Genomic DNA, 72,089 nt, shown 5'->3' on the forward strand with positions numbered 1-72,089 from the left:
CTGAGTCAGAGAGATTTGAACCTGAGTAGAGCTGCTGAGTGACTACGATTGCAAGATTCAGTATCATCCGGGTAAGGCGAATGTCGTGGCAGACGCCCTAAGCCGGAAGTCACTAGGCAGTCTATCCCACATCACGGCAGAGAGGAGACCAGTGGTGAAGGAGTTTTACAAGCTCATTGATGAAGGTCTATAGTTGGAGTTGTCTGGTACCGGTGCTTTAGTGGCCCATATGAGAGTGACACCTGTGTTTCTGGAGCAGGTGGCTCAGAAACAGCATGAGGACCCAGAGTTAGTAAAGATTGCCAGGACTGTTCAGTCAGGCAAGGACAGTGAGTTCAGATTTGACAGCAAGGGGATCCTCCGCTATGGGAGCAGACTATGTATACCAGATGACTTTGGGCTAAAAAGAGACATTATGAGAGAGGCTCATAATGCAAGATACAACATTCACCCCGGAGCCACCAAGATGTATCAAGATTTGAAGAAGGTTTATTGGTGGCCAACTATGAAGAAAGAAGTGGCACAGTTCGTGTCAGCCTGCGAAGTGTGTCAGAGGGTGAAGCTGGAACATCAGAAGCCGGCTGGAATGCTTAACCCGCTACCGATTCCAGAATGGAAATGGAAAAATATAGCTATGGACTTCGTAGTGGGGTTACCGGCGGCGTCCAACAGAGTGGACTCCATATGGGTGATTGTGGACAGACTCACCAAATCTGCTCACTTCATCCCTGTCAGGAGTGGCTACTCTGTGGACAAGTTGGCGCAGGTGTATGTAGATGAGATCGTCAGGCTGCATGGGATTCCTGTTTCGATAGTGTCTGATAGAGGGCCCTAGTTCACCTCCAGGTTTTGGCGGAGTCTGCAGAATGCCATGGGTACTAGGTTGGATTTCAGTACTGCCTTCCACCCCCAGACTGATGGACAGTCAGAAAGGACCATCCAGACTATCGAAGATATGCTCAGAATGTGTTTGCTGGACTTTGGCGGTTCTTGGAGGCAGCATCTACCTTTGGTGGAGTTTGCCTACAACAACAGCCATCATGCTAGCATCGGGATGGCTCCATATGAAGCTTTGTACGGAAGGAAGTGTAGATCACTTGTTTGCTGGGAGGAAGTTGGAGAAAAGGCCTTGGCAGGGCCTGAGCTAGTGGAGATCACCAGCAGGGTGGTACCCATAATCAGAGAGAGAATCAAGACTGGTGCCAGCAGACAGAAAAGCTATGCAGACGTCCGCAGGAGACAATTAGAGTTTCAGGAGGGGGATCTGGTATTGCTGAAGGTGTCTCCAATGAAGGGAGTGGTTCGCTTCGGGAAGAAAGGTAAACTAGCCCCACGATACATCGGACCCTTTGAAATCTTGCAAAAGATTGGGAATGTGTCGTACAAGCTGGATTTAACTGCTTCAATGGAAAGAATCCATCCGGTTTTCCATGTTTCCATGTTGAGGAAATTTGTGTCAGATCCGAGCAAGGTTCTTAGTGAGCCTGATGTGGAGGTCCAAGAGGATCTCACCTATGTCGAACAGCCAGTTCGGATCATAGACACCCAGATCAGAAAGTTAATGTAATACCCGGCTAGACTCCGATATTGGAATTCCTACCGTCCGGTGGAATCTCGGATGCCGGAGACCTCTAGAAGGGTAGAATCATGTTTTATAAAAATGTTTTAATGTGTTTTATGATTTTAAGTATGAAATTAAATGAGTTTTTGCATAAAAAGTCCTTGGAGGAAAACCCAGGTTCGGCCGCCGAAAGTCAAGTTCGGCCGCCGAACATGCATGCGTTTTGGAGGCACGTTAGGCCCCCGAAAGCATGAGTTAGGGAAGTCCAGTTTCGGCCGCCGAAAGTCAAGTTCGGCCGCCGAACATTGCATGGATACGGAGGCACATTCGGCCCCCGAACGTGGCCTGGCCAGCCACCTATAAAAGGGGCACTTAGCCGAAATGGGCGAGTTTTCTCCCATTCTCGGCCACAGCAAGCTTCCGACCTTCCCTTTGCAACTCTTGTGTTCTTCCTCCAAATCTCTTCCATTTTTCTTGAGTTTTAAACTCACATTGCAAGTTTTGAGCATTTAAACCAAGTTTTGGAGCTTTGGGAACTCAGGAGCTCATTTTCGTGGATCTCCAAGTTTAGGTCGTCTCCTTCTCGATCTTCAAGAGGTAAGAGCCGATCTTAAGCTCCTTATGTGTTTTTAAATAAGTTTTATGCAAGATCTATGGGTAGAAAGGCATGTTAGGTTATATGTTGAGTTATGGGTTAATATTGATGTTTTGAACAATGTGTGTTGATTGTGTGTGTTTGAAGTGTTGTAGTTGGGGTATATGACTGTTTGAGACCCCTAGGAACTTGTATGCATGTTTTGGTTGAGATTTATGCATGATTTGAGGTTTTGGGAGGCAAGGGGTTCATGTGAACCAAGTTTCTGCCCTTCTGGCAGAAACCAGGTTCGGCCGCCGAAGGGAGTTTCGGCCGCCGAACCCCCTTGTGGAGGCAGCATTCGGCTGCCGAAGTTTGCCCCCGAAAGAAGACTTTCGGATCTGTCTGGGAGGTTCGGCCGCCGAAGGTGCCGCCGAACCTGCCTGACTTTCTGCTCTGGAGGGACTTTTGGCCGCCGAACCTGCCGCCGAAAGTGCCCTGTTCAGCCATTTCTTGCATGTTTTTATGTGATGTTTTCAGGATGTTTTAGGGGGTTTTTGGGGAGTATTTTAGAGTTATGTTCAAGTATGTTTGGTCCCTCATTTTAGTCCACCTGTGTAGGTTCGGACCCGAGGAACCGAGGACCCCAGCAGTGAGGTCAGCTGCTTCGGTGTTGTCAGAGTCAGCCAGAGGTGAGTGGAACTAAACTTAATCTTTTAAATTAAATGTTTTATCATGTTTCATGCATCATGATTATGCTATAGGATGATTGCATTAGCTTCACGAATATGCCGCATTGCATCTATTGTTGTTGATGTGGGTGAATGTTGGATGACCCAATTAGTCCATGACAGGAAGACCAGGACCCCATTCTACGGCCTGGCACGATTGTGGACTCGAAGACCAGGAGCCCAGAGGAGGCCCTGGAATAATGGTAAGTAATGTATGTATGACAGGAAGACCAGGACCCCATGCTACGGCCTGGCACATTGTTAGCTTGGACTAATTGGTGACAAGTTCACCCAACCCTTATGTGAATTGTCTGTGTTATGATGCATTTCATTAAAGCATAGTGTTAAAATGTTTTATAGTTCAGCTCACTGGGCTTTTAGCTCACCCCTCTCCCTTCACCCCCAGGCTTGCAGGTACAGTATAGTGCGGGAGTCCGGATAGAGTAAAGAAGTCATGCTTATGTAATAGCTAGCAATGGACATGATCAAATTGTAATGTAAAAGTACAGTATAGTTATGTAATGAGGTTTATGGATGTCAGTGTGTGCTTGACCATAGATTGTTGTATCCCTTCTAACACATGATCTTAGAGATTTTTACGATGTTTATGTGAACCAACTCAACGTATGTTATGTCACCCCTTGGGGGCACTGATGAGATCCCACAGAGGGATCAAGGTTATGTTAATGTTTATGCACAGGTTGAGTTTGGTTGATGTTCATGTAAAGAAAAGTTTTAATTTTTATGTATGTTGTGGATCATGTATGGGATTATACAGGTTTACAGGTTATATGTCAGGCTTGCTACGGGTCCCGGCGGCCTTAAGCCGATCTGGATCCTAGTGCCGGTAGCGGTCCGATTTTCGGGTCGTTACAGAATGGTATCAGAGCCCTAGGTTCATATGGTCGAACCTAGAGTGTCGGGCTCATAGGTGTTATAGAAGGTTAAGCACAATAGGAAAGATCATGTCCACTAGGATAGGATGTGGAGTCCTGTCTTGCATGATGAAGTGAAATGCCATGATTTTATGCATGTGCATTAATGATATGCTATGATATGTGATGTATGTGATGCGGGTTCATGTGTGCCCACATGAACCATATGATGCTAATGTTTGTGCTATGTGTACTGTTTTTCAGAAAACAGGATGAGGGGAACTCGTCGATCAGCAAGATTGACTGGAGTACCACCTGAGGATGAGGGCATGAGCGCTCGTCCTCCAGCATTGCCGAGGGCAATGTCTAGTAGGTCTAGCAGAGAAAGAGCAGTAAGAGACCCTAGAAGGTCTTTGGATCTGGGTAGAAGCAGATCAGTCAGAGGAACAGTTCAGGGAGGAGCGTCAGAGGACGTGGGGGATGACATGGATGTAGAGCAGAGGAGGGATGGCAGTCTGGGAGTTAGCATGTCGGAGGAAGGTATGGGAGAATCCCAAGGAGGCACTCAGGCCTCGGGATTTGTACAGCCACCTCACTACCCACACTTCTCACAACACCCCGGGTATTCGATGGGAGGTATCGGATTACCCTAGCTTTACCCCTTATCCCACACAGATGCCGTACCCACCATATTCACAGTACCCGATGTATCCACCTCCGCCCTACTATCCAAATCCAGCAAACCCTACCTCAGAAAATATTGCACCATCTCCACCACCAGCAGAACCAGCAGCCCCAGTTACTCAACCTTCTAGACCTAGCTCAGCCAGTGGGAGCAAGGTCAAGATGACTGACTACATGAAACTGGGTGCTCCTCAGTATGAAAAAGGGGATGACCCATTTGTGTATCTTGAAAGGGTTAAAGTAATCACAGAGGAGATTGGGGCTGATGACAGTAGAGCCATTCAGATGGCTGGGTTCACGCTTAAGTGCAAGAAGGCACGAGAGTGGTTCAAGAATTATGTGAACCCGAGAGTGGACAACATGTCCTGGGAAGAGTTTGCAAATGAGTTTGCAGGTTGGGCTTTTCCCGATAGTTCAAGGGAGTTGAAGATGATAGAGTTTGAACAGTTGAGGCAGACAGAGGACATGAGTGTAGAGGAGTACACCGACAGATTTATGGAGCTGTTGCCTTTTTCTGGACAGAGTCTGGACACAGATTCAAAGAGGTCAAGGAGGTATGTCATGAAACTCCATTCCAGGTATTCCTCCTTGATTCAGTCAGTGGACAGGGAGAGCTTCCATGCCATAGTAGATATGGCCAGGAAAATGGAGGCCAGTGCCATTGTTCAGGGGACAGTTAAGCGGTCAGTGGCACAGTCTTCCGGTTCTAAAACTCCGGGTGGGGGAAGATTAGATCCCTCTACCTTGAGTGCAGCAGCTTCAGGCAGTAAGAAATGGGGTAAGCCCAAGGGTAAGAAGAATAAGTTCTGGAATAAAGTCAAGTCTAGTCTGGGATTTGGGAGTGGCTCAAGCTCTGGTGCGGATAATGCAGTTTGTGCGAGGTGTGGTAAGCCACACAGGGGAGTATGTCGGTTTGGGACGAACACCTGTTTCAAATGTGGTCAAGAGGGGCATATGGCTCGAGTTTGTCCAAGAGCAGTCCCGATGGCTCAGTCCCAGCAGACAGCTTCAGGCAGTGTAGCGCAGCCAGCAGCTCCAGCCATGACTCAGGCCAGTGGCAGAGGCAGAGGGAGAGGAGCAGCCTCTTCTTCAGCGGGTTTCAGAGGTGAAGGTCCATCAGCTCCAGCACGGACCTTCACAATGACTCAGCAGGAGGCAGATGCATCTAACACCGTGGTGGCAGGTAACTTAATCATTGGTTGTTCAGATGTGTATGCCTTGATGGACCCTGGTGCATCTCATTCTTTTATTGCTCCGAGAGCCGTGGGGAGGTTAGGTCTGATGACTTCTGCGTTAGAGTGTCCTCTCTGGGTCAGTGGACCCAAGTGTGATCCATCAGTGGCAGAGTCAGTCTGCCAGTGTAGTCCTGTGTTTGTTGAGGGAAGATGCTTGTCCGCCGACCTAGTGGTTCTAGATTTGACAGATTTTGACGTCATTTTAGGGATGGACTGGTTATCTACCCATGGTTCTACCTTGGACTGCAGGGACAAGGTAGTCAGGTTCAGAGGTCAGGATGGATCTGAGGTTGTCTTCAGAGGAGACAGGAGGGGTACACCTAGAGGTCTGATATCAGCTCTTCAGGCTCGTAGGTTGCTTAGGAAGGGATGTCAGGGGTATTTGGCTCATGTGAGAGAGCTTAGCAGTCAGGTTAGAGAGCCCGCCTCGGTGCCAGTGGTGAGAGAGTTCTTAGATGTGTTCCCAGACGAGCTGCCAGGTTTACCACCTGCTAGGGAGATAGAGTTCGAGATAGAGCTGATGCCTGGAACCCGACCGATCTCTATCCCTCCCTACAGGATGGCGCCAGCAGAATTGAAAGAGTTGAAGGAGCAGTTGCAGGAGCTGGTAGACAAGGGCTTCATCCGACCGAGTACCTCACCCTGGGGTGCTCCCGTTTTGTTTGTGAGAAAGAAGGATGGATCCCTTAGACTTTGTATCGACTACAGACAGTTGAACAAAGTCACTACCAAGAACAAGTACCCATTGCCAAGGATCGACGATCTGTTCGACCAGCTAGCAGGAGCGGGTTGTTTCTCCAAAATAGATCTGAGATCTGGGTACCATCAGCTGAGGATCAGAGAAGAAGATGTGCCAAAGACAGCTTTCAGGACCAGATATGGGCATTTTGAGTTCCTTGTGATGCCGTTCGGGTTAACCAACGCCCCTGCAGCATTCATGGATCTCATGAATAGAGTGTTTAGTCAGTACTTGGATCACTTCGTTATTGTCTTCATAGATGATATCCTAGTGTATTCCAGGAATACAGAGGAGCATGCCCATCATCTGAGGTTGGTTCTACAGATCTTGAGGGAACATGGCTTGTATGCCAAGTTCTCTAAGTGTGAGTTCTGGCTGAGGAGCATTTCATTCTTGGGGCATGTGGTGTCAGAAAATGGTATAGAGGTAGACCCCAAGAAGGTAGAAGCTGTGGCTAACTGGCCTAGACCCACTTCAGTGACGGAGATCAGGAGTTTCTTGGGTTTAGCAGGTTACTACAGGAGGTTCGTTCAGGACTTCTCAAAAATTGCAGCTCCTCTGACCAGACTGACCAGGAAGAATCAGAAGTTTGTGTGGACCGACCAATGCGAAGAGAGTTTCGAAGAGCTTAAGAAGAGGTTGACTTCAGCACCAGTTTTAGCTCTGCCACCTTAGTGATGAGGACTTTACCGTCTTTTGTGACGCGTCCCGAGTGGGACTAGGTTGTGTACTGATGCAGAATAAGAGGGTGATTGCTTATGCTTCTAGACAGCTAAAGAAGCATGAGTTGAATTACCCCACACATGACCTAGAGATGGCAGCAGTGATTTTTGCGCTCAAGATGTGGAGGCACTACCTCTATGGGGTAAAATGTGAGATTTTCACAGATCATAAAAGCTTGCAGTACATCTTGAGTCAGAGGGACTTGAACTTGAGGCAGAGGAGATGGGTGGAGCTGCTGAGTGACTATGATTGTAAGATTCAGTATCATCCGGGTAAGGCGAATGTCGTGGCAGACGCTCTAAGCCGGAAGTCACTAGGCAGTCTATCCCACATCACGGCAGAGAGGAGACCAGTGGTGAAGGAGTTTTACAAGCTCATTGAGGAAGGTCTACAGTTGGAGTTGTCTGGTACAGGTGCCTTGGTCGCTCAGATGAAAGTGACACCCGTGTTTCTGGAGCAGGTGGCTCAGAAACAGCATGAGGACCCAGAGTTAGTGAAGATTGCCAGGACTGTTCAGTCAGGCAAGGACAGTGAGTTCAGATTTGACAATAGGGGGATCCTCCGCTATGGGAGTCGATTGTGTGTACCAGATGACATTGGGCTAAAAGGAGACATTATGAGAGAGGCTCATAATGCAAGATACAGTGTTCATCCCGGGGCCACCAAGATGTATCAAGATCTGAAAAAGGTTTATTGGTGGCCAGCAATGAAGAAAGAAGTGGCACAGTTCGTGTCAGCCTGCGAAGTGTGTCAGAGGGTGAAGCTGGAACATCAGAAGCCGGCTGGGATGCTTAACCCGCTACCTATTCCAGAGTGGAAATGGGAGAATATAGCAATGGACTTCGTAGTGGGGTTACCGGCGACGTCCAACAGATTGGACTCCATATGGGTGATTGTGGACAGACTCACCAAATCTGCTCACTTCATCCCTGTCAGGAGTGGCTATTCTGTGGACAAGTTGGCGCAGGTGTACGTTGATGAGATAGTCAGACTGCATGGGGTTCCTGTTTCTATAGTGTCAGATAGAGGGCCCCAGTTCACCTCCAGGTTTTGGCGGAGTCTGCAGAATGCCATGGGTACTAGGTTGGATTTCAGCACTGCCTTCCACCCCCAGACGGACGGACAGTCGGAGAGGACCATCCAGACTATCGAGGATATGCTTAGAATGTGTGTGCTGGACTTTGGCGGTTCTTGGAGGCAGCATCTACCTTTGGTGGAGTTTGCCTACAATAACAGCCATCATGCTAGCATCGGGATGGCTCCATATGAAGTTTTGTACGGGAGGAAGTGCAGGTCACCTGTTTGCTGGGAGGAAGTTGGAGAAAGGGCCTTGGCAGGGCCTGAGCTAGTAGAGATCACCAGCAGGGTGGTACCCATAATCAGAGAGAGAATTAAGACGGCTGCAAGCAGACAGAAGAGTTATGCAGACATCCGCAGAAGACTAGTAGAGTTTCAGGAGGGGGATCTGGTATTGCTCAAGGTGTCTCCAATGAAAGGAGTGGTTCGGTTCGGGAGGAAGGGTAAGCTGGCTCCGCGGTACATCGGACCCTTTGAAGTCTTGCAAAAGATTGGGAATGTATCGTACAAGCTAGATTTGCCTGCTTCAATGGAGAGAATCCATCCGGTTTTCCACGTTTCTATGTTGAGAAAGTTCGTGTCAGATCCGGGCAAGGTTCTTAGTGAGCCTGATGTGGAGATCCAAGAGGATCTCACCTATGTTGAGCAGCCAGTACGGATCATAGACACCCAGATCAGAAAGCTAAGGAACAAGGAAATCCCGATGGTGAAAGTCCTTTGGAACCACCACAATTTGGAAGAATGTACTTGAGAGACACGGGAGTCTATGCTCCGGCAATATCCTCATCTCTTTTAAGGTTAGTCTATATGTATTTCATGTATGTATGCTATGTTGTTTGCTACGTATGTACTAGTTGAGGAACATTCGGGGACGAATGTTCTTAAGGGGGGAGAATGTAATACCCGGCTAGACTCCGGTATCGGAATTCCTACCGTCCGGTGGAATCTCGGATGCCGGAGACCTCTAGAAGGGTAGAATCATGTTTTATAAAAATGTTTTAATGTGTTTTATGATTTTAAGTATGAAATTAAATGAGTTTTTGCATAAAAAGTCCTTGGAGGAAAACCCAGGTTCGGCCGCCGAAAGTCAAGTTCGGCCGCCGAAAGTCAAGTTCGGCCGCCGAACATGCATGCGTTTTGGAGGCACGTTAGGCCCCCGAAAGCATGAGTTAGGGAAGTCCAGTTTCGGCTGCCGAAAGTCAAGTTCGGCCGCCGAACATTGCATGGATGCGGAGGCACATTCGGCCCCTGAACGTGGCCTGGCCAGCCACCTATAAAAGGGGCACTTAGCCGAAATGGGCGAGTTTTCTCCCATTCTCGGCCACAGCAAGCTTCCGACCTTCCCTTTGCAACTCTTGTGTTCTTCCTCCAAATCTCTTCCATTTTTCTTGAGTTTTAAACTCACATTGCAAGTTTTGAGCATTTAAACCAAGTTTTGGAGCTTTGGGAACTCAGGAGCTCATTTTCGTGGATCTCCAAGTTTAGGTCGTCTCCCTCTCGATCTTCAAGAGGTAAGAGCCGATCTTAAGCTCCTTATGTGTTTTTAAATAAGTTTTATGCAAGATCTATGGGTAGAAAGGCATGTTAGGTTATATGTTGAGTTATGGGTTAATATTGATGTTTTGAACAATGTGTGTTGATTGTGTGTGTTTGAAGTGTTGTAGTTGGGGTATATGACTGTTTGAGACCCCTAGGAACTTGTATGCATGTTTTGGTTGAGATTTATGCATGATTTGAGGTTTTGGGAGGCAAGGGGTTCATGTGAACCAAGTTTCTGCCCTTCTGGCAGAAACCAGGTTCGGCCGCCGAAGGGAGTTTCGGCCGCCGAACCCCCTTGTGGAGGCAGCATTCGGCTGCCGAAGTTTGCCCCCGAAAGAAGACTTTCGGATCTGTCTGGGAGGTTCGGCCGCCGAAGGTGCCGCCGAACCTGCCTGACTTTCGGCTCTGGAGGGACTTTCGGCCGCCGAACCTGCCACCGAAAGTGCCCTGTTCAGCCATTTCTTGCATGTTTTTATGTGATGTTTTCAGGATGTTTTAGGGGGTTTTTGGGGAGTATTTTAGAGTTATGTTCAAGTATGTTTGGTCCCTCATTTGAGTCTACCTGTGTAGGTTCGGACCCGAGGAACCGAGGACCCCAGCAGTGAGGTCAGCTGCTTCGGTGTTGTCAGAGTCAGCCAGAGGTGAGTGGAACTAAACTTAATCTTTTAAATTAAATGTTTTATCATGTTTCATGCATCATGATTATGCTATAGGATGATTGCATTAGCTTCACGAATATGCCGCATTGCATCTATTGTTGTTGATGTGGGTGAATGTTGGATGACCCAATTAGTCCATGACAGGAAGACCAGGACCCCATTCTACGGCCTGGCACGGAAATGAAAGACTAGGACCCCATTCTACGGCCTGGCACGATTGTGGACTCGAAGACCAGGAGCCCAGAGGAGGCCCTGGAATAATGGTAAGTAATGTATGTATGACAGGAAGACCAGGACCCCATGCTACGGCCTGGCACAATGTTAGCTTGGACTAATTGGTGACAAGTTCACCCAACCCTTATGTGAATTGTCTGTGTTATGATGCATTTCATTAAAGCATAGTGTTAAAATGTTTTATAGTTCAGCTCACTGGGCTTTTAGCTCACCCCTCTCCCTTCACCCCCAGGCTTGCAGGTACAGTATAGTGCGGGAGTCCGGATAGAGTAAAGAAGTCATGCTTATGTAATAGCTAGCAATGGACATGATCAAATTGTAATGTAAAAGTACAGTATAGTTATGTAATGAGGTTTATGGATGTCAGTGTGTGCTTGACCATAGATTGTTGTATCCCTTCTAACACATGATCTTAGAGATTTTTACGATGTTTATGTAAACCAACTCAACGTATGTTATGTCACCCCTTGGGGGCACTGATGAGATCCCACAGAGGGATCAAGGTTATGTTAATGTTTATGCACAGGTTGAGTTTGGTTGATGTTCATGTAAGAAAAGTTTTAATTTTTATGTATGTTGTGGATCATGTATGGGATTATACAGGTTTACAGGTTATATGTCAGGCTTGCTACGGGTCCCGGCGGCCTTAAGCCGATCTGGATCCTAGCGCCGGTAGCGGTCCGATTTTCGGGTCGTTACAGTTAAGAAACAAGGAAATCCCGATGGTGAAAGTCCTATGGAACCACCACAATATGGAAGAGTGCACTTGGGAGACACGGGAGTCCATGCTTCAGCAATACCCTTATCTTTTCTGAGGTTAGTTCCCTGTGAGTTTTATGTGCTATGTATGTATGTTATGTTTTATGTCATGCTATGTGTGCTAGTTGAGGTACATTCGGGGACGAATGTTCTTAAGGGGGGGAGAATGTAATACCCGGCTAGACTCCGGTATCGGAGTTCCTACCGTCCGGTGGAATCTCGGATGTCGGAAGCCTCTAGTAGGGTAGAAACATGTTTTCATAAAATGTTTTAAGGTATTTCATGGTTTTAAGTATGAAAATTTAATGAGTTTTTGAATAAAAACACCCTTGGAGGAAACTCAGGTTCGGCCGCCGAAACTCAAAGTTCGGCCGCCGAACATGCATGCACTTCGGGAGTGCTTTAGGCCCTCGAAGGCATAAGTGAGGGAAGCCCAGGTTCAGCCGCCGAACCTCAAGTTCGGCCGCCGAACATGGCATGCATGCGGAGGCACTTTCGGCCCCCGAACGTGGCCTGGCCAGCCACTATAAAAGGGTCACTTAGCCGAAATGGGCGAGCTTTCTCCCATTTTCGGCCATAGCTAGCTTCCGACCTCCCTCTCCCCAGATATTGTGTTCTTTCTCCAAATCTCCTCCATTTTTCTTGAGTTTTCACCTCTCATTGCAAGTTTTGAGCATTTAAGACAAGTTTTGGAGCTTTGGGAACTCAGGAGCTCATTTGCTTGGATCTCCGAGTTTAGGTCGTCTTTCTCTCTATCTTCAAGAGGTAAGAGCCGATCTTAAGCTCATTGGATGTTTTAAGTAAGTTTTAAGTTGTTTTATGGGGTAGAATGGCATGTATAGTGTTGTATGAGTTTTTAAGCAAATGTTATGTTTTTGAACAATGTGGCATGTTTGAAGTGTTGTAGGTGGGGTATTTGATAGTTTGAGACCCCTAGATGTGATGTATGATGTGTATGTATGTTTAGAACAAGTTTATGCATGATTGGTTAGTTTTGGAGGCAAATGTGCATAAAGGAGCCAAGTTTCTGCCCTTTGGTAGAAACCAGGTTCGGCAGCCGAAGGCACTTTCGGCCGCCGAACATGGCTGGGGAGGCAGGCCTTTCGGCTGCCGAAGTTGCCCCCGAAAGGAGACTTTCGTCTCTGTCTGGGACTTTCGGCCGCCGAACATGCATGAGTTTCGCCTCTGTCTGGGAGTTTCGGCTGCCGAAGGTGCCGCCGAACCTGCCTGACTTTCGGCTCTGGAGGGACTTTCGGCCGCCGAACCTGCCGCCGAAAGTGCCCTGTCCAGCCATTTCTTGCATGTTATTATGTAGTTGTTTTATGATGTTTTAGGGGGTTTTGGGGGAGTATATTAGAGTTATGTTTATGTATGTTTGGTCCCTCATTGGAGTCCACCTGTGTAGGTTCGGACCCGAGGAACCGAGGACCCCAGCAGTGAGCCAGCTGCTACAGAGTTTGTCAGAGCTAGCCAGAGGTGAGTGGAATAAACCTTAAGTTTTAAAATAAATGAAATATGAATTTGAGCATGACCCATGCATCATGAATGCCATGAGATATAGTAGGTTGTTTGCATTAGTATTCACGAATTTGTTGCATTGCATTTATGATGTTGATGTGGATTGGTTATTGGATGATCCTTTAGTCCTCATATGGCATGATGATGTTACGGCATGATATGGTATGGAAGTCCAGGTTGTACCCATTCTACGTCCCTGGCACGATGTAAGAGAAAGTCCAGGTTGTACCCATTCTACGTCCCTGGCACATTGGTATGTTATGATATGTATGATAAGAGAAAGACCGGTTGTACCCATTCTACGTCCCGGCACAGTTGGACTATGTAGAGGACTATTGGTGACAATACCATCCGAGATGTGATTTGTTGTGATGTGTTGCATTACATAATGACATGAGATTTTTAAATATATGATTTCACTATTCTGCTCACTGGGCTCTAGTAGCTCACCCCTCTCCCTAATCCCCCAGGATTGCAGGTACGGGCTAGACAGAGAAGTCAAGAAAAGTAAAGTCTCATGTTTGTAATAGATAGATAGTGGACATGATAAATTGTAAGATAAATGTAAAGTTGTATAGTCATGATATGTATATTGATATTGAGGATTAGAGGTTGTGTTTGACCATATGGATGTGTTATCCCTTTTAAATACATGATCTTAGATGTTTTATGATATAGATGCTTAGCCAACTCAACACATGTATATCGCCCATTGGGGCATTGATGAGATCCCACAGAGGGGTCAAGTTTATGATTATGGTTATGTTTAGTGCATGCATAGGTTGAGTTTGGCGTATGATAGAATGTATGAAAGAAAAGTTTTAATTTTTATGTATGATTGTTGATCATGTATGGGATTAAACAGGTTTTCAGGATGTATGTTTGGCTTGCTACGGGTCCTGGCGACCTTAAGTCGACCCGGATCCTAGCGCCGGTAGCGGTCCGATTTTCGGTTCGTTACAGTTGGACCTTGATAAGTTGCTAAACAATGGAGAAGAACCAAAGTTTTAAGAATAAATTCTCATTATGGAGAGAAATCAACTTCTTTATCGTATTGATCAATCAATCATTCATAATTCATGCTGCCACCTTAAGGGTATTTTTATAGCCGCAAACCATAATTCTAGTATAGGAAGGTATAATTCTAATATAGGAAGGATATCAAGTCAAATAGTCAAATCTAGATTACATTAAAAATTCTTTTTCTAAATTGTCTTGGAGAAATCTTCTTCTTAATAGGGCTACATGAATTTAGCCTTTAAAATAGGTCAAATTAATTTAAAATAAATCTCACAAAATACTAAAATACTAAAATAAAAAAAATTGGCCTAAGTGCAATTCAGTCATGCATGCATTACGCAATCTGAAATTGTGTTGCGTATCCATATGTGTTGAAGAGAGTGTGGCTTATTTTTTTCATCATCCATGCTTCCCAAATATAGTTCTTATCTTGTAAGTCTTGAATTAAGCTTGATTTGTCATGATTTGGAGCTTCCCATATTGAATCTTTGAAGAGTGTGAAGACTTCAATGCACAAGTTGTTGTTGAAGAATCGTGTCATTCTCATGCTTGCATCACCTAAAATTGACATAGTTTTGTCTCTTAGCCCTACTAATGGATAAGAGACTCTAATCAAGTTATTTTTATTGAGATCTAATTTATTATGGACTTTAATGGTTAAGAGATTTACTGAATTACCTGTGTCCACGAGTACTTATTTTACCTCATACTTGTTTAACCTTACACTTATCACCAATGGGTCGTTGTGTGATGACTCAGTCACCCTATCACTCGGTCTGAATGTCACCTCTTGTCTTGCCCATGGGTCTTTTTGATAGAGAGAACATCTTCAGAGGCGCACTTATTTTTTTCCCTTATTCCCTCTTGGTCCCCTTACAAACATATGAACAACCCCTAAAAGTTCATTTTCATCAGAATTGGTTGGTGTTCTTACCTCAAGTTTTGACCTCCTTTCTTCTCTGTCTTTTCTAGTAAACCTCCTCAGTGTGTCCTCTCTAATAAGCCTTTCAATCTTATCTTTTAGCTACTTACACTCTTCTATAGTGTGCCCATGGTCTTTGTGATTGAAAATATTTTGTTCTGTTCCGGTAAACCATTTGACTTCTTTGTTATTTTTTTTGTCCATATAAGTATACGTGTTCATAAGTCATTTAAAGGGGTGTAATTGATGTACTTACCTCAGTCATCCCTACCTTGCGACACCGTGTAATTCTTCATTTCACTCTCATGGCTTTGCTTGCCTGATTTCTAGGTTTTATTTTGGCCTGCCTTCTTATCCTCTCCCAGTGCTTGTATCTCATCATTTAGTCATATATATTTCTGGCCCGCCTTCTTATTAAGGAATTTATGAACTTTATATTCATAGTTCCCTTCTTCAAAGCTTCACAAACTATCTCGTGATTCAAATATTCTACTTCTATGGCCTCAGCATTGAACCGTGAAATAAAGCTCCTTAGAGACTATCTCTCACCTTGCCAAATTTTTCAGAGGTTAGAGGAGAGCTTCTTAGAAGGTATACATGTAATAAATTTGGATTTAAGGGCTACAACAAGTTGAGTAAAGTTGTTAATTGAACCTATACTAAGGTGTTGGTACTATTTCTAAGCCAAACCTATCAAGGTAGATGGAAAAAATCAGTACAAGATGATGTCATTAATGTCTTGTAGCTGCATTGTAGTTCTGAAGATGGCCAAATAGCTCTTGGAACCCGAAGTTTCATCATACTTGTCCAAGCTGGGTAACTTGAATTTTGGTGGGGAAGGCTTGCGCTAGGACTTCCTCGGATAAGAGTGAGACATCCCCCAAGTCATAATCTTCCTCTAACTCCTTTTGATAAATCTAGACAATGTGCACCGGCTTCTAGTCTACACTCCTTGGAGTCTCATTCAAATTTATCTTCAACTTTGCCCCTTCCTTTAGATTGGGCATGGGTTGCCTCAATCATACATTCTCTGCTATGGGCCCGGCTTCTAGTCTCCTCTTACATCCAGGCCACCCTTAGTGAAGCCTTCTCCCAAGTCATATATTGTTTAAGAGTTTCATGCAGCCTTTTGATGTCCTTCACCATTTTCTCATTATTTAGATTATTAAGGTCCATTTCTACTGCTATGGGGGGTGTTTTCTCTGCTTCCTAGGGTAGAAGAGATAATGGCTCCCTTATTTGCTATAGATTTAGTAACTACTCGTGAATTTTTAGCCATTTGAAGGTGAACAAGGAATGAATTGGGTTTTGGAAAAAAGAAAAGAAAATATTTAATAAGCTGGATTCCCCAAATGATAAAGAGAATTCAATGGCATCCCGACAATGGAACTAAATTATGTTGCCAAAAATGCTCTCAATATGATCTGACAACATGCAAAGAAGAGAAATGAGGTGGTTGGTGCCTAGAGGCAACCACTCCGACGCTCATGTCAAAAGAATACTCTAGTGGGCGAGTGAAAATAGGAACTTTAAGTAATATTCAGTGAGTAATAGAATGCGTACCTTGAACCTATATCCTCAATGGTTTTCATACAGTAAGAAGAATAGGTTAGTAGTTTTCTTTGAGAATTTGGATTATATCGGCTAGTGGATAAGGAATCCAATGATAATTGGCATTCTAAGAATTTCTTTGTAACAACCAACCCTTAACAATAAGAAGCAGGATTTGTAACTCTGCTGATGTACTAAGGTGGGTCTTTGTCATAATTGAAAACCCCGGTCATGAGAGTCCCGGTCCCTACATCTTGGGTGCTCAAGTCTGAATGTCCGAGTTTCCTAATTACGAATATGTCATCACTTGGTCAATAGAAGATTGCCATTGTGTAACACATTTTACAGGAATACCGAGTCATATCATTATATGTTTGAAACTTTAAATTATCATTAAAAAACTTGATACATTATTTTATTAATTATTCTGGAGTTTTTATAATTGAGATGTTAATTATAATATAAATTTATATTTTAATATTTTAATAAATATAATATAATATAATAAAAATACAAAATATATTTATTTTAAATATAGTTTTATCATTTTGACTAAAGTTAATGTTAATTTGACCTAAATTTTGACAAAAAATTAATTTTTCTAGGTAATGAAAAGAGAGATTAAATTATTTGATTTTGTAAATGTAGGGATTAAATCATACTTTATCCTAAAATTTCAAATTCAATTTAACCTTTTGATGTGAACATGGAAAATAATCACTTGAGCAATAGAATGGACGTGAATATCACACTACCTCTTGGACCAATAACAAAGGCATATGCAAAGAAAATCAAAGTATCACTTCAACACTTAGCGCAACAAATTATTCATGAAATAATGAACCCATACGAAGAAAAGCTCAAGTTAGAGACACATGAAAATTCACGAGATAAAGTGCTCCTAAACATGATTGAAGAAAAGGAGTAATGGAGTTGGAAAAAGAAGGCACATAAGCTAGTTGAAGCACACTTGTGGCCACATAGCATATTGGGTCTGAATTACATTTAGACCCATTTTGTTATTTTGGCATGTTTGTATTTTAGTAGACTCATTTTAAATTTACTAGATCTAATTTAAAAGGCCAAATTCATACAACCCATAAGGAGAAAGGGTTCTTTTAGTCCATCTAGGATAAAGATCTTTTTTTGTAATCCTTGATGAGAAATGTTTGTCTGTTTGATCAAGAATCCTTTCTACATTGGAATTAACCATTTTACCACTAGGATTAGGGTTTAGAAGGCCATAAAAACCCCTCTAAAGTGGCAGCCACAATTTTAGACTTGTTTATGAATAATTATTTTCTTTGGTTGATAAAATTCCAGTGAGAATTTTGTTTAACATTTTGTTAAATCAAGAATTGGTATCTTATCGGTGTTAGTAACTTCATAGAGATTTTACACTTTTTATGTTTATATTTATTTATTATTCAAGGGTATAGTAGAATGCTTGAAAATTAATCTTGGTGTGTGACTTGATATTATTGTGTGTTAGGATTTTAGATATCATAGCTAATCTAGGGTTCCGTATCAATTGGTAGCAAAGCATAAGTTGTAGATAAATTCTAATTTATCTATCTTGTTCAATTTCAATCTCATAGTTATAATTGTTGTTAATTTGTTTTCTTATTTTGATAGCTTGTTTATCATTTTATTTTGCTACGTTTGTTTCTCAATTTTATGATATCACAAGTTTTTTTTTTTAAAAAAAAAAGAGAAGAAAAAGAAATAGAAAGGAAAGATACAGATCTAGAAAATTCATGAAAAAAAAAACCATAAAAAAATTGCTTCTTGAAAATTCATGTTTGAGCTTAAAAGTAACAAAAAGGTTTGCTTTGCAATCTATTTAAGACATATCTTTGATGAAATTATTAGTTTGAGTTGTTTGTAGTATTACAAGCCTAAATCTAGTTGTTTTGAGTGGGTTATCTTGGTTTAGAGCTTTCTAACATTGGATAATAGTTTAAGTTCAGTTTCGGCTTCCATTAGAGTAGTGCGAAATTCATTTTATTTTTGGATTAGCGTTTTCTTTTAATTTTTGTCATCTTTGTTTCATTTTATTTATTGGTATTTTATACATTAAGGTGACATAGTTGCTACATGTTATTCATTAAATTGCATCTTTAGTATACTTATTGCAATCTTATTCTAATTTATTATGTGTGTTTTTGCTTCTAGATTTTCTTTTATGTTTCTTTATTATTTAGGATATTATTGTTTAATTTCTATTGTTGTAATCTTATTAATCTCATGTTGTATCCTAGTTCCAGAGTGCAACACTCTTAAGTTAAACATTGAGAGGTAAAAATCTTGAGTGGTAAAAAGCTTGAGTGGTGAGTTTCTCAAGAGGGTAAAAGCCAACTTGTGAGGAAAATACAAGAGTGAAACACTTTTTTGAGGGAAACACATGAGGGAGAGTATGAGATCCAATTTTTGTTTTCTTATTTATTTAAGATTAAATTTCAAGTTGTCAAGTAACGACAAAGAAGTTGGGCAAGCTGAAAATTTCTACACATTCAAAGCGATCATAGATCAATTTGAACACTTCTATGTAGTGCTAAATGACTGTCACAACAACATGGAAAGGCAATCTAGGCAAATTGAAGAGTTGCAGCAAGCTAGCATTAACAACACCAGTAACACTGGTAATAGAGAAAATAGACAAAATAGACTTTTTTTTTTTGAAGAAGTAGGTGATTCAGCTTTTGAACACGAAGAGGATGCACAGTCCATGAGAAGGAGGCAAAGGAGGGAGGAGAGAACTAAAAGGAAAAATAGCAACATCAATTCCATCAAGATGAGGATTCCTCAATTCAAGTGATGAAATGATGCTGAAACTTATCTTAAATAGGAGAGGAAGGTAGAGCTAATTTTTTAGTTCCACAACTATTCCAAAGAGAAAAAGGTAAAATTAGTAGCTGTTAAATTTACTGACTGTGCATTGGTTTGATGGGATCAATTGCTTTTAGCTAGGCATAAAAATTAAGAAGAATCAATAGAAACTTGGAAAAAGATGAAGCACATCATGTGAAAGCAGTTTGTTCCATCTTATTACTATCGCAAGCTACATTAAAAGTTACAAAGGTTGACACAAGGTTCTATGTCTATAGAAGATTACTATAAGGAGAAAGAAATTGCAATGATAAGGACTAATATGGAAGAGGATCGAGAAGCAACCATAGCTAGATTTTTTAACAGACTTAATAAAAATATCACCAATATCATCAAATTACACTATTGTATAGAACTTGAAGATATAGTGAGCATAGTAATGAAGGTAGAGACACAGCTGAAAGGGAAAGGTGGTGCCAAAATATTCCAAAACAACACGTGGACTTCAAAATGGTCCAAGAAAGATGAGAAGGGCAAGGAGAATTTTCTGAAAGCCAAGACAAGGATTTTACAAGTAAGTCGCAAAGCACTACTTCCAAAACTACAACTGAAATACCATCTTCTTCTAGCAAACATCGCAATGTCAAGTGTTTCAAGTGCTTAGGAATGGAACACATTGCATCTCAATTCCTCAATAACAAGACTATATTTTTTAGAGATAATGGTGCAATTATATTTAAGTTAGAATCTGACAGTGACAACATACCTTCCTTAGAAGATTGCTCTGATGAAGAAAACATTAAGTATGTTATGCAAGGTGGATCAGACGTGAGCAATAGAATGGATGCGGATATCACATTATCTTCTGGACTAATAACAAGGGCACATGTAAAGAAAATCAAAATATCGCTTCAACACTTAGTGCAACAAGTTGTTCACAAAGGAATGAACGCATGCAAGGAAAAGGCCAAGTTTGTGACTTATGAAAATCCATGAGATAAAGTGTGTGTGAACATGATTGAAGCAAAGGACTAATGGAGCTGGAAAAAAAATCACATGGATTGGTTACAGTACACTTGTAGCCACGTAGCATATTGGACCTGAATTGCACTTAGATCTATTTTATTATTTTTGATATTTTAGTAGACTTAACTTAAGTTAATTAGACTCAATTTAGGAGGCCAAATTTGTGCAGTCCATAAGGAGAAGGAGTTCTCCTAATCCATTTAGGAAAAATATCTTTTTTGCAATTCTTATCAATAAAGGTTTGACTGTTTGATTAATAATCTTTCCTACATTGCAATTAATCAGTTTAGAAGGCTGTAAAAATTTCTCTAAAATGACAGCCAACAATTTAGACTTGTTTCTAAATAATTCTTTTCTTTGATTAATAAAATTTTATTAAGAATTTTATTTAATTTTGTGTTTCATAAAAAATTAATATCTTAATAAAATTAATAATTTTGTGGCTATTCCACTATTGTTTTCTTGTTCGGTTATCATCTTAATTACTTATTTATTATTCAAAAGTATAATAAAATACTTAAAAATAATATGAACATGACTTAATATTATTGGATGTTGAAATTTTAAATTGCATTACCTTCCGCATCACCTATCCCAATAAAACTAATAAATTGAAAACGATTCACTTTATTTAGAATAATTATAAATGTAATTATAATCTTGAATTTATGCAAATGATTATATGTTTTTTCAGCTAAAAAATTAAATTTGTTACGTAATCATTCAACAAAATTAAAAATAATAAATTTTATTTTTCAATTTAAATTTATCTTTAAAATTATTATTAAAATATTAATAAAATCATTTCATACAATAAATTATGAATAAATACAGCTCATATTTTTAAATAATGATAAATAATAATTTTATTTAATTTTTAATAATAGTTTAAAAGTAAATTTAAACAGAAACATAAAAATTTATTTTTTTCCGCTGCTAAATTTGATTTTTTTTTTTTTCAAAAGCTTAAATTTATTATTTAAATTTAAAAAATTATATAACACGTGTCCCTCAACGTCTGCTGATTTTTTTTTCTTCTCTAGATGTGTTACATCATAAACGTATCCTTTGCCGCGTTTGAGTTTCACATGCTACAACATTTATGTACAGGAGAAAATTTTTCAATTTGGAAATTACAAAGTACAAGCAGAAACAGTACAAAAAAATGTATAAAATAACAAACGAAAAGACATATGTAGCCCTAAAAAATGGAAATACTTTCAAGTAAAACCAGCAACCTGTTCACTTCAAGCATCTTCTCCAAATACACAACTACATTTTCACCTGCAAGATAACCAACTATGCTCAGCAAGAATTTTACCAATTACAGATTTTACTTTTGAAAAAGATGAAGAGAAAAAGAAATTCATGCTTGTAAAAAATTATAGCTGTATTTTGTGAACGTAGGAATAATGCACGTTCTCCATAAAAGCAGATGGGAAAAGTATTAACCAGTAAAAGAAAACAGTAGCACCATGAAAAACATCAAAAACATTCCCAAGTTTTGGTTGTCAAAGAAATGAATCTAACTTCTCAAAGTCTTCAAGTACTATGGAACTTCAGTCAGCGGAAGGAGAGAACGTGAGATATAAATCACCTATGATGAACTATGCAGCTAACGAGGGAGGTGTTTGGGTTGCAAATTTTTTGAAGCCATGCCATGCAACTGAGAGGGTCCGATGCTAGATTGGTCCTGGAAAAGGCGAAACATGATGTAACGTAGCAGCAAAGCAATATATATTTCAAGCGACAACATAAATACCATTTCTTGTAGACCATCTTGCGTGTTGAAACAACTGGGAATAGTCTCTGATCTGCAATGTAACTGCCCCTACAAGAATAGAAAGGTCATCACAATGAAGAAGAACATCAGAATCTTCACTATAACTTGCCAGTTCATAGAAAATGGCCCTAAACTAATGCCTGATAAATACATGTTGAAAGCAACATTGCCCCCATCATGAAAAATCAGCAAAATGGCATACCATCCCCTGTGTTCTTTGCTGATTTACGAAATGAGCTTCATGAATAGGTGCTATTGTATTCAATTGTCCCTGTAAGAAGAATTGAAGCAGGATTTAGGTGTTGTATCTGAAGATGCAATAATAACAATATCCACGTATGCTACTTGAATTTCAATAGGATTACCAGCCTTTGCATGCTATGTTCCTTGCTATAATAACCATCACGGGTAGAAGCTATGGAGTTTAACTGTCCCTAGAAGAAAACCATAGTCAAATAAGATGATTCTTTGAAAAGCCTCAGATAATGTAATATGTAAATAATGAGTAATGTCACAGTATGTTGATGATTAAATCACGTACCATTCCCTGCACAATTTGTTGAGGGCCAAAATATCCATCAAGGTTTGGAGCCTTTGAGTTTAGCTGCTCCTGAAATGAACTATTTTAAAATATGAACTTCTAGGAACAATCATCATTCAAATAAGGACATAAAAAAAAGATTGCATAAAAAAAGATTGCAACCATTGTTATTAGACTACATATTACTTTCTTTGCATTCTCTCTTGCATTTCATAAGAATAGTCACAGGACAATGCTTGTAGCGTAGTGTGTCCATAAAACATTAAAAGTGCTCCACTTCAAAAATTCCTTTAAGTTGCAGTAGGATAGTCATTTAATGTTGAAAGAATTTGAATTTGACACACGGGTTATGATATTTATCAATATGTGCATATTATCACTGAATATAGACCAAATTCAGGAATAGAAGTTGCAATTTGTTTGAGTGTGAATTTGAAATATGCATTAGGGTTTCTCCTTGGAGTTTCCTATAATATATATTCTGGGACTTACTATTTTAAAATTAGCAAATTTAGATGTTTTAGAATATGATAATTTAGGGACTAAAGTACAATTAAATTTTAGAGCTCTAGATTTCTAATTCTAATCTAATGTACAATGTCAAGTGTTAAATTTGAGTCACACCTAACTCACCCTAAAAGCTAGCTCAAAGGGAGGAGTGCCTATAACCCATATAAGGGGTACATTACTCATATCCACAACTAATGTGGGATTCAATACACCCCTTCACGAACATAATTTTACTGGTGCGTGACACATTTATGAGAGGCTTTGATACCATGTTAAATTTGAGTCAAGCCTAACCCACTCAAAAAGCTAGCTCAAGGGGGAGGAGTGACTATGACCCATATAAGGATACATTACCCCTTTCCACAACTGATGTGGGATTCAACATCAAGGACTAAAGTCTTTTGAAAAAAAAATCATATTTTTGTAATCAAAGACTAGAAGGTTGACTTATTTACAAATTATGGGGACTAAATTTTCTAACATTTAAATGTAAGAACCAAAGTCTATTTTGAGGCAGGGCTCAAAGTTTTTATTTATTTATTTATTTGTTGTACTTTTGCAATTGTTCTTCCTTGTTGTAAAGCTGATAATTGCAAATAAACATCTAAAATTAGAACTAAGCATGATTTCTTTTTTTCCTTTGTTGAATGCATAAAAGAATCCAAACAAATTCTCAATTTCAATTTCATATTCCCGATCCCAGTACCTTAGCATACAATGTATCATAACCTGCATTTATTAAATGTGAAACAGGAGATATACAAGATAACTAACCAGTTGCTGCCAGCTTTCATGCATCCCAATGCTCGTGACATCTGGCTCTGAGTATACCTAAACAATATACAAAAGGGGCCTAATTATATGCACAACCATGTATGAAATTTCCATGACAAACAAATCTCCAACTTAAACCATGCTCACCTGTTTTTTCCTGGAAATACCATCATTGCTACTTGTCTTGGATACACCAGTGGCACAATTTACTCTGTCATAGTCCTGAGGTCTGTTAGGAGATGTTGAGTTTGGCTCTATTACATTATGAATTGCATTATTCACACTCTCACATTTTCTTAATGCTTCTTCCAGTGCAGAAAAAGCAATACAGTAACTTTCTTGAGATAAAGAACCTTCATCACCCAATTTAAAAGCCCGTCTACATAGATCATTGTACCGTTGAACCCTTGACTCAACCTTACCTGACTGTTCCCCAATGGTTTCTCTACTCTTCGCATCCTTTGTCCAACGTTTCAAAATATATTGAGATGGAATGCTGTGCATACCAGACATTTGCATTACAATCAACACATGTCTACAAAGGAAACCATTGAACTCAAATGAACGGCATGAACAAGAAAAATAAGATGATGTTCCTTTCCACACCACAATGAAATCTTGACTCTCTTCAAAATCTTGAACCTTGAAAGTTTTGGTTTCTCCATCTTCAGCCTCCTTTCTAGGATGACAAGCAACAACTCCCAAAACCTCAACCTGGAATTTCTTAAATATTGTATGTGTGTACAACATTGCCATTTGCTTCCCAAAAGGTGATGGAGATTTTAATCCAGGTTGTTTATGCCAAGTTTCAAAGTCTGCTTTTGCTTCCTCTTCAAATTTCTCTTGAATAATTGTTTTGTAGTGTTCTAAGAACTCTTTCAATGAGGTCTTTCTTTGCAAGTGTTTGTCCAAGAAAGAGCTTATACTATCTGACCTTTGGGTTGTAGACATCCCCGCCAAAAATTTGTCTCTCATGTGCAGTGGCATCCACTTTTGACGATCTTCATACAATGACTGAAACCACACATCATTCCTTAAATTAAAATTCTCAACCATTTTCCACCATCGCTTCTCAAACTGTTCATCTGTCCAAGACTTAAAGATACATTTGTTAAGCTTAGACATGAAATTTTCATGCTGCCTTATCACGTAACTGAGCTTCTCAGGAATCTTACTCAACAAATGCCACAAGCAAAAGCAATGTTGAGAATTAGGAAAGACCTCTGCAATGGCTTGTTCCAGGGATTTGTCTTGATCAGTAAGTATCACCTTTGGAGCAACTCCTCCCACTGCTCTAAGCCATGCCTGCATCAGCCAAACATATGTTGATTTGGTCTCATCAGCAACTAATGCACATCCAAGCAACAGACACTGGAAATGATGGTTTACACCAAAAAAGGGAGCAAATGGAAGTTTGTACTCGCTCTTAAGATATGTGGTGTCAAAGAATATAACATCACCAAAGTAGCCATAATCAAGCCTAGCTTTAGCGTCAACCCAGAGAACATTTCTCAAACACTGTTCTTCATTCAGATCCATTGCATAAAAGAAGTTTGGATTCTCATCCTGCATATACCTAAAATGCTCAAGCATGATCTGAGCATCTCCCTCATCTAAGGCCAAATGACGTTTACTGCCTGACATGTTTGTCAAACTACGCTTCTGATTCTCTTGTTTCTTATATCCACCTGATTGTCTAGACATCGAAACATACACTTTTTTGGTTCTTGCCCTAATAGCATGCAATGCATCAACATTATTATTACCTAGGTCTAAATTCCTATGACCGCGAAAGAAATAAGCCTGGTCTGGGAAAATTTCATGGTTGTGCTCCTTGATGAAACTACGAACAACCCATCTTCCATCATGCTGCCTCCTCTTTACATGCATGCAAGCTTTGCAATCTGTTTTTGACAAAGAACGATTTATTCTACCTCTTTTTCTCTTGACAGGAATGCTTGTTGCGCCAACTGTATCTATAACTGGATGTGGCATTTCAGTCGTACTAGATTCTCGCTTAGTTCCATATCTAGTGCATACAAATTTTGCATCAATAAACTTTCCAGATATCCTTGATCTGCGGCTGGCTTTTATTATGGTGGCAAATCCCACAGACTTGGCATACTCTTTATAGAATGAAAATGCTTCCTCCTTTGATTCAAATTCCATTCCATCATGGGGCTCCAAATCCTTTGCAGCATTCAAGTTTATTCTATCTCCAGCATACGTTTTATGAGTACCATCAAAAGCTCTTCCACTGACGGTTGGTCTCTCCTTATCAGTCCCAGAAATGTTACAGCAATCCACTGCAGCTCTGTTTCTATTGTACGATCCACTACCCCCCATATCAGCATTTGCATTTGGCCTACAGTCTTGCTTGTGATATTCTGCTGAAGGCTGTTGAAGGTCTATACCCATGGAGAATGTATATTTTTTAAACAAGACTTATAGCAAGTGTCCCTGAAAGAAGATCATATATTATGCAACAGTTAAAGATCAAGTTCTTGGTAAAATTATCCCTCAAATGGTTCAGGCTATTATTAGTTTAATTCCTATGTATAACAAGTAAATCAAAAGCATCAAACTGAAAACCAATGGAAACATTATTTATTCAATTCATTAACAAATGAAATGAGAAGAAAAAAAATTCATCACTACATATTATGGAAGGAAATAATCAAGTTACATAATATTAGCACCAAAAGACAACCCTGATAGTAAAAGAACAAATTGACAATTTAAGGCCATATATAGCGTGGTAACCATCCACCCAAGCAAATATACTGAACTATAACAAGCCTGTTATAGAAAAGTAAATTACTGTGGACAAGATGAGATCAAAATTTGACTTACTCTAACTAGTGAGCTGTCCCACAGATCTAAAGACATTTATATGGTGGTGTAAGCATGACTCCGGCATACATAGTCCCATATCCAAACAAGTAATACCTGATGAAGGATGAGTATGAGAAAGGTTTTCACCCAAATTATTGAACTTAGAAATTCGAGAAAATTCCACCTAATCCCCAAAAGTCTACTGAGAAATTATGAAACATTTTTTTATATAATTAAAAAGCTATTCCAAACATAAGCATTTATCCAGTAGATACATAGACTACAACAACATCAAATAAACAAAATAAAATAAAAAGTAAGATGCTTTAGACAAGCTATATGAGTCCCTAATTAGCATGTTGTACGTAGTAGAAATCTTGATGAAGCAAACTTAAATATAAACAAGGACCACAATGGCATTGCTCCAGGTAGTCCTGATGATAAATTTAAATTACAGAAAGATAGCATCAGAATGAGCGATGCCATAGGCAAACAGTAAACAAGTCTAAGCAATCATAAAATAGAATGAATAATACAGCTAAAATGAACTGTCAATGACTATATCTAGTGGCACAAATGTTGCCTCTTAGCATATTTGAAGCAACTGGCTGTTGTAATCAAGCACTTGTTTAAGGACAAAAGGCAAATTCAGGAACATTCCTGAAATTTAACTTTTCAAGAAGCATGCATTGTCACAACTTTCTTATTCCTATCAAAAAATGATACTTTTAAAACCATTGAAATGTCCTAATTTCTTTCAGAGGACTTTTATCTTTTGAATTCTCTGATTAAATTCATGGTTCCTACATTTTTCCACCACCATATATCTCTTTAGTTACAAATTATATTGACTTATAACCCTGCAATCACTAATCTGAATCATGCTCACGAACTTAAATTTGATAACATTTACACTTCCTTTGGAACAATTCATTTTTCAAGAAAAGAATGCAAATGAATTCTCACTAAGCCATACATAATTTCAATTCCTTCTAAATGAAATTTGTTTAAGTTAAAATGAATTAAATTATCTCATTTTAAACATGAGAATTGATAAAAAAAAAATTACTTGAATTGAATTCTTGTAAATTCTTAATTCCAAATAAGAGGTTAAAAACTGATGCAGACATTATGAAATAAATGCTATCAAATATCAATTTTTGAATCATACCAGTTATGGGAATGCTGATCATCTGAATTGGTGCACATGGAATACAGGACAATAATGTGCTTGTTAAGTGACTATTTACTGAATAGAGGGGGAGGGGGGGGGGGGGGGGGGGGGGGAGGGAATCCCAGAAAAATATCCCACCATATAAAATTGGTGAAAATAACAAAAAAGCATGCAATAGAAACATCATATCAAAATTTTCACAAAGCGAAAAAGAAAAAAGAAAAACTCCCTGGACATGAGTGCAGTATCACATTTGCATAAAGTATCAGAAGTAAGCATTGACCACACGCGAAAAGAAAAATTGAAAAGCTTTAAAACAAAATTTTTAAAAAATGGCAAATACCCATTTCCAGCAGTTGTCTATTAGTTAGTAGGTGCATAGAGTTGATAGATGTTACTCACAAGTGAGTGATAAGTTAACTTAAGAACAGACGAACCAAGAGAACAGAGGAAACCAAGTAAACGGAAACTGGAGGGGAAAAAAACAGAAACGCAAATGTGAAAAGTAAAAGAAGAAAAAAATGCACAGAAAATATATATGTTATGAACTACAATTAACTGGAGGTTTACGCAGAGAGAACACAGAAATTAAAAAAAAAAAAAAGAAAAAAAATTTTGTTAAAATTGAAAGTAGAATTGGATTTACTTAGTTTAGAAGACGAGAGAGGAACAGAGGTTATTACATGGACTGATCGTCAGCACCACAATCCTGGGCGAGTAGAGAAGTTTCTGATTTTGCGGGTTTGATTGTTAGGGCAAGAGAAATAGATGCTGTACTCGCATCTCTGATAACGATACTCGCGTACACCTGCTAGGTCTCTTTACAATTCACTCGAACCGGCGGAATCGGGTAAACCGTCCGGGTCAGGCTTGACGCTCTTTTGGGTTTGGCCTAGGATTTAGTCAGGATTGGACCACACTTGCAAATATGTAGAGAACCGATTTGGCGGAGGGCTAATGGTTAAAAATTGTAAATCAATTATGAAGTCTTATGGAATAAAATTTAGGTCCAAATGGTAATTTAATTCGTGTGAATCTTTAACGTATATGAAATAAAAATAAATAAATAAATTCACATATATTTATATACATAAAATTTTGATTTTAAAAAATGTGAAATAGAAGGTTTTTTCAGCTACAGTGGTCGTCATAGTCTGGTTGAGCAAATTTACAGGACATTCAATTTCATTAGATAATAGAAAAGTAATTCACTGATTGAAGTGGGATTTTGACGCAAAGTATTGAAAAAAATAATTCACATTGTATTTATAAATTAAAAAATAATTTAATTAAGTTTTGTTTGATTAATTCAGATGTTTGAAAAAATAAAAGTTGTTAAGATACTTATTATTAAAATTAAAAAGATAGTTTCTTTTCAAAAAATATTAAAAATGAATTTAAAAGATATATATATATATATATATATATATATATTTTAGAGTGTCGAGATGATTTGAATAAGTTTAAAATGCTTTGGATGGCATAAATGTACTTGACGAGCTGGTCCAAGCATCGAGTCACCATGACCTTGGCTGAACGGTGGAAGATCTTAAGCACAACGACCTTGGCTGGTCAAAGGAAGACCTCAACTGGTCTTGGAAGACCTCGAGCAAGAAAACCTCACTTGGTGGAAAACTTTAAGCAAAGATGACTTCAGCTAGTCGAGGCAAGCCTTCAAGCAAGGTGACCTCTACAAGCCAGACCTCGAGGAGAATGTCTTGACAGTTCCGTGGAAATTAGTCCCGTTTCAATCGAATTCAATGCAATGAAAAAAATACAAAAATAAAATTTTTCATCAATATTAATTACATTTAAATAAAAAAAATAATATTAAAAAAAAATAAATATTTTTTATTTTTTCAGCAAAAACACGAAATAATTCATTTTTTATTGTATTGTCGTAAACCACAAACTATTCAAGTATTTGATCTATAACGATGTCTATATAAAATGACAATTGAAAAACTATAGAATTGATCTAAGAGTTTGAGAATGGGAGAGTTTTTGAATGCTAGTTTTCTACCTTTCCTACAAGTTCTGAAGGTTTTCAAAATATTCATGCTAGGAGGCACAGACCTTCATAGGATGTTGATCTATAACGATGTGCATATAAAATAACAATTGAAAAACTATAGAATTGATCTAAGAGTTTGAGAAGGGGAGAGTTTTTGATTGCTAGCTCTCTACCTTTCCTACAAATTCTGAAGGTTTTCAAAAAATTCCTACTAGGAGGCACATACCTTCATAAGATGTCCTTTTTATATTAAAATCCTAAAGTTTTAGTATAATAATATTTATTTATTTATTTAACTAATTAAATAAATAAATTACAATTATGGTCTTAAACTTTAATAAATAGGTCATATAAATTTTTAATAATTTTAATTAAGTCACTACTTAATTAATTAGATCAAAATTGTAATTTTTTTAATAATTACAATTTTATTCCAATATCAATTTATATGCAGTCAAGTTCTATTTGATCTAACTTCTCATTTTATTTTCTCATGTAATTCTTTATTTATAACCCATTAAATTTTAAATATATTGACAGCAAATATAATTAAATAATTAATTAATCTGAAGGTCGAGAACATTGTCTAGCAACATGTCAAGACTATCCAAATATTCAGAATGTCAAAAGTAGTTTGACTTAACCTTTCAATGCATGGTTTCTCACCGTAATTTCCTTCATCACATATATCTCGATCTAACATTTAATATATGGAACGTGTGTGCAATGTTAAATCATATTAATTTTCATCTATTAGTCATTGACTGATTGAGTGAAATTCCAAATCTCATTTACTAACTTTCCTTCATCACAGACATTTCCTAATTTAACCTACAGTGATGAATCATATCTCAATTACATAAATAACTTCATAAAGTTCCTAATAAATCCAATTTAACCCCATTTGTTACTCATAAATCAAGTAACATATACGATGAATCAAAATATAAAAGTCTCTATATAAGATCATTTATTGATTTCAAGTCAAATGATCACTTATACAACAATTACTTGAGTAATGCATAGACACGTGTTATTTTCTATATGAATTTCTTAGGCGGGTTAGTTCAGTGCACCTATTTATAAAATAAGCATTTACATATTAGTTCTAGATATCTCACATATCTCAACTTATGAGATAAGTTGGTTCCTTGAAAAGGAAAAAAATATAATATGTATTAGTCTCAACAGTTCTAATCATTGTCCAATCATAATAAGAACATTGGCCAAGAACATTTGAAAAGATTACTTAAATACAATAGGAATCTCATAATTATAACCACATTATAATTTTCTTTGTACAGTAATTTAATCTCATAGATTTTATCTTTATTCGAGATTGAATTAAATTAATACTAAAAATAAATAACAACCTTTATAAAATATATTTAAATACTTAAAATACATAAAAAAATAATATTCAAACTACAATCAACAGATTGGTTGTAGGGCCTATTACTAACAATCTCACACTTGCACTAAAGTCATTCACCCATATGACTTATCACATAAGTATAAATGCGGTAATTATGTTTCTATGCATAGTAAGAGAATCTTTAAGATTCTAATTAGTGGAACTCGCTTTATCTCCACAACTTTCCTTTCAATGACCTTTTTAATCATTTAAAATCACCTAAGTACATACTTGAATCTTTAATAAGACCTAAGTTCATTTGCTTATGCAATGGCTCCATTGTTATCACAGTGCAATGTAACTGGATCAACAATGCTAGGAACCACATAAAGTTCAGAAATGAACTTCCTAATCCAAAACTGTCTCCTTTGCTACCTAGTACACAGAAGTGTACTTGGCTTTTGTTATAGAATCTACAATGATCTCTAGTTTGAAAACTTTCCAACTCACTGCTCCACCATTTAGAGTAAAATTGTAACTGGATTGAGATTTGTTACCATCAAAATCTAATTGAAAATTTGCATCCGAAAATCCATGAACTTTGAGTTCATCAGTCCCTTCAAGTGACATAGTCAGGAATCCTTTCTTGAATTCCTCCATACTAAATTGTTTTAGCACTTTGATAATGTAAATGGATTGGGATAATGCTAGCAACCTTTTAGATCTACCTCAATAGATCTTAGTGGCTTCTCCCAAATCCTTCATAAAAAAATTCTTAGACAACTAAATCTTTACAAATTATAGTAATAAAATATTATTTTCTATTATTAATATGTCATTTAAATATAAAATAATTCCACTCCCACTAACCTTCTTATATACATAAGGTTCATCTATATTTTTGATAAAATTAAACCTTTTTTACTGTTTCGTCAAAACGGATTGTAATACCCGGCTAGACTCCGGTGTCGGAATTCCAACCTTCCGATGGAATCTCTGCTGAAATCCGGAATCTCGGATACCGGAACCTCTGGAAGGGTAAAATATGTTTTTACAAAATGTTTTTCATGGTTTTAATACTAAGTTTTTGAGTTAAAGTTTTAAAAATGAAAAGAAAAATGTTTTGAGGGATAAGCCCAGGTTCGGCCGCCGAACATGGTGCTGCTGCGGAAACTCTTTCGGTCCCCGAAGGTGGTCTGGCCAGCCACCTATAAGAGGCCCCCCAGTCCAAAAACGGGCAATCTTTTCTCTCCATTTTCGGACAAAGGTGAGTTCACGCCCTCCTTTTGATGATTTTATGATTTTCTTTCAAATCCTTCAATGTTTTTACGAGTTTTAATTTCATCTTGTCTTGAAGTTTTTAAGCTTAAATCAAAGTTTGGAAGCTTTGGAGACCGTTTGACTCATCTCCACGTTGGGGTTGCTGTCATTCCTTGATCTCCTAGAGGTAAGCCTAGATCCTTGCCTCTCTTATGTTTTTAATTAAGTTTTATGAAGGATTAAGGGGTAGAGATACATGTGATGGTTGGATCTAGAGCAATAGGGTTTTTGTTCAGTGTATGCTTATGTGATGTTTTTGTTGTTGTTGTTGGGGGTTAAGTTAGTTTTTATGCCCCTATTGCATGTTGGAGTGAGTATGCATGATGTAGGAAGTTAGGTATGAGGATTTGAGAGTTTCGGGGCTGAAATGCATGAGTCGGAATCGGGTTCTGCCATTCTGGAGAACCTAGGTTCGGCCGCCGAAGCAAGGTTCGGCCGCCGAACCTGCATGGGAGGCAGCCTTTATGGCCGCCTAACATGCCCCCGAAAGCATGCACTTTCAGATTTGGAAGGGAGTTTCGGCCGCCGAACCCGCCCCCGAAAGTCCCTGACTTTGGGATCTGTGGTGAGTTTCGGCCGCCGAACCTGCCCCCGAAGGACCCCGACTTTCGAATCTGTAGAGGACCTTCGACCGCCGAAGGTGCCACTGAAAGTCCCCTGCCCAGCCTTCTTTTGCTTGTTTCTTATGCATGTTTTATGATGTTTTAAGGGGTTTTTGGAGAGTTGTTTAGAGTCTTGATAGAGTTATGTTGGTCCCTCATTTGAGTCCACCTGTGTAGGATCGAACTTGAGAGACCGTAGAGACCAGCAGTGAGGTAACTGCTCCAGTGTTAGTAAAGATTCAGCCAAAGGTGAGTAGAACTAAACTAATCTACTGTTTTAAGTAATCAAACTTTTGAGCATGTTCATGCATCACGATTACCATGTTTATAGGATGTTTGCATTAGAATTCACGAATATTATGCATTGCATAATTTTACTATTAGTGTGGATGGATAGTGGATGACCCACTAGCCCTCAATAGGTTATGATATGATACGGATACGGAAGTCCAGGGCTTACCCATTCTACGCACCTGGCACGATGTAAGGGAAAGACCAGGGCTTATGTTATGTTTAAGAGGAAGTCCTGAGGAGCTCCATCGAGGGCCGGGCATTATTTGGATATGTAGAGGGTTACTGGTGATGAGTCCATCCTTGATGTGAATTGTTTGTATTGTGATGCATTTCATGAGAGCATATGTTTATTAAATTATTTTTATGGTTCTGCTCACTAGGCTCTCGTAACTTACCCCTTTGCCCTAACCCCCAGGTTTGCAGGATCAGAGTTAGAGCGGGGAAGTCACCAAGGTTGATGGTATATGTTATGTAATAGAATAGTAGTTATAATACCCGGCTACAGTCCGGCATCAAAATTCTACTTTCCGGTGGAATGTAGGATGTCGGAATCCGCTAGAAGGGTACGAATTATGTTTTTCTAAAATATTTTAATTTGTCTTATAGTTTTAAAGTGAAAAAGCAATGAATTTTTGAAAGAAAAGGACCAAGGAAGAAATGCCAGGTTCGACCGCCGAAAGTGAGGTTCGGCCGCCGAATATGCATGAGTTTGGAATCATGCTTAGGCCGCCGAAGGTGGTCTGGCCAGCCACCTATAAAGGGCCCTCAGGCAGTGAAGGGATAAGAATCAGAGGTGAGACCATGTCTTTCTTGGGTATTCTACATGTTTTCATCAAATCTTGCAAAGTTTTGATAAGTTTTAATGTTGTTTTGAAGCTTTTGAGCTAAAAACCCAAGTTTTGAAGTTTGGAGACTTTGGGAGAGAGTTGCTCCATATCTCCACGTTTGGATCATTCATCTTCTTGTTTTCAAGAGGTAAAGCAACATATTCGTGAATTCTAATGTAACAGCCCGGCCTTCCTCTGGGTCCGGCACTGTTACCGCTCACGGCCCAGGGCTATCCCTCGCCTGGCCTCTTTGCCACCTCGGGCTTTCCACTGGCGTCGTGAGCAGCTCTTAACATCCCCTCACCCTCACGGGATCCGGGCAGGATTTGTCCCCTTGGGTCACGGGATTGGAACCCTTTCTTCCCAAGTGGATTTGGCCCAAATTTCCCTTTGGAAATTAGGTCGCCTCCCCCACTGCTCGAACCCTTGACCTCCCGCTTTAAGGGAATAGTCTGGTGAGAGTGAGTACCAATTGTTCCAATGATAACGGGCACCACTCTACTGGTAATCTCTACTAACTCTGGTCCTGCAAGAGCCTTCTCTCCTACTTCCTCCCAGCAAACAGGTGAGCTACACTTCCTTCCATACAACGCTTCATAAGGAGCCATCCCTATGCTAGCATGATGGCTGTTATTGTAGGTAAACTCCACCAAAGGTAGATGCTGCCTCCAAGAACCGCTAAAATCTAACACACACATTCTGAGCATATCCTCTATGGTCTGGATGGTCCTCTCTGACTGTCCATCAGTCTGTGGATGGAAAGCAGTGCTGAAATCCAACCTCGTGCCCATAGCACTCTGCAAACCCCGCTAAAACCTGGAGGTGAACTGAGGTCCTCTGTCTGATACTATAGACAATGGAACTCCATGTAATCTTACTATCTCGTCCATATAGACCTGCGCCAACTTATCCACAGAATAACTACTCCTAACAGGGATAAAATGAGCAGATTTAGTCAGTCTGTCCACAATCACCCATACGGAGTCTAATCTATTGGACGCTGCCGGTAAGCCCACTACAAAATCCATAGCTATGTTCTCTCATTTTCACTCTGGAATCGGCAGTGGGTTAAGCATTCCAGCCGGCTTCTGATGTTCCAGTTTCACCCTCTGGCAAACCTCATAGGCAGACACAAACTGTGCCACCTCTTTTTTCATAGCTGGCCACCAATACACCTTTTTCAAATCCTGATACATCTTGGTGGCTCCAGGGTGAATACTGTATCTTGCATTCTTTTTATGATTTATGAAGGTTTTATGGAGTTTGTGGGTAGAGATGCATGATTAGGTTAAATAGAGGTTTTTAGTGTTATTTTGATGAAAGCATGTATATGTGTTGTGTTGTGTTGTTTGTTAGGGTTTTAAAGGTAGTTTTGGACCCTTTGTGCATATACGTGAGTATATGTATGTTGAGGAATAGTGGTTTTTGTGTTTGGATAAGATTGGAGAGGTTTGGCATGAGGCAGAGCAAGGTTCTGCCTTACTGGAGAACCCAGCTTCGGCCGCCGAAGGAAGGTTCGGCCGTCGAACATGCTGAGGAGGTGGCTTCGGCTGCCTAAGCTTGCCTATGCTTGTCCCCGAAAGTTTGGACTTTCGGCTCTGGAGGAGGTTTCGGCTGCCGAAGGTACCGCCGAAGGTTAGGGACTTTCGTCTCTGGAGAGGACTTTCGGCAGCCGAAGTGCCGCCGAAAGTGCGTGAGGTTCGGCTCTGGAAGGGACTTTCGACCGCCGAACCTGCCGCCGAAAGTGCCCTGTCCAGCTTTCCTTTGCATGTTTTACATGATTGTTTTAGGATGTCTGAGGGGGTTTTTGGGGAGTATATTAAAGATAGTTCTGAGTTAGTTTGGTCCCTCATTTGAGTCCACCTGTGTAGGAACGGACCAGAGGAACCGAAGAGAGCAGTAGTGAGCACTGCTTCAGAGTTTGCAGAGTCAGTTCAGAGATAGCCAGAGGTGAGTGGAACTAAACTTAAGCTTTTTAATTGAGAAATCAACTGCTTTTAGCATAATTCATACATCATGATTGTGCAATAGGTTGATTGCATTAGAATTCACGAATATGTTGCATTGCATCTATATTGTTGTTGGTGTTGGTGATAGTGGATGATCCATTAGTCCCTGAGTAAGACCAGGTGCCCATTCTACACCCTGGCACGGTAGATGAGGAAGACCAGGTGCCCATTCTACACCCTGGCACGAGTTTAGGATGTCGGGACTATTTGGGGACATGTTCACCTGAGATGATGTGACTTGTCTGTGCTGTGATGCATTTCATGAGAGCATGTTTATTAACATGTTTTTACTGTTCTACTCACTGAGCTATAGTAGCTCATCCCACTCCCTTAACCCCAGTCTTGCAGGATCAGAGTGTAGGGGGAGTCTAGTGAAGGCATGAAGAGTAAAAGAGTTTTGTAATAGCATAGTATGGACATGTAATATTTGTAAAGTGATGTATAGAGTTCAGTAGTGTGCTTGACCTATTTGGATTGTAAATCCCTTTTGATGCTTGGTCTGTTTATTTTATGCAAATGTTTTGATGAATGTGAAAAACCAGGCTTAACATAGTATGAGATTAACCCGTCTAGAGCATTAATGAGAGCTCTAGTAAGGGGTTACAGAGATCGTGCATGCACAGGTTGAGCCTTGGTACAGAGTACAGTTTTATGTTTGTACAGAAAATGCATGACCATGTATGGGATTTTACAGGTATTTAAAGAGTATAGCAGGCTTGCTACGGGTCCTGGCGACCTTAAGTCGACCCGAATCCTAGCGCCGGTGGCGGTCTGATTTTCGGGTCGTTACAGATTACATCTATATTGTTGTTGGTGTTGGTGATAGTGGATGATCCATTAGTCCCTGAGTAAGACCAGGCGCCCATTCTACGCCTTGGCACGGTAGATAAGGAAGACCAGGTGCCCATTCTACGCCCTGGCACGGTATCTGGTAAGTTACAGATGATGTGTACAGGAAGACCAGGTGCCCATTCTACGCCCTGGCACGAGTTTAGGATGTCGGGACTATTTGGGGACATGTTCACCTGAGATGATGTGACTTGTCTGTGCTGTGATGCATTTCATGAGAGCATGTTTATTAACATGTTTTTACTGTTCTACTCACTGGGCTATAGTAGCTCATCCCACTCCCTTAACCCCAGTCTTGCAGGATCAGAGTGCAGGGGGAGTCTAGTGAAGGCATGAAGAGTAAAAGAGTTTTGTAATAGCATAGTGTGGACATGTAATATTTGTAAAGTGATGTATAGAGTTCAGTAGTGTGCTTGACCTATTTGGATTGTAAATCCCTTTTGATGCTTGGTCTGTTTATTTTATGCAAATGTTTTGATGAATGTGAAAAATCAGGCTTAACATAGTATGAGATTAACCCGTCTAGAGCATTAATGAGAGCTCTAGTAAGGGGTTACAGAGATCGTGCATGCACAGGTTGAGCCTTGGTACAGAGTACAGTTTTATGTTTGTACAGAAAATGCATGACCATGTATGGGATTTTACAGGTATTTAAAGAGTATAGTAGGCTTGCTACGGGTCCTGGCGACCTTAAGTCGACCCGGATCCTAGCGCCGGTGGCGGTCCGATTTTCGGGTCGTTACAGTAGTGGACATGTATCATGTAATGGTTTAGTTTTATGCTTTGCCCTAGTTTATGTTTCTGTAAATCCTAGTGAACATGTCAATTATGTAAAAGTTTAATAATGAGTTATGTTAAACCAAGCTTGATGTATATGATGTTGACCATACTAGAGCATTTGATGTCGGCTCTAGTGTGGGTTTTATGTTTACAATTTATGAGAAATGCACAGGTCAAACTTGGTATATGAAAAGTTTAAAGTTTTTTTTTATGAAAATGTATGTTCATGTATGGGATTTTATCAGATACACAAGATGCATAGTAGGCTTGCTATGGGTTCCGGCGACCTTAAGTCGATCTGAATTCTAGAGCCGGTAGCAGTCCGGTTTCTGGGTCGTTACACGGATATTCCAACTCCGCGAAGCTTACTTAAGTCCATAAATGAACCTTTGCAATTTGCATACCTTATTAGGAAATTCCTTGGATTTAAAATCTTCAGGTTGTGTCATGTACAGATCCTCAAGAAGATTCCCATTCAGGAATGCTATTTTGACATTCATTTGCCAAATTTCATAATTATGGTATGCTGCAGCAAGTAAAATCCTTATGGATTTAAGCATAGCTACTGGTGAAAATATTTTATCAAAGTCAACACCTTGTCTTTGTCTGTAATCTTTACCAACTAGCATGGCTTTGTACGTTTGTACATTGCCTTCCATATTAGTTTTTCTCTTAAAAACTCACTTGCACCTAATGGGTTTTGTTCCTTCATGGTGCATCAACCAAAGTCCATACTTGGTTAGTGTACATGAAATCCATTTCAAATTTCATTGCTTCAAGCCAATTTAAAAAATAAATGTTAGCCATTGCTTCTTCATAATTGTTATGCTCATGAGGTATGAGTGAAATATTGTTATGAGCCTCCACAAGAAGGTCTAACCTTATTGGAGATTGACTTATCCTAAAAGATATTTGTGGTGGTATTTCAGCTTGTGTATCTACAGTAGATGTTACAATCTCTGGTTCTTGTTCCATTTGGATGTCTGTTTGTGGTTCTTGAACTTCTTCAAGCTCTATCTAACTCCCACTGCTTCTTTTAAAATAAATGCTTTTCTATAAAGATAGCATGTTTTGAGACAAACACATTTTTTTAATGGGATGATAGATGTAATATCTAATAGTTTATTTTGGATATTCCACAAACTTACATTTATCTGACTTAGCTCCCATCTTATCAGATACCAGACGCTTCACATAAATATCACATCCCCAAATGTATAATAAGACTGGCCTTTTGTTAGTCCACATCTCATATGGGGTCTTATCAACTGATTTGAGTAGAACTCTAGTAAGAAGATATATTACAGTTTGCAAGGCATATCCCTAAAAGGATAAATGTAAGTCTACAAGACTCATCATGGATCGTACCTTATCTAATAAAGTACGGTTTCTCCTTTTTAAAACTCCATTGTTATGGTGTTCTAAGTGGAGTCCATTGTGAGAGAATCTCATTCTCTGTTAGATAATCACAAAATTTATGACTTAAGTATTCATCAGTTCGATCGGATCTAAGTGATTTAATACTTTTGTCTGTTTCCTTTCAACTTCAATTCTGAATTCTTTGAACTTTTTAAAAGATTAAGTCTTGTATTTCATTAAATACACACAACCATATCTAATATAGTAATCAGTGAATAAAATGAAATATAAGTGCTTACCTATGGCTTAGGTAGTCTGTATGTATAAGGCCCGATAATTCTTGTGACCTTTCACCTTTTCTTTAAAAGATGTTTTGGTCATTTTACCCATCAAATAAACTTTACAAGTTTCATATGATTCATTATCAAATGAATCAAGATATCTATCTTTATGTAACTTAGTAATTCTTGCTTTATTTATGTAACCAAGTCTACAATGCCAAAGTTGATTATCCATTTTAAGTTTCTTGTTATTTATATTGAAAGTAGGTATTTTAGAAGAAACACTATATAGACATCTATATAAATTCCAATTTCATAATAAATGTCTTTATTATAAAAAGAACAAGAATTATTCTTAATAATAAATTTGAATTCATTATTCGAAGCTAAATATGAAACTCATATAATGTTTCTGTAAAGTACTGGAATAAAATAATAATTATTTAACTCTAATACTACGCTTGAGGATAAAGGCAGCTAATGCAGCAAACCTTGCTCCACTTGCCACTCATAGGTCCACCTCTCCTTTCCTAAACTTTCTACTACTTTTTAGTTCCTGCATATTATTGCAAATGTGAAAAGCACATCCGGTATCAAATACCCAAGTATGAGAATTAAGTGTAGAAAGATTAATTTCAATCATAAATATACCTGAAGTAGAAGCTTCACCAAGCTTTCTTGCCTTCATGGTAGCAAGGTACACTTTGGAGTTTCTTCTCCAATCTCCTTCTATGCCACAATGATGGCAGGTACCCTTATCTTTCTTGACACCTCCAGTGGGCTTTAATATTGTATTTGCTTTCTTCTTGTTTTTCTTCTTCTTGGGCTTTTTCTTAGCCTTAGAAAATTGAACCAAAAGAACTGATACTTTTTCCTTTTTAAGACATTTCTCAGCAGTTACAAGCATACTCACCAGCTTAGATAGTTCAGCATCTAGCTTGTGCATATTAAAATTCATAATAAACTAAGCAAAATTATGTGGCAGTGGTTGCAAGACCAATCCAACACTTAACTTATGGTCCATGACAAAACCTAATCGAGCCAATTTCTTTATGTACCCAATCATCTTCAAAACATGGGCATGGACCGAAGAACCTTCTGTCATTTTAAAGCTGAACAATTTTGAGGTCTCATACTTTTCTATCCTCCTTTAAGAGCTAAACAGAACTTTGAGGTTAAAGATAATAGTGCGAGCGTCCATGTTCTCATGCTGGTTTTGAAGCTTAGGAGTCATGCTAGCTAACATCACACATGTAGCTTGCACATTATCATAACTATGACGATCGTACTTATCCTTAACATCATCACTAGCATTCTCATCAGGAACATCAGGTATGTTTTGATCGAAAACATACAACTCATTTTTTTTTTAGAATAATTCTCAAATTCGATATCAGTCCAAAAAGTTTGGTCCAGTCAATTTGTTAGCATCAGGTATGCTATGCAGGGATAGGTTATTACTCATGGTGGAAAAAGATCTACAAATGCAGAAATGATAATTATTAGTCTTATGTGTTTTCTTAATTGTTAGATAAGGTCATTAATCTATAATTATTCTCCCACTATTTTATTCAAATTAATAGCCCTATCTATTAATTCTGAAAATCCAATGGTAGGTTTGCTAGTAGTCTAGGGTTCCATTTAATTTAAAAACCATGGGTTTGCCCAACAAATTATTATAAATTAAATTAGATAGATAACATAATTTATCGATCACATTTTTATGCGACTCCTAGATTAGTTAGGTGACAACCCTTTGTCTTTATTATATCTTATATGTTATGTCTAATTCTTACTCTAAATTTACATGATCATGGTTTTGCCCATCCAAATCAAGCAATTTAATTGAGTAGAACCATTATTCATAAATATCAAATGTTTTATAGCATTAAACATATTCAGGTGAAATTAGCCTTGGGTTTGCCCAACAAGTTAATAAAAACCAAACTCTAATTTTATGTTATAGCAGTGGGTGGTAAGTTATTATGTTCTTAACAAGTACTTAAAATTTTAATTAGGAATTTTAATCCTAAGATTTCTATTAAGGTCTCATTCATAGATATTGTTGTTGTATAACATACATATCACATATATAAACATACACTCCTAATAAACCATTCTAATTGGATGATTATGAACATTTTAAAAATAATTTCCTAGATCCATAAAGAGAATTCGATGGTTTAAAAAAATATAGGTGGCAACTTCTTTGATTTTCAAAAGTAAAAAAAGGACTCCTCCAATGCACCATGTCTAATGCTTCATATAATTTTTAACGTCTTCTTTTCTTCTTGGATTACAAAAAAATTTCAATCTACATATTCTAATTATATAACTATTACATAATAAGAAATCTTGAGTTACAGAATTTTATAATCCATAATAAAAAGGAAATGTAGGACATGCATACCCTATTTAAAAATTACCAAAAAGATTCAATCATTCATCCATCCGTCACGCAAATAAATCATATTAAATTTATATAAATAACCATTAATTTATTTTATATTTATTATTATTTTTATATACTAAAATTAAAAATTAAAAAATTTAATATTTTAATTTTAATGTAAAAAAAAAAATTCATGAATAAAATAATTTTATTCGAATCTCTAATCATGTTAGAAAATAAATTTTATAGTAAATTATAAAATTAAATTTAATGTCATTAATTTTCAAAATTAATTTAATGAATAAAATAATTTTATTTATATTTCTAATCTAATTAGAAAATACACTAAAATTAATTTTAATTACTGTAAAAATATTTAAATGGCCCAAATTAATAAAACTATTTTTAAATTAAATAGTGACTTAATTTATATACTGAAAATATATTTTAAATTTATTTTCTGTCTAAAAGGACTATTTTAAAAATTTTCAAAACTTGCAGGGGCCAAATTGTAATTTGGCTTGCAACTTCATCTTCTTCCTAAAAACCCTAGCCGCTGCAATCCTCATCTCTACACAGCCGAACGCACAACAGTGGACCAGTCCAGCCATCACCGTCACCAACACGAGATACCGACCGCGCAACCCTTGTCCTCCAGTCGGGCAACCTATAGCGACGAGATCGCCGACGTCGGGGTGGCCCTCTCCCACGACAGATGAGTGAAAAGAAGAAAAATGAGACACCCACTGACGCGTGACGACCCAGCGCATGGCGGCCACACCATCCGTGGCTTCTTCGTCCGCCATTGCTCAGCAAGTGCGCGAGGCAGCAGCGTACCTCAACGGTGGCTATTGACTCGCGAGAGGACCTGGAGCCCAGACTTTCTCGGCCTTTTCCATAGTGTGACATTCTCCACGATCTCCTCACGGCCACTACGGTCAAGGCAGCAATGTCGGCCAGGCTCGTGACGGCCGAAGGACCAGTCGCTCCTCACCAGTAGCAATGAAGACACTCTCCGCATTGCCTGCCGCAGGTGGTCGCGACGGTGTTCTTCATGAACACTGTACGCGGAACTTCTTTTTTACTTTTAATCAAAAATTAAAACTGTTTTAATTTCTAAATTAAGAAGAATTTCACAACAATAAATCTAGAAGAATTTTGAAGAACACCAAATTTTATTATTACACAAAATTTAATTTAATTAACCAAATAATAAATATAATCATCTATTATATTTTAATAGTTTAAACGGAATTTTGATATTATAGTTAGATTTCAATCGGATTAAATATAATAAAAAAATAGAAAAATAAATTTTTTTATCAATATATATAATGTTTAAATAAAAAAATATTTAAAAAAATAAATATTTTCTATTTTCTTTATAGTAAAAATATGAGACCTTTCATTTTTATTTTTTTTTGGGTTGTCATAAATTATAAATCGTTCAAGTGTTTAGTCTCTAACGATATCCACACATTATGACAATTGAAAAATTTTGTAACTGTTCTTGATGATGGGAGAGATTTTGAATACTAACTATCTATCTTTCCTATAAATTCTGAAAACTCTCAAAAGAGTTCTGCCAAGAGGTACAGGCTCTCATAAGATACTCTTTTTATACTAAAACCCTAGGAGTTCGTATAATAATATTTGTTTATTTATTTAACTAATTGAATAAATAAATTATAATTATAATCCAGAACTTTAATAAACATGTCATATAAATTTTAGACAATTTTAATAAACAGACCAATGTCAATTTATATACAAACATGTTGGCAACAAATATAATTTTTCGTTTATTTTCTCATAACTTTTTATGTGTATGACTCGTTAGATTTCAAATATGTTGGCAACAAATATAATTAACTAATTAATTAATTTGAAAGTCAAGAACATGGTCAAGCAATATGTCAAAACTATTCAAATATTCGGAATATCAAAAATGATTTGACTTAACTTTTAAATGTATTGTTTCTCGGTGTAATTAATATCCCTTCATCACAAATATCATGATTTAACGTTTAATACATAGAACATGTCTGAATGTTAAATGATATTAGTTCTCATCTATTAGTGATTAACTGATTGAATAAATTCCAAATCTCATTTACTAATTTCATTCCACCTTGCGTAAGGACTTCATGATCAATACTAGCAGAGAACAAATAGGACACTCCCTAATTTAACCTACGGTTATTAATTCTATTTCAATCACTTAAAGACCTTCATAAAATTCCTAATATATCCAATATATCCAATTCATCTTCATTTGTTACTCATGAACCCAGTAATGTGTACGATGAATCAAAATATAAAAGTCCATATATAAGATTATTTATTGATTTCGAGTTAAAAAATCCCTTCACAACCATCAGTTGAGTAATTCATAGACACAAGTTATTTTTTATATGAATTTCTCAGGTCAGTCAGTTAAGTGGACCTATTTATAAAATAAGCACTTACATATTAGTTATAGATATCTTACATATCTCAACCTATGAGATCAGTTGCGTCTCTAAAAAGAAAGAACATAATATGTACAATCATTGTCCAATCATGATAAGAACATCGACTAAGAATATTTGGAGACATTACTTAAATGCAATAAGAATCTCATAATTATAATCATATTATAATTTCCTCTGCATAGTAATATAGTCTCATAGATTTTATCTTTACTTGAGGTTCAATTAAATTAATACTAAAGATAAATAACAACATTTATAAAATGTATTTAAATATTTAAAATACATGAAAAGTAATATCTAATTACAACCAACAAATTGGCTGTAGGGAATATTACTAGCAAATCCTATAGAGGGGCCATGCATGATTAGATTAGACAATGGAGGAAGTTGAGCAAGAAACCTGAAGTTGACTGGACAATGGAGGAGCTTGAGCAAGACACTTGAGCTTAATTAGACAATGGAGGACCTCATGCAGGAAATATTAACTCAACTGGTAAGTGGAAGACCTCAATTTGAATGACCTCAGTTGGTCGGTGAAGATGCTCAAGCATATAGTATGATCTCGACTAGTCAATGGAGCAACTCGAGCAAGTCAACCTTGGACTAGTTGGTAGAAGAACAATAGAATGTAAAATAAGCTCAATTGGTCGACCTCTAATGGTCGATGGAAGAGAAGAGAATATTGGTCTTGCAATCTTGGGGAGCACCGATAGACAACTTAAGCAAGAGTTCAATTCATGATGGTCTCATAGTCTTGCTCATTGTAATGGAAGGATTCGTGAATGTTGGCATTGAGTCAAGTTGTGCTCAAAATGCTATAAATGCATATTTTACCACCTTTTAAGGGAAGAAGAATACTCAACAAAAAGGAATCTAAGCTCTTAGCTCTATGATGAGGGAATTAAAAATTTAGCTGAAAATCTAAGAAATAGTATTGGATAGCTGACATGAACGACATGACAGAGTTCAAGGTTCAAATAGCGATTTTGAATAGTGTTAGCTAATGAGGATAAAAATAAAAGGCCATCGCTGGAGGTTGGGAGGAGACGCAAGAAATGGCATGAGAAGGACATAAGGCAATACCAGTGTGATGGGTGTCGAAACTACAAAAAATAGCCTATTAAAATATCAACAATTAAAAATTGTAAATAGTGGTAATAGGATCGAATCCACAAGGAATTGACACTATGATTTTCCAAACACTAACTTGGGCAAATCAACAATAAAAGTAAAGTAAGAGGAGATTTTGATAATGAACTAAAATTAAAACTAAAGCAATATAAGAAAGCATAATTGAAAGAAGAATAAATTAATGAGAAAAAGCTCTAGTTGAAGTATAGGATCCATTTCAGTTTGGGAATTGATCATCGATACTTGAATTCTTTTATTCATTTCAAAAAATTAGTTTCGGTTGTGAAAGACGCTCCATACAACTAAATATCTCCTTAGGTTTAGATCAATTAGAAAATGTTTGCTAATCAATCACTAGCTAACAAGCCGCCCAAAGAATGTCTTTAGAGTTTTTTTTATGCTACTTTTCAACTGTCAACTGTTTTAAGTAATAGAGAGACCTAATTCTAACTAACCAACCGCGTGGTGAATTTGAGTTAGATTATGCAACTTCTCAGTTATTACACTAATTGTTACTTGTGTTTGAATAACCTAAACAATTACGGACTTCAAGCATTCAAACTAACAATATACTACTTTGAAACCAAGAACAACGGGCCCTATTAATCCAAATAACAAAGCAATAATAATATGAAGAATGAAATTGCATAAATATTGAAGAATAAAAGATTAACAATGGAATTTAAATCTCTCAATTAATATGGAAACTAAAATTTCTCCAAACTTCAACTAGATGTGAGTTTTTAACCACTCATGGATTTTACAAAGAAGAAACAAAAGAGAAGAAGATGAGAAAGTGGCTGAGCCGAATTGGCTGTGCATCAGATCGAGGTTTCTGGAGGATCTCGATGCTCCTTGTGGCTGCCTAGTTGATGTCCTTTTATAGATGAACAAAAAACCTAGAACAGCTCATTGTATGATGGAATTCCTTTTTTATTTGGTTTTTAATTCCTTGATTGTGTTTTTTCATGAATGGACTTTCTTGAGTGAAGAAATTTTTTTTGCTCAGAGTTTGATGAGTTTCAAATGTGTCCTTAGCGTGTTTGAGATGAATTTGGACTTCTGATTTTCGAATTTTGAGTTTTCCACTTTTTTGGTCGTTCTCTATTCGCGTCCATCGATTTGCCCAGTGATTTGGGCAAATCGTCTTCAGGCAAGTCATCTGTCGTAGGTCTGTGTACTGTGTTGGTCATCAATTGATTTGCCCAGTGATTTGGACAAATCGCTGGTCGTAGGCCTGGGCATTTCTATGAGTCTGCGTGATACTGTTGATTTGCCCAATAATTTGGACAAATCGATTATGGGCACATCAAAACTTGGAGTTCAGTTTCATGCTTCCATTTATTTTATGCAGCCTTCTTGGTCATTTTGTGGGTGATTTGCCCAAATTGCTCTGGCCAAATCATTCTTCATGCTTTTTAGGTAAATTTTTTACCAAATCTTCATTTTTCATCATTTTCTGCAAAATATGATTAAAGTCACAAAATTAGCTAGAAAATATATAATTTAGCATTAATAATAATAGAAAAAATGCGCCTAATTTATACTTAATCACAATGATAGAACTGAAAAGCAAGGTAAATCTCATTATTTGTAAGGTCAGTAATCTAAGCTCCTGCCTTTTGTGTCTTCTCCTGGACACTTTTTTTTTTTCCGGCTATAAGAGGAAAGAGCTCATAGCTCTTAATTCCAAGAGTGCAAATAGGTTGAATGTGGAACCCTAGGATTACAGTTGAAGCTTAAAACCCTAACACATACTATGGATAAATAATATTGCTCTACTATACCCTTGATTAACAAAGTAAATAGAAACATAGATAATGGAGTGATAAAATCAAGAATAAAATGTCATAAAGATTACTAACCTTGATAAGTTGTCAATTCTTATATAACACAAAAAAAGAGAAATAAATCTCATTTTGTATTGAAAAAAAATTAAAAAATCAATGTCACAATATCAAAATAGAGTGGGCCTTCCTTTCTATTACCTCTGTTTATAGGCTTTTCTCGTCAAATCTAGTAGGAGAAGGACAATAAGTCTATAGAACCCTAAATTTTGCACCTAGTGCATATGCACATTTAAGGTAGTGAGGGCTCAATAATGAAAACCACACTTGACTCCAACACTTGTAAAGTGAATTAGAGGGAGTTTAGGATGATGATCAATGTTATAAAAATAAACAAAAATGAAATAAAAATAAAACTAAGAAAGTGGCAAAGGAGGTAACATAGTAAGGTTAGAGCTTAAAAGCCGGTAGAGAGATTAAGGAACATTGGCCATTTAACTATGGCATGATCCATAAACCTTTTACGTACTCTGAAGCTTTTCTCGTAAGGCGTAAGATTTATTTGGACTAAAGGTTTAATAGGCAAAAGATAGAAGAGGAGTAAGGACCCACCTAGTATATTCATTAGTGAATGTAATGAAATGCGAGTACCCACCTATAGCTCGGGTAGTCATTAGTCCACATACATTCGTATCTATAAAATCCAATGATTCTTGTGACCGTTCACCTTTTCCTTTAAAAGGTGTTTTGCTTATTTTACCCATTAAACAACCTTCACAAGTTTCATACGATTCATAATCAAATGGATCATGATATATATCTTTATGTAACTTAGTAATTCTTGTTTCATTTATGTGATCAAGTCTTTAATGCCTAAGATAGATGCTAATCATCTAAATTAAGTCTCTTGTTATTTATATTGAGAATAAGCCTTTCAGAAGAAACATTATATAGACCGTCTATATAAATTCCAGTTTCACAATAAGCTCCTTTATTATAAAAGAATAAGTATTATTCTCAATAATAAACTTGAATCCATTATTTAAGGCTAAGATGAAACTGAAATAATATTTTCTGCAAAGTGTTAGAATATAATAACAATTATTTTAAAATATAATAACAATTATTCAATTCTAATACTAAGCTAGAAGGTAAAGGCAGATAATAAGTTCCTACAACTAATGTAGCAACCCTTGTTCCACTTACTACTCATAGGTCTACCTCTCCTTTTCTCAATTATAAATATATCTGAAGCTTAGACTCATCTTAGTTAATATCACACATGTAACTTGCACATCATCATTAATATGATGAATGTACTTACCCTTAACAACATTACTAGCATTCTCATCAAGAGCACTAGGTGCACCTTGATTGAGAACATGCAGCCTCTCTTGAGGACAATTCTCAAAATGCGATACTAGTCCAAGAAGTTCAGCTTAGTTAATTTGTTAGTATCAAGTATGCTATACAAAGATAGATAATTACTCATAGTGGAATTAGGTTCTATTCATATAGAGATATTTAATTATTAGTCTCATGTATTTTCCTAATTATTAGATAAAGTCTTTAATATTTAATTAGTCCTCCACTATTTTATACAAATTAATAGCCCTATATATTAATTCGAAAAATCCAGTGATAGATTTCCTAGTAGGCTAGGATCCCATTTAATTTAAATAACCTTGGATTTTGCCCAATAAATTATTATAAATTAACTTAGGTATATAATATAATTTATCAATCACATCTCTATGCGACTCCTAGATCAGTTAGGTGACAACTATGTCTTTATCATATCTTATATGTTATACCTAATTCTTACCCTAAACTTACATGATCATGGGTTTGCCCATTCAAATCAAATAATTTAGTTAAGTAGAACCATTATTCAGAAATATTAAATATTTCACAGCACCAAACATATTCGGGTGAAATTAAACTTGGGTTTCCCCAATAAGTTAATAAAAATCGAACTCTAATTTATGCTATAACAATGGGTGATAAGCCATCATATTCTTAACATGTGCTTTAAATTTTAATTAGTGATTTTAATCCTAAAATTTCTATTAAGGTCTCATGCATAGGTATTGTTGTTGTTTTGCATACATATCACGTATATGTAACCATACATTCCTAACATGTCGTTTTAATTAGATGATTATAGACATTTTAAAAACAATTCCCTTGCCATAAAGGGAATTTGATGTTTTTTTTCTTAAAAAAAATACATGACAGTTTCTTCGATTTTCAGAAGTAAAAAATAACTCTTCCAATGTGTAACGACCCGGAAATCCGACCCGTTACCGGCGCTAGGATCCAGGTCGGCTTAAGGCCGCCGGGACCCGTAGCAAGCCAAGCATACCTCCTGTAACCTGTAATATCCCATACATGATCAACATACAAAAAACTGTAAACTTTTTCTTTCTATTTCCAAGCTTAACCTGAACATGTGCACATCTAATAACATAACCACCACTGGAGTCCTCATCAAATGCTCCAATGGGGTATTTCATCATTCGATAAGCTTGGACTATCAAATACATCATAAAACATTTCTATAGATCATGTGTCAAGGGGATAACCATAAGCATAGGGTCAAGCACATACTAATCCTCAATCATCATCATCATTACATATCATAACTATACATTACTCATTCATTACATCATGTTCATGTCCACTGCTATCTATTACAACATACAAGGCTTGACTTCACTCTAGCCGACTTCTCGATCTACCCTGTACCTGCAACTCTGGGGATAAAGGGAGTGGGGTGAGCTACTAGAGCCCAGTGAGCAGAAACTAAAAACATTTGTTTTAATTCCTCCATTTTTAGGTATATTATTATTCATTTTATTATTATTATTATTTAACTTTTTCTTTCTTTTTCTTATTCAAGCTTTCATGTATGCGCCATAACACAAACATTTCACAACAAGGATGAACTTGTCACCATATAGCCCCAATCTTTCTTACTCATACATGCCGGGGGCGTGGAGCCGAAGCAGGCACACCCGGACTTTCATAATCAGTCATAGTGCCAGGGGCGTAGAGCCGTAGCAGGCACACCTGGACTCACATAGGCTATCATGACATAAAAGGGCTAATGGATCATTCAACATTCATCCACATCAACAACAAAGTATGCAATGCAACATATTCGTGAATTCTAATGCATACAACCTAATATTGCATAGCATAATGATGCATGGGCAATGCTTTATGATTCATTCATTTATTCCTTTACTTTAAAGCTTAAGGGGTTGTTCCACTCACCTGGTAACTGAAGCTTTAACAACGAACTCTGAACGACTATCTCACAACCGGGGGTCTCGGTTCCTCGGGTCCGAACCTACACAGGTGGACTCAAATGAGGCACCAAACATACGTGAACATGACTCCAAAATACTCCCCAAAGACCCCCTAAAACATCCTGAAAACATCTCATGAAAACATGCAAGAAATGGCTGAACAGGGCACTTTCGGCGGCAGGTTCGGCGGCCGAAAGTCCCTCTGCAGCCGAAAGTCATGCAGGTTCGGCGGCACTTTCGGCGGCCGAACCTCCCAGACAGAGACGAAACTTGAGTTTCGGGGGCAGGCTTCGGCAGCCGAAACTGCCTCCACAAGGGGGTTCGGCGGCCGAAAGTCACTTCGGTGGCCGAACCTGAGTTTCTGCCGAAGGGCAGAAACTTGGCTCCCTTGTGTCCACAGCCTCCAAAACACCTCACAACATGCATAAACTTGTTTCTACACATGCATAAACATCATACATCACACCTAGGGGTTTCAAACTATAATATACCCCAACTACAACACTTCAAACCACACATTTCCAACATACATTGTTCAAAAACATACATTATACCCATAAACATACACATAACCTAAACATGCATTCTAACCCATAGATCTTGCATAAAACTTGTTTAAAACATAATAAGAGTTCAAGATCGACCCTTACCTCTTGAAGATCAAGAGGAAAACGACCTTGACTCAAAGATGGGAGGATTGAGCTCCTTGAACCTCAAGGTACTCAAACGTGCTTAAAACTTGTAAATCTTCAAAACAAAGTTATAAACTTGTTAAAAACGTGAAAGATTGAAGGAAAATGCTCAAGATTGGTGAGGGGCGGCGAAGGTTCACCTTGGCTGACAACGGGGAAGAAAAGCTCGCCCGTGCGGACCAAAGAGACCCTTTTATAGTGGCTGGCCAGGCCACGTTCGGGGGCCAAATGTGCCTCCGCATGCATGCCATGTTCGGCGGCCGAACTTGACTTTCGGCGGCCGAACCTGGGTTTTCCTCCAAAGACTTTTCATGCAAAAACTCATTTAATTTCTTACTTAAAAACATGAAATACATGAAAACATTTTATAAAACCATAGCTTTACCCTTCTAGAGGTTTCCGACATCCGAGGTCCCACCGGACGGTAGGGATTCCGATACCGGAGTCTAGCTGGGTATTACATTCTCCCCCCCTTAAGAACATTCGTCCCCGAATGTTCCTCAACTAACATGCAAAGCATGGCATCAATCATAACATACAACATAGCATACAATATATCATACATGCAACACATAGAACAACTAACACTCACCTCAAAACAGATGGGGGTACTGCTGGAGCATAGACTCCCGTGTCTCCCAGGTGCATTCTTCAATATTGTGGTGGTTCCAAAGGACTTTCACCATCGGGATTTCCTTGTTCCTCAGCTTTCTGATCTGAGTGTCTAGGATCCGCACTGGCTGTTCTACATAGGTGAGATCCTCTTGGATCTCTACATCAGGCTCACTAAGAACCTTGCTCGGATCTGACACGTACTTCCGTAACAGAGAAACATGGAAAACCGGATGGATTCTCTCCATCGAAGCAGGCAAGTCTAGCTTGTACGACACATTACCGACCCTCTGAAGCACCTCGAAAGGACCGATGTACCGTGGAGCTAACTTACCCTTCTTCCCGAACCGAACCACTCCTTTCATAGGAGACACCTTGAGCAAAACCACATCCCCCTCCTGAAACTCTAGCTGTCTTCTGCGGATATCTGCATAACTCTTCTGCCGACTAGCAGCAGTCTTGATCCTCTCTCTGATTATGGGTACTACCCTGCTGGTAAGCTCTACTAACTCCGGACCCGCAAGAGTCCTCTCTCCTACTTCCTCCCAGCAGATAGGTGATCTGCACTTCCTCCCATACAAAGCTTCATATGGAGCCATCCCTATGCTAGCATGATAGCTGTTATTGTAGGCAAACTCCACCAGAGGTAGATGCTGCCTCCAAGAACCGCCAAAATCTAGCACGCACATTCTGAGCATATCCTCTATTGTCTGGATGGTCCTCTCTGACTGTCCGTCTGTCTGTGGGTGGAAGGCAGTACTGAAGTCTAATCTGGTACCCATAGCGTTCTGCAGACTCCGCCAAAACCTGGAGGTGAACTGGGGCCCTCTATCTGACACTATAGATACCGGGACCCCATGCAGTCTGACAATCTCATCTACGTACACCTGCGCCAACTTGTCCACAGAGTAACCACTCCTGACAGGGATGAAGTGAGCAGATTTGGTGAGTCTGTCCACAATCACCCATATGGAGTCCAATCTGTTGGACGTCGCCGGTAACCCCACTACGAAGTCCATAGCTATATTCTCCCATTTCTACTCTGGAATCGGTAGTGGATTCAACATTCCAGCCGGCTTCTGATGCTCTAGTTTCACCCTCTGACACACATCGCAGGCTGACACGAACAGTGCCACGTCCTTCTTCATAGCTGGCCACCAATACACTCTCTTCAGATCCTGATACATCTTGGTGGCTCCAGGGTGAACACTATACCTGGTATTATGGGCTTCCCCCATAATATCTCCCTTCAGACCAATGTCATCTGGCACACATAATCTGTTCCCGTAGCGGAGGATCCCCTTATCATCAAACTTGAACTCATTACTCTGGCCTGACTGAACCGTTCTGGCTATCCTGACCAACTCTGGGTCCTCATGCTGTTTCTGAGCTACCTGCTCCAGAAACACGGGTGTCACTCTCATCTGAGCCACTAAGGCACCTGTGCCAGACAACTCCAACTGTAATCCCTCACTCATAAGTCTGTGGAACTCCTTCACCACCGGCCTCCTCTCTGCTGAAATGTGGGATAGACTGCCGAGTGATTTCCGGCTTAGGGCGTCTGCCACAACATTCGCCTTACCCGGATGGTACTGAATCTTGCAATCATAGTCACTCAACAGCTCTACCCATCTCCTCTGCCTCAAATTCAAATCTCTCTGACTCAAGATGTGCTGCAGGCTCTTATGATCTGTGAAGATCTCACATTTTACCCCATAGAGGTAATGCCTCCACATCTTGAGTGCAAAGATGACTGCTGCCATCTCAAGATCGTGTGTGGGGTAATTCAGCTCATGCTTCTTCAGCTGCCTAGAAGCATAAGCGATCACCCTCTCATTTTGCATTAGCACACAACCCAGTCCCACACGGGACGCATCACAATATACTGAGAAGTCATCATCACTTTTTGGCAGAGCTAACACCGGTGCTGAAGTCAACCTCCTCTTAAGCTCCTCAAAGCTTTCCTCACACTGATCGGTCCATATGAACTTCTGATTCTTCTTTGTCAATTTGGTCATAGGAGCAGCAATCCTTGAGAAGTCCTGAACGAACCTCCTGTAGTAACCTGCTAAACCCAGAAAACTCTTGATCTCGGTCACTGTGGTGGGTCTAGGCCAGTTAGCTACAGCCTCTACCTTCTTGGGGTCTACTTCAATACCCTGTTCTGACACAATGTGCCCCAAGAATGAAATGCTCCTAAGCCAAAACTCACACTTGGAGAACTTGGCATACAAGCCATGCTCTCTCAAGGTCTGCAAAACTGTCCTCAGGTGATGGGCATGCTCCTCTGCATTTCTGGAATACACTAAGATATCATCTATGAAGACAATAACGAAGTGATCCAGATACTGACTGAATATTCTGTTCATGAGGTCCATGAATGCTGCAGGGGCGTTGGTCAACCCAAACGGCATCACAAGGAACTCATAGTGCCCATACCTGGTCCTGAAAGCCGTCTTCGGTACATCTTCATTCCTTATCCTCAACTGATGGTACCCTGATCTCAGATCTATTTTGGAGAAACAACCTGCTCCTGCTAGCTGGTCGAATAGATCGTCGATCCTCGGCAAAGGGTATTTGTTCTTGGTAGTGACCTTGTTCAACTGTCTGTAGTCGATACAAAGTCTGAGGGATCCATCCTTCTTCCTCACAAACAAAACCGGAGCACCCCAAGGTGAAGTACTCGGTCGGATGAAACCCTTATCTACCAGCTCCTGCAACTGTTCCTTCAGTTCTTTCAATTCAGCTGGTGCCATCCTGTAGGGAGGGATAGAGATCGGTCTGGTACCAGGCATTAACTCAATCTCGAACTCTATCTCCCTAGCAGGTGGTAGTCCTGGAAGCTCGTCTGGGAAAACATCTAAGAACTCACTCACCACAGGCACTGAGGCGGGCTCTCTGACATGACTGTCTAACTCCCTCACATGAGCTAGAAACCCCTGACATCCCCTCCTAAGCAACCTACGAGCCTGAAGAGCTGAGATCAGACCTCTAGGTGTACCCCTCCTGTCTCCTCTGAAGACGACCTCGGACCCATCCTGATCTCTGAATCTGACTACCTTGTCTCTACAGTCCAAGGTAGCACCATGGGTCGATAACCAATCCATCCCTAGAATGACGTCAAAATCTGTCAAATCTAGAACCACGAGGTCGGCGGAAAGGCATCTTCCCTCTATGAAAACTGGACTACATTGGCAGACTGCCTCTGCCACTGACGGGTCACACTTGGGTCCACTGACCCATAGGGGACACTCTAACCCAGAGACCATCAATCCTACCCTCTCCACGACTCTCGGAGCAACAAAAGAATGAGATGCACCCGGGTCCATTAAGGCATACACATCAGAACAACCAATGATGAGATTACCTGCCACCACGGTGTTGGATGTGCTGGCCTCCTGCTGAGTCATAGTGAAGATCCGTGCCGGAGCTGATGGACCTTCACCTCTATATCCTGCTGATGAAGAGGCTGACCCTCTCTCCCTGCCTCTGCCACTGGCCTGTGTTGCGGTTGGAGCTACTGGCTGCACCACACTGCCGGAGGCTGTCTGCTGAGACGGTGCTGCAAAGGCTGCTCTAGGACAGTCTCGAGCCAAATGACCCGCCTGTCCGCATCTGAAACATGTGTTTGTCCCTGCCAGACATACTCCCTTGTGTGGTCTCCCACATCTCATACATGCTGTAACCTCTGCGCCAGAGCTTGAGCCACTGCCTAAACCCAGACCTGACTTGATCTTGTTCCAGAACTTGTTCTTCTTAGATTTTCTGTGACCTCTGTCCCACTTCTTATTTCCTGCAACTGCTGTACTCAGAGAAGAAGAGTCTAACCTTTCCCCACCTGGGGTCTTGGAACCAGAAGACTGTGCCACTGACTGTTTTACCTTCCCCTCAACGATAGCACTAGCCTCCATTCTCCTAGCCATATCCACTATGGCATGGAAACTCTCCCTCTCTGCTGACTGTACCAAAGAGGAATACCTGGAGTGCAGCCTCATAATATATCTACTTGACTTCTTTTGATCTGTGTCCAAATTCAGCCCAGCATATGGCAGCAACTCCAGGAACCTGTCTGTGTACTCATCTATACTCATGTCATCAGTTTGCCTCAACTGCTCGAATTCTATCATCTTCAATTCCCTTGAACTGTCAGGGAAAGCCCATCCTGCAAACTCGTTTGCAAAATCCTCCCAGGACATACTGTCCGCTCTCGGGTTCACATAGTTCTTAAACCAACTACGTGCCTTCTTGCACTCCAGTGTGAACCCAGCCATCTGAATGGCTCTACTGTCATCAGCCCCTATCTCATCTGTAATAGTCTTGACCCTGTTCAGATACTCAAATGGGTCATCACCTGCTCTGTACTGAGGAGCACCCAACTTCAAGTAATCGGTCATCTTGACCTTGCTCCCTCTAGATGAGGTAGGTTTGGGTACTTGTGTTTCCGGGACAGTAGGTACTGGTGGTGGTGGAGGTGCAACATCCCCTGGGGTAGGGTTTGCTGTACTGGTATAGGGAGGTGGAGGTGGGTACATGGGGTACTGAGAGTATGGTGGGTAGTAAGGTGGGTATGGCATATGTGGAGGATAAGGGCTAAAACTGGGGTTATCCGATGTACCTCCCATCGAATACCCTGGATGGTGTGAATAGGGTGGGTAGTAATGTGGCTGGACATAACTCGAGGCCTGAGTGCCTCCTTCTGATTCTCCCATGCCCTCTTCCGGCATGTTCACACCGAGATTGCCATCCCTCCTCTGATCTACTTCCATATCCTCAGACATTCCTCCCTGCACTGTTCCCCTTACTGATCTGCTTCTACCCAGATCCAAAGACCTTCTAGGGTCTCTAGCTACTCTGTCTCTGTTGGACCTACTGGACATTGCCCTAGGCAAAGCTGAAGGACGGGCATCAGCGCCCTCGTCCTGAGGTGGCACTCCAGTCAATCGTGCAGATCGACGAGTTCCTCTCATTCTATCTTCTGAAAAACAGCACATAGCATAAACAATCATTAGCATCATATGGTTCATGTGGAAACACATGAACCCTCATCACATACATAGCATCATATCATAGCATTTATGCACATGCATATCATCATGGCATATCATATCATCATATAGACAGGACTCTACATCCTATCCTAGTGGACATGATTTTCCTAGTGTGCTTGACCTTCTAGAACATCTATGAGCCCGACACTCTAGGTCCGACCATATGAACCTAGGGCTCTGATACCACTCTGTAACGACCCGGAAATCCGACCCGTTACCGGCGCTAGGATCCAGGTCGGCTTAAGGCCGCCGGGACCCGTAGCAAGCCAAGCATACCTCCTGTAACCTGTAATATCCCATACATGATCAACATACAAAAAACTGTAAACTTTTTCTTTCTATTTCCAAGCTTAACCTGAACATGTGCACATCTAATAACATAACCACCACTGGAGTCCTCATCAAATGCTCCAATGGGGTATTTCATCATTCGATAAGCTTGGACTATCAAATACATCATAAAACATTTCTATAGATCATGTGTCAAGGGGATAACCATAAGCATAGGGTCAAGCACATACTAATCCTCAATCATCATCATCATTACATATCATAACTATACATTACTCATTCATTACATCATGTTCATGTCCACTGCTATCTATTACAACATACAAGGCTTGACTTCACTCTAGCCGACTTCTCGATCTACCCTGTACCTGCAACTCTGGGGATAAAGGGAGTGGGGTGAGCTACTAGAGCCCAGTGAGCAGAAACTAAAAACATTTGTTTTAATTCCTCCATTTTTAGGTATATTATTATTCATTTTATTATTATTATTATTTAACTTTTTCTTTCTTTTTCTTATTCATGCTTTCATGTATGCGCCATAACACAAACATTTCACAACAAGGATGAACTTGTCACCATATAGCCCCAATCTTTCTTACTCATACATGCCGGGGGCGTGGAGCCGAAGCAGGCACACCCGGACTTTCATAATCAGTCATAGTGCCAGGGGCGTAGAGCCGTAGCAGGCACACCTGGACTCACATAGGCTATCATGACATAAAAGGGCTAATGGATCATTCAACATTCATCCACATCAACAACAAAGTATGCAATGCAACATATTCGTGAATTCTAATGCATACAACCTAATATTGCATAGCATAATGATGCATGGGCAATGTTTTATGATTCATTCATTTATTCCTTTACTTTAAAGCTTAAGGGGTTGTTCCACTCACCTGGTAACTGAAGCTTTAACAACGAACTCTGAACGACTATCTCACAACCGGGGGTCTCGGTTCCTCGGGTCCGAACCTACACAGGTGGACTCAAATGAGGCACCAAACATACGTGAACATGACTCCAAAATACTCCCCAAAGACCCCCTAAAACATCCTGAAAACATCTCATGAAAACATGCAAGAAATGGCTGAACAGGGCACTTTCGGCGGCAGGTTCGGCGGCCGAAAGTCCCTCTGCAGCCGAAAGTCATGCAGGTTCGGCGGCACTTTCGGCGGCCGAACCTCCCAGACAGAGACGAAACTTGAGTTTCGGGGGCAGGCTTCGGCAGCCGAAACTGCCTCCACAAGGGGGTTCGGCGGCCGAAAGTCACTTCGGTGGCCGAACCTGAGTTTCTGCCGAAGGGCAGAAACTTGGCTCCCTTGTGTCCACAGCCTCCAAAACACCTCACAACATGCATAAACTTGTTTCTACACATGCATAAACATCATACATCACACCTAGGGGTTTCAAACTATAATATACCCCAACTACAACACTTCAAACCACACATTTCCAACATACATTGTTCAAAAACATACATTATACCCATAAACATACACATAACCTAAACATGCATTCTAACCCATAGATCTTGCATAAAACTTGTTTAAAACATAATAAGAGTTCAAGATCGACCCTTACCTCTTGAAGATCAAGAGGAAAATGACCTTGACTCAAAGATGGGAGGATTGAGCTCCTTGAACCTCAAGGTACTCAAACGTGCTTAAAACTTGTAAATCTTCAAAACAAAGTTATAAACTTGTTAAAAACGTGAAAGATTGAAGGAAAATGCTCAAGATTGGTGAGGGGCGGTGAAGGTTCACCTTGGCTGACAACGGGGAAGAAAAGCTCGCCCGTGCGGACCAAAGAGACCCTTTTATAGTGGCTGGCCAGGCCACGTTCGGGGGCCGAATGTGCCTCCGCATGCATGCCATGTTCGGCGGCCGAACTTGACTTTCGGCGGCCGAACCTGGGTTTTCCTCCAAAGACTTTTCATGCAAAAACTCATTTAATTTCTTACTTAAAAACATGAAATACATGAAAATATTTTATAAAACCATAGCTTTACCCTTCTAGAGGTTTCCGACATCCGAGGTCCCACCGGACGGTAGGGATTCCGATACCGGAGTCTAGCTGGGTATTACATTCTCCCCCCCTTAAGAACATTCGTCCCCGAATGTTCCTCAACTAACATGCAAAGCATGGCATCAATCATAACATACAACATAGCATACAATATATCATACATGCAACACATAGAACAACTAACACTCACCTCAAAACAGATGGGGGTACTGCTGGAGCATAGACTCCCGTGTCTCCCAGGTGCATTCTTCAATATTGTGGTGGTTCCAAAGGACTTTCACCATCGGGATTTCCTTGTTCCTCAGCTTTCTGATCTGAGTGTCTAGGATCCGCACTGGCTGTTCTACATAGGTGAGATCCTCTTGGATCTCTACATCAGGCTCACTAAGAACCTTGCTCGGATCTGACACGTACTTCCGTAACAGAGAAACATGGAAAACCGGATGGATTCTCTCCATCGAAGCAGGCAAGTCTAGCTTGTACGACACATTACCGACCCTCTGAAGCACCTCGAAAGGACCGATGTACCGTGGAGCTAACTTACCCTTCTTCCCGAACCGAACCACTCCTTTCATAGGAGACACCTTGAGCAAAACCACATCCCCCTCCTGAAACTCTAGCTGTCTTCTGCGGATATCTGCATAACTCTTCTGCCGACTAGCAGCAGTCTTGATCCTCTCTCTGATTATGGGTACTACCCTGCTGGTAAGCTCTACTAACTCCGGACCCGCAAGAGTCCTCTCTCCTACTTCCTCCCAGCAGATAGGTGATCTGCACTTCCTCCCATACAAAGCTTCATATGGAGCCATCCCTATGCTAGCATGATAGCTGTTATTGTAGGCAAACTCCACCAGAGGTAGATGCTGCCTCCAAGAACCGCCAAAATCTAGCACGCACATTCTGAGCATATCCTCTATTGTCTGGATGGTCCTCTCTGACTGTCCGTCTGTCTGTGGGTGGAAGGCAGTACTGAAGTCTAATCTGGTACCCATAGCGTTCTGCAGACTCCGCCAAAACCTGGAGGTGAACTGGGGCCCTCTATCTGACACTATAGATACCGGGACCCCATGCAGTCTGACAATCTCATCTACGTACACCTGCGCCAACTTGTCCACAGAGTAACCACTCCTGACAGGGATGAAGTGAGCAGATTTGGTGAGTCTGTCCACAATCACCCATATGGAGTCCAATCTGTTGGACGTCGCCGGTAACCCCACTACGAAGTCCATAGCTATATTCTCCCATTTCCACTCTGGAATCGGTAGTGGATTCAACATTCCAGCCGGCTTCTGATGCTCTAGTTTCACCCTCTGACACACATCGCAGGCTGACACGAACAGTGCCACGTCCTTCTTCATAGCTGGCCACCAATACACTCTCTTCAGATCCTGATACATCTTGGTGGCTCCAGGGTGAACACTATACCTGGTATTATGGGCTTCCCCCATAATATCTCCCTTCAGACCAATGTCATCTGGCACACATAATCTGTTCCCGTAGCGGAGGATCCCCTTATCATCAAACTTGAACTCATTACTCTGGCCTGACTGAACCGTTCTGGCTATCCTGACCAACTCTGGGTCCTCATGCTGTTTCTGAGCTACCTGCTCCAGAAACACGGGTGTCACTCTCATCTGAGCCACTAAGGCACCTGTGCCAGACAACTCCAACTGTAATCCCTCACTCATAAGTCTGTGGAACTCCTTCACCACCGGCCTCCTCTCTGCTGAAATGTGGGATAGACTGCCGAGTGATTTCCGGCTTAGGGCGTCTGCCACAACATTCGCCTTACCCGGATGGTACTGAATCTTGCAATCATAGTCACTCAACAGCTCTACCCATCTCCTCTGCCTCAAATTCAAATCTCTCTGACTCAAGATGTGCTGCAGGCTCTTATGATCTGTGAAGATCTCACATTTTACCCCATAGAGGTAATGCCTCCACATCTTGAGTGCAAGGATGACTGCTGCCATCTCAAGATCGTGTGTGGGGTAATTCAGCTCATGCTTCTTCAGCTGCCTAGAAGCATAAGCGATCACCCTCTCATTTTGCATTAGCACACAACCCAGTCCCACACGGGACGCATCACAATATACTGAGAAGTCATCATCACTTTTTGGCAGAGCTAACACCGGTGCTGAAGTCAACCTCCTCTTAAGCTCCTCAAAGCTTTCCTCACACTGATCGGTCCATATGAACTTCTGATTCTTCTTTGTCAATTTGGTCATAGGAGCAGCAATCCTTGAGAAGTCCTGAACGAACCTCCTGTAGTAACCTGCTAAACCCAGAAAACTCTTGATCTCGGTCACTGTGGTGGGTCTAGGCCAGTTAGCTACAGCCTCTACCTTCTTGGGGTCTACTTCAATACCCTGTTCTGACACAATGTGCCCCAAGAATGAAATGCTCCTAAGCCAAAACTCACACTTGGAGAACTTGGCATACAAGCCATGCTCTCTCAAGGTCTGCAAAACTGTCCTCAGGTGATGGGCATGCTCCTCTGCATTTCTGGAATACACTAAGATATCATCTATGAAGACAATAACGAAGTGATCCAGATACTGACTGAATATTCTGTTCATGAGGTCCATGAATGCTGCAGGGGCGTTGGTCAACCCAAACGGCATCACAAGGAACTCATAGTGCCCATACCTGGTCCTGAAAGCCGTCTTCGGTACATCTTCATTCCTTATCCTCAACTGATGGTACCCTGATCTCAGATCTATTTTGGAGAAACAACCTGCTCCTGCTAGCTGGTCGAATAGATCGTCGATCCTCGGCAAAGGATATTTGTTCTTGGTAGTGACCTTGTTCAACTGTCTGTAGTCGATACAAAGTCTGAGGGATCCATCCTTCTTCCTCACAAACAAAACCGGAGCACCCCAAGGTGAAGTACTCGGTCGGATGAAACCCTTATCTACCAGCTCCTGCAACTGTTCCTTCAGTTCTTTCAATTCAGCTGGTGCCATCCTGTAGGGAGGGATAGAGATCGGTCTGGTACCAGGCATTAACTCAATCTCGAACTCTATCTCCCTAGCAGGTGGTAGTCCTGGAAGCTCGTCTGGGAAAACATCTAAGAACTCACTCACCACAGGCACTGAGGCGGGCTCTCTGACATGACTGTCTAACTCCCTCACATGAGCTAGAAACCCCTGACATCCCCTCCTAAGCAACCTACGAGCCTGAAGAGCTGAGATCAGACCTCTAGGTGTACCCCTCCTGTCTCCTCTGAAGACGACCTCGGACCCATCCTGATCTCTGAATCTGACTACCTTGTCTCTACAGTCCAAGGTAGCACCATGGGTCGATAACCAATCCATCCCTAGAATGACGTCAAAATCTGTCAAATCTAGAACCACGAGGTCGGCGGAAAGGCATCTTCCCTCTATGAAAACTGGACTACATTGGCAGACTGCCTCTGCCACTGACGGGTCACACTTGGGTCCACTGACCCATAGGGGACACTCTAACCCAGAGACCATCAATCCTACCCTCTCCACGACTCTCGGAGCAACAAAAGAATGAGATGCACCCGGGTCCATTAAGGCATACACATCAGAACAACCAATGATGAGATTACCTGCCACCACGGTGTTGGATGTGCTGGCCTCCTGCTGAGTCATAGTGAAGATCCGTGCCGGAGCTGATGGACCTTCACCTCTGTATCCTGCTGATGAAGAGGCTGACCCTCTCTCCCTGCCTCTGCCACTGGCCTGTGTTGCGGTTGGAGCTACTGGCTGCACCACACTGCCGGAGGCTGTCTGCTGAGACGGTGCTGCAAAGGCTGCTCTAGGACAGTCTCGAGCCAAATGACCCGCCTGTCCGCATCTGAAACATGTGTTTGTCCCTGCCAGACATACTCCCTTGTGTGGTCTCCCACATCTCATACATGCTGTAACCTCTGCGCCAGAGCTTGAGCCACTGCCTAAACCCAGACCTGACTTGATCTTGTTCCAGAACTTGTTCTTCTTAGATTTTCTGTGACCTCTGTCCCACTTCTTATTTCCTGCAACTGCTGTACTCAGAGAAGAAGAGTCTAACCTTTCCCCACCTGGGGTCTTGGAACCAGAAGACTGTGCCACTGACTGTTTTACCTTCCCCTCAACGATAGCACTAGCCTCCATTCTCCTAGCCATATCCACTATGGCATGGAAACTCTCCCTCTCTGCTGACTGTACCAAAGAGGAATACCTGGAGTGCAGCCTCATAATATATCTACTTTACTTCTTTTGATCTGTGTCCAAATTCAGCCCAGCATATGGCAGCAACTCCAGGAACCTGTCTGTGTACTCATCTATACTCATGTCATCAGTTTGCCTCAACTGCTCGAATTCTATCATCTTCAATTCCCTTGAACTGTCAGGGAAAGCCCATCCTGCAAACTCGTTTGCAAAATCCTCCCAGGACATACTGTCCGCTCTCGGGTTCACATAGTTCTTAAACCAACTACGTGCCTTCTTGCACTCCAGTGTGAACCCAGCCATCTGAATGGCTCTACTGTCATCAGCCCCTATCTCATCTGTAATAGTCTTGACCCTGTTCAGATACTCAAATGGGTCATCACCTGCTCTGTACTGAGGAGCACCCAACTTCAAGTAATCGGTCATCTTGACCTTGCTCCCTCTAGATGAGGTAGGTTTGGGTACTTGTGTTTCCGGGACAGTAGGTACTGGTGGTGGTGGAGGTGCAACATCCCCTGGGGTAGGGTTTGCTGTACTGGTATAGGGAGGTGGAGGTGGGTACATGGGGTACTGAGAGTATGGTGGGTAGTAAGGTGGGTATGGCATATGTGGAGGATAAGGGCTAAAACTGGGGTTATCCGATGTACCTCCCATCGAATACCCTGGATGGTGTGAATAGGGTGGGTAGTAATGTGGCTGGACATAACTCGAGGCCTGAGTGCCTCCTTCTGATTCTCCCATGCCCTCTTCCGGCATGTTCACACCGAGATTGCCATCCCTCCTCTGATCTACTTCCATATCCTCAGACATTCCTCCCTGCACTGTTCCCCTTACTGATCTGCTTCTACCCAGATCCAAAGACCTTCTAGGGTCTCTAGCTACTCTGTCTCTGTTGGACCTACTGGACATTGCCCTAGGCAAAGCTGAAGGACGGGCATCAGCGCCCTCGTCCTGAGGTGGCACTCCAGTCAATCGTGCAGATCGACGAGTTCCTCTCATTCTATCTTCTGAAAAACAGCACATAGCATAAACAATCATTAGCATCATATGGTTCATGTGGAAACACATGAACCCTCATCACATACATAGCATCATATCATAGCATTTATGCACATGCATATCATCATGGCATATCATATCATCATATAGACAGGACTCTACATCCTATCCTAGTGGACATGATTTTCCTAGTGTGCTTGACCTTCTAGAACATCTATGAGCCCGACACTCTAGGTCCGACCATATGAACCTAGGGCTCTGATACCACTCTGTAACGACCCGGAAATCCGACCCGTTACCGGCGCTAGGATCCAGGTCGACTTAAGGCCGCCGGGACCCGTAGCAAGCCAAGCATACCTCCTGTAACCTGTAATATCCCATACATGATCAACATACAAAAAACTGTAAACTTTTTCTTTCTATTTCCAAGCTTAACCTGAACATGTGCACATCTAATAACATAACCACCACTGGAGTCCTCATCAAATGCTCCAATGGGGTATTTCATCATTCGATAAGCTTGGACTATCAAATACATCATAAAACATTTCTATAGATCATGTGTCAAGGGGATAACCATAAGCATAGGGTCAAGCACATACTAATCCTCAATCATCATCATCATTACATATCATAACTATACATTACTCATTCATTACATCATGTTCATGTCCACTGCTATCTATTACAACATACAAGGCTTGACTTCACTCTAGCCGACTTCTCGATCTACCCTGTACCTGCAACTCTGGGGATAAAGGGAGTGGGGTGAGCTACTAGAGCCCAGTGAGCAGAAACTAAAAACATTTGTTTTAATTCCTCCATTTTTAGGTATATTATTATTCATTTTATTATTATTATTATTTAACTTTTTCTTTCTTTTTCTTATTCATGCTTTCATGTATGCGCCATAACACAAACATTTCACAACAAGGATGAACTTGTCACCATATAGCCCCAATCTTTCTTACTCATACATGCCGGGGGCGTGGAGCCGAAGCAGGCACACCCGGACTTTCATAATCAGTCATAGTGCCAGGGGCGTAGAGCCGTAGCAGGCACACCTGGACTCACATAGGCTATCATGACATAAAAGGGCTAATGGATCATTCAACATTCATCCACATCAACAACAAAGTATGCAATGCAACATATTCGTGAATTCTAATGCATACAACCTAATATTGCATAGCATAATGATGCATGGGCAATGCTTTATGATTCATTCATTTATTCCTTTACTTTAAAGCTTAAGGGGTTGTTCCACTCACCTGGTAACTGAAGCTTTAACAACGAACTCTGAACGACTATCTCACAATCGGGGGTCTCGGTTCCTCGGGTCCGAACCTACACAGGTGGACTCAAATGAGGCACCAAACATACGTGAACATGACTCCAAAATACTCCCCAAAGACCCCCTAAAACATCCTGAAAACATCTCATGAAAACATGCAAGAAATGGCTGAACAGGGCACTTTCGGCGGCAGGTTCGGCGGCCGAAAGTCCCTCTGCAGCCGAAAGTCATGCAGGTTCGGCGGCACTTTCGGCGGCCGAACCTCCCAGACAGAGACGAAACTTGAGTTTCGGGGGCAGGTTTCGGCAGCCGAAACTGCCTCCACAAGGGGGTTCGGCGGCCGAAAGTCACTTCGGTGGCCGAACCTGAGTTTCTGCCGAAGGGCAGAAACTTGGCTCCCTTGTGTCCACAGCCTCCAAAACACCTCACAACATGCATAAACTTGTTTCTACACATGCATAAACATCATACATCACACCTAGGGGTTTCAAACTATAATATACCCCAACTACAACACTTCAAACCACACATTTCCAACATACATTGTTCAAAAACATACATTATACCCATAAACATACACATAACCTAAACATGCATTCTAACCCATAGATCTTGCATAAAACTTGTTTAAAACATAATAAGAGTTCAAGATCGACCCTTACCTCTTGAAGATCGAGAGGAAAACGACCTTGACTCAAAGATGGGAGGATTGAGCTCATTGAACCTCAAGGTACTCAAACGTGCTTAAAACTTGTAAATCTTCAAAACAAAGTTATAAACTTGTTAAAAACGTGAAAGATTGAAGGAAAATGCTCAAGATTGGTGAGGGGCGGCGAAGGTTCACCTTGGCTGACAACGGGGAAGAAAAGCTCGCCCGTGCGGACCAAAGAGACCCTTTTATAGTGGCTGGCCAGGCCACGTTCGGGGGCCGAATGTGCCTCCGCATGCATGCCATGTTCGGCGGCCGAACTTGACTTTCGGCGGCCGAACCTGGGTTTTCCTCCAAAGACTTTTCATGCAAAAACTCATTTAATTTCTTACTTAAAAACATGAAATACATGAAAACATTTTATAAAACCATAGCTTTACCCTTCTAGAGGTTTCCGACATCCGAGGTCCCACCGGACGGTAGGGATTCCGATACCGGAGTCTAGCTGGGTATTACACAATGCACCACGTCCAATGTTCTATATAATTTTCAATGTCTTCTTTTCTTTTTGGGTTTATAAAAATTATACTATGTACATATTCTAATTATATAATTTGAATAAAAAATCTTGAGTTACGTTTAAAGGGAGATAGATGAGAAGCGAATTTTACAATTCAAAATAATGAAAAAGAAAGGTAGAACATGCAAACCCTATTTAAAAATTATCAAAATGATTGGGCTTTTCAAAATTTATCTATAACTATTCACCATGCAAATAAATCATATTAAATGCATAGAAATTAACCATTAATTTATTTATATTTATTATTAGTTTTGTGTGCTAAAATTAAAAATTAAAAAATTTAATATTTTTAATTTTGATGTCAACGAAAAATAATTCATGAATAAAATAATTTTATTCAGAACTCTAATCATATTAAAAAATTAATTTTAATAGCAAATTATAAAATTAAATTTAATATAATTAATTTTTAAAATTAATTTAATGAATAAAATAATTTTATTCATGTTAGAAAATACACTAAAATTAATTTTAATTACTGTCAAAATATTTAAATGGCCCATAATAATAAAAATATTTTAAATAAAATAGCCATTTAATTTATAGACCGAAAATATTTGTAAATTAATTTTTCAGCCCAAAAGGACTTCCTTAACAACTTTCAAAAAGTTACAGGGACCAAATCGTGATTTGAAAAACTATCTTCTACCTTGAGAAAGAGCCCTAGCCACCACCACCCATTCAACCAGAGCCAACCGCCGTTCCAATCAACAGCGCAACCCGTTGCCAGCACAACCCGTCGCCAGAAATCGCGCAACACTTGCACTTCCTACAAGCAAGTTAAGCCATCTCCAAGAGCTACATTGTCGGCGTAATCACAAGGAGCAGCGTTTCGGTCCTCACCAAATTGCAGCAAACTGTTGCCATGACGACGAGGCTTTCAGCCACAACACATGGTGTCGCGCTTCCCTGTCAAGCAAAGCCCAACGCGTCAACTAGGTCACACCATCGGGACGACCTGTTGCATTCTGTTCATGGCGATTTGCAAAACGATGCCCCGATCGTGATCTCTTCCACACGACGTCGCAACTGCTGGCTCCTCTAGGCCATCCGCGCTTCATCGGCGAGACCGACGATAGGGACGCGACTAAGGAAACGTATTGCAGGCAAGCTATTGACAGCGCCGTTCATCGGGCATGGGTGATGCAGGTGGTAGCCGCGGCTGCATGTTCTTCAAGAACACGATTTGCAGCAACCAATATATATATTTTTTAGTTTTAATTAACAATTAAAATAAGAAATCAAAATTATTTTGATTTCAGATCCTTCAAATTTTGAAGACAATAAAACATATTGAAAATTTTACGAAGAACACGAGATTATTAGCTCACAAAAACCCAATAATAAATATAATTGAATGCAGTTAAAAAAATAAAAAAAAAATAAAATTTTTAACAAATATGGATACCATAAAGAAATAATAATATTAAATAGAAAAATAGATACCTTTTATTTTTTGTAACAGGTATTTATTTTCTTCCAATAAAACATGAGATTTGTGTATTTTGGTTGGGTTGTCGCAAACAGTTTAGCCTCTAACAATGTATATATGGGCAATTGAAAATTTTTAAAATTTTAATAAGATTTTGAGTGCCGACTCTTTATTTTTTTATAAATTCTGAAAGCTTTCCAAAAGAGGTTTATGCTAGAAAAGTACATACTAAAATCTTAAAATTTAAATATAATAATATTTATTTATTTAACTAATTAAATAAATAAATTATAATTATAGTCTAAAATTTTAATAAACAAGCCATATAATCTTAAATAATTTTAATTAAGTCTCTAATTAATTAGGTCAAAATCGTAATTCTTTCAAATTACAATTTTATTTTAATGTCAATTTATATGCAATCTAGTCCTACTTCATTTAACTTATTGTTTTACTTTCTTATACAATTCTTTATGTATGATGAGTTGCAAAACTTATCAACTGTTTTCTTATTAAATTTCATATTTTGCTATGATTTTAATATAAATAATTAATTTTTACTTAAAATTTGATTTTGGACAGATTTTTTAGCAGAAATTAAAAAAAGAAAAAAAAATGCTGAATTAAATGATTTTTGGACCGGAGGTTACAGCCTAAGGTGATGGACAGCTCTAGAATTTAAAATTTCGCCAGCTCATCACGATTTTTCCAGCGGTACAAAAATGAAATCAGTTTCAGATTGAAGCAAACACAATTAGATTAGGATATAGATAAAATAAGAGTAGTAGATTTTATTTTAAATTGTGAATTTTTATCTTTTTGTTGGAGGAAAAGCCTATATAATGGCTACCCAAGAATTAACCTAGCATCATATTTTCTTCTCTTCTTCTCCTCTCTCAAATTCGGCCACCTCCTTGCCGCCCCTTTCTTGTTCTCTTTTGTTTTTGCAATTTTATTATGACCCTTAGAGATTAAACAATTCTTTTCAGTTAGAGGTTAATCCAAATTGAGATTTTATTCAAGTTGTGAGATTAAGTGCTTAAATTTTTTTCATCTTATTTCTATTTTTTATTAATTTCTGATTTCGGAGAACACCACCTCCATTATTGTCTCTTAAGAATTCAAGAGGCTTATTGAATCTCTTGGAAGACAATATATTGCTAATTAACTCAATTAAATTTGTAATTGTTAATTGGGTTAATAACAAGTAGTAATTAGCATATTCCTTTATATTAAGAAATTAGTAGACTTGATTTAAATAATTTGCATGTTTTTATTGATCAAGTTTGGATTCTTCTCTCTTAAAGCAGTTAACTAATTAAATCTAAACGCGTGTTGGGGTTGTTAGTTAACTATGAATTAATTTAAGTACGAAGCGGATTAATTTAATCATAAGAAAGAACTGACAGGATTTGCGTGTTTGACTACTATAACCAAACAATAGATAATAAAATGAATTATTTCTCTAATCATTATGAACAATTGCCAAACTCCTTAGTTTGATTACCTTTAGCTGAATTTAATTTAATTATTTGTTTCACCATCTCAATTGCATTGTTTGTTTTTCTTTTAATTTTTTTTTGTTTGCCCAAGACAAAATCAATTTCTTCAAATAAAAATTTCCTTCTTCTCTTTTTTTGTTATAAACTATTCTTCTTATTTAACTAGTCATTTAAATTAAACAGAATTAATATCTCTGTGGGATTGATATTCACTTCCCCTATCTACAAATTCATATTGAATCAAGAAAAGGGAGATAAGTTTTAATTGATGGATTCGAAACCCGTCAAGTTTTGGCGCCGTTGCCAGAGACCTTTAACATTTTGTTTTTATTTTTATAACCAGGTCTGAAAATAGCAGAATTTTGATCCAGAAATCGAAAAGACTGCAAAAAGGTTGAGAAAAGCAACTAAGTTGCAAAAATAGGCCAATTCGGGAGCCTCTCAACCACCTGCCTGATCTCCTCTGCCAACCAAGGACACCACGTCTTCAATACCAATCGAGCCTCCAGTTGACACCAACCAAAGAGACACTATGGCTATAGCTACTGCTGAAGAACAACCCCTTTGCATCACATACGAGTGTTAAATGCACCCTTGAAATTGCGAACAGGTATGATTCATATGTTACAAAATTCCAAGATTTGGAGAATGAAGACCCCATCATCATCTATAAGAGTTTTATGTGGTTTGTTCAAGTATGAGACCACAGGGAATAATTGACAAACAAATAAGGTTAGTAGCTTTTCCTTTTACTTTGATTGAATTCGCTAAGGATTAGCTCTACTATTTGCCCCCAGGTTCAATCACCACTTGGACACAAAGTAGAGACTTATTCTTATAAAGTTTTTCCAGCAACTAAAGCATCATTTATAAGAAAGGAAATAAGTGGAATCAAACAAATAAAAATTGAAACTCTATATGAATATTGAGAACGTTATAAGAAATTAATTGCAAGTTGTCCAAAACATGAAATCATTCTAAAACAACTCAACCTTCACTTCTATGAAGGACTTTTACCATTAGAAAGGAGAATAATAGATACTGCCAGTGGAGGAGCCATTGTGAAAATGAAATCTGAAGAAGGTAAAACTTTAATATCAAAATTGGCTGCCAACTCTAGACAGTATGGCCGAGATGAGGACATTCCTAGGAATGCGAATGAGGTAAGTATTGCATCTTTAGATTCTAAAATTTCACAACTTATCGTTGCAATTCAATAATTGGTTGTAGGAAATAATGTATGGACTTGTGGCATTTGCAAAAAAGCCAACCATCCTACGGACATGTGTCCTACCCTTCAGGAAGATATGCAACAGGTTTATGCCATTGGAGGATTCAATGGACAATAAAGGAAGTATGACCTGTTTTCAAGTACTTACAATCTGGGGTGAAAAGATCATCCAAACCTTAGCTATGGGAATAGACAACAAAACTACCAGCCAAGAGCAAACTATCAAGCAGCAAAATCAGGTATGTCTTTAGAAGACATTGTTCAATCCCTTGCTAATAACACTCTTGCTTTTCAACAAGAAACGAAATTGAGCATGCAGAATTTGGAGAATCAAATGAGCCAATATGCTACATCAGTGAGCAAGCTGGAATCTCAAGGAAACTGTCATCCCAAACCGTGCCAAATCCAAAACAGAACGCAAGCGTAATTACGCTGTGAAGTGGGAAGGAGTTAAAATCTGTCAGCCCGAAGAGGCTTGCCCAAGGTAGTGCAGCAAACTTGATGCCAGAAGTAGAAATAGAAATTCCACAGAGAACCAGCCTAAAAAATCAAAGGTAAAACAACCCCTAATTCAGGTAACTCGTTCTCCTTTTCCTGAAAGGCTTGCTTAATCAAAAAGGAAAAAGGAAGAAGGAAGAAAAAGAGATCTTTGAATTTTTTTGCAAAGTCCATGTGACATACCCTTTCTTGAAACTATAAAACAAATACCCAGGTATGTGAAATTTCTAAAAGACCTTTGCATTAACAAAAGAAAATTTAATAGGCATGAAAAGATTAAAGTAGGGGAGAATGTGTCAGCTGTACTTCAAAGAAAGTTTCCACAAAAATGAAAAGATAAAGGCATGTTTTCCATATCATGTAAAGTTGGAAACCTTAAAGTCAAGAAGGCA

General features: G+C 39.6%; 1 protein-coding gene across 18 annotated transcripts; it reads right to left on the minus strand.

The window, feature by feature from the left end:
• Positions 1–21,254: 21,254 nt before the first annotated feature.
• On the minus strand, positions 21,255–28,774 carry LOC110612012 (protein FAR-RED IMPAIRED RESPONSE 1). 18 transcript variants are annotated; one of them, XM_043955247.1, is made up of 10 exons: positions 28,557–28,772; positions 28,276–28,342; positions 26,718–26,813; positions 24,012–26,324; positions 23,865–23,921; positions 22,581–22,649; positions 22,405–22,473; positions 22,242–22,310; positions 21,854–22,087; positions 21,255–21,540 (listed from the first exon to the last, which is right to left on the minus strand). In XM_043955247.1, exons 4-9 carry the CDS (start codon positions 26,280–26,282, stop codon positions 21,872–21,874), a joined length of 2,751 nt encoding a protein of 916 aa, XP_043811182.1. In that variant the 5' UTR covers positions 26,283–26,324; positions 26,718–26,813; positions 28,276–28,342; positions 28,557–28,772; the 3' UTR covers positions 21,255–21,540; positions 21,854–21,871. The 18 variants fall into 18 exon arrangements, 15 of the variants coding, with proteins under 15 accessions (XP_043811182.1, XP_043811183.1, XP_043811194.1 ...); XM_043955248.1 differs by having other exon boundaries at positions 28,520–28,772; XM_043955259.1 differs by lacking the exon at positions 28,276–28,342 and having other exon boundaries at positions 21,854–21,949; positions 22,019–22,087; positions 28,557–28,771.
• Positions 28,775–72,089: the final 43,315 nt, after the last annotated feature.

This window comes from Manihot esculenta, chromosome 3 (genome assembly GCF_001659605.2).
Source record: "Manihot esculenta cultivar AM560-2 chromosome 3, M.esculenta_v8, whole genome shotgun sequence".
Classification (NCBI taxonomy): domain Eukaryota; kingdom Viridiplantae; phylum Streptophyta; class Magnoliopsida; order Malpighiales; family Euphorbiaceae; genus Manihot; species Manihot esculenta.

Bases quoted from the DNA above. Each gene is read 5' to 3' on its own strand.
- LOC110612012 (XM_043955255.1), bottom strand. From the start codon at position 26,282: ATGGGTATAGACCTTCAACAGCCTTCAGCAGAATATCACAAGCAAGAC. The intron at 22,650-23,864 runs GTTAGTTATCTT...AGTTCATTTCAG, and splicing joins ATGAAAGCTGGCAGCAACTG to GAGCAGCTAAACTCAAAGGC. The intron at 22,474-22,580 runs GTACGTGATTTA...GTTTTCTTCTAG, and splicing joins AACAAATTGTGCAGGGAATG to GGACAGTTAAACTCCATAGC.